This window comes from Vitis riparia, chromosome 8, assembly GCF_004353265.1.
Source record: "Vitis riparia cultivar Riparia Gloire de Montpellier isolate 1030 chromosome 8, EGFV_Vit.rip_1.0, whole genome shotgun sequence".
Lineage (NCBI taxonomy): Eukaryota > Viridiplantae > Streptophyta > Magnoliopsida > Vitales > Vitaceae > Vitis > Vitis riparia.
In genome coordinates this window covers 18,080,370-18,150,427 of record NC_048438.1, presented here as the reverse complement: position 1 = coordinate 18,150,427, position 70,058 = coordinate 18,080,370, and the positions used below count along the sequence as shown (strand labels likewise).

Genomic DNA, 70,058 nt, shown 5'->3' with positions numbered 1-70,058 from the left:
CTTTTAATTTCAAAATTCTAAAATGCAAGTGACCAACATTTTTTATTTCAAAGTTCTACCATGCAAGTAAGCATCAATTGAATCCTGAAGCAATAAAGTAGAATCATAATAGGGAGAAGGAACAAGAACATCTGGAACAAGAAGCATATCCATTCCCTAGGTTAACAAATTTCCAAACCTTATCACCAGTGAGTTTCTTGCCAAAATCAGTAGTAACAGAGAACAAAAGGTTTATAACATTCTAAAAGCATAGGAACAAGAAACCATCAGAAACGGTATCCTAATTATTATATCTCAAACAGTTTAGAACTGAACTACATAAGCAATCCCATGAAATTTTTTTGCTTATTATTAAACCAAAAGAAAATATCAAGGTCTAAATTATTAACCAATAGCCTTGAATAATAACCAGTTCAAATATATACATACACACCTCAGCAAATTCAATTAAGTTGATATACTAACAACAAAGTGATATTTTGGCAGGGGATAGACGATTTTCCAAATGGAAGGGGTCAGTTGTGGACTCAGTGGTTGGAGTCTTCCTCACACAGAATGTTTCAGATCACCTTTCTAGGTGAACTACAATTTTTGAGATAGTTGTTAATAGAATTTAACATTATAGACAAAAAGTGAGAAAACTCATTAATCCATCTCTTCCTTCTTTGCAGTTCTGCATTCATGTCACTTGCTGCCCATTTTCCCTGTAAGTGCAACCAAAGACCATCAACTGAATTGGAAACGAGGATTTTAGTTGAAGAACCAGAGGTCTGCACATTAAACCCAGAAGACACGGTCACATGGAATGAGAAAATGTCAAATCAAGCAGTCTGTGACCAGAGTTCTATGACACTGCACCACACTGAGGAAGCTGTTAACAGCAATGGATCCTATGGAAACAGCAGAGGAACAGTTGGCACTGTTGATATTTCAAAAGACAAAATGTTAGATTCTACTGGTAAAAAAATGTCTAACAAATCGAGTGTGAATGGGACAACCACCCAGATGATAGGGACAGAACTAGCATGTTTTATAGGAGGAGACAGGACTGCAGCAGATGATGCAGCTTCTTCTCAAAATTCTTTAGACTTTTCAATAGCTCAGACTGCTGAAAAAATAGGATCATGCTCAGAAAGCAATTCAGAAGTAGAGGATATTATGCCAACTGGGTATGGACTCAACAATTTTGATGGATCCACTTCCTTTGTGGGGCTTTTACAGATGGCAGAATCCACCAGGTTACATGAAGTTTTCTGTCGCAGCAATATCAATGCAACATGTGGAGCAAATCCAAAGGATGTGAACAACCGTTCAGAAAGCATGAGTGGTTATAACAAGAGAAGTCAAAACATGGATGGATTGGCTGACTGTAGAAGTTCACTGGGAGTAACCATTATCCCTTCCAGTAATTATCATTTGCATCTAAACCCCAACTCAGGAGTGTTGGAAGTTGAAGGTTTTGAAATGTCTGGAGAAACCAGATCTTCTGAAATTTCCAAGGATCAAAAGTGCGTGAGCGAACAAAGTGGATTAACAGCAGAATCTGACAATCAAGCTAAAGATGAAAAGAAGCTGACAGAGAGCATTCAAGCAGGACCAACATCTTCTTGTGAAAATACCTTCTCAGATAACAACCTTCAAGGAGAAAGCAACAAGATCATCGAGTCCCAAAGCAGCCCTGTTGGAGATCCTAAAAATGTTGTTGAGTCTGTGGGTCAGGAGCAGATCAGCAGAATGCAGCAAAGTCAGAATTTGATGAACATTTCGGGAAAGGCCTTGGATGTTACTGACAGTTCCAGTGCATTCAGTAACCAAACACATATCGAGGATAGGAAAAGCGAGACATGTCTGAAAGAACATGGTCTTTCTTCTAGCAAGGCATCTAATGAAATTGGTGTGGACACTTCAAAAGCAAAGAAGGGAAAGGCCCGAAGGGAGGAAAAAAATACACTTCATTGGGATAACTTGAGAAAAGAGGCTCAAGTCAATGGAAGGAAAAGGGAAAGAACAGTAAACACAATGGACTCATTAGATTGGGAAGCAGTGAGATGTTCAGATGTTAATGAAATTGCTAATACCATCAAAGAAAGGGGTATGAATAACATGCTTGCAGAGCGAATCAAGGTACAAGTATAATATCCCAAATAAATATCATAAAATTTGTCAATGTCAGCTGCAAATAGTTTTTTTTATGTATGACTGACAAGAGACAGAAAGCTGTAAATCAGCTGATGAAATGTTTGCCACTTTGTGCAGGATTTTCTTAACAGGCTGGTTAGGGACCATGGAAGCATTGATCTTGAGTGGTTGAGGGATGTTCCTCCTGACAAAGCAAAGTAAGTCCACAAAAATAATTCAATCCAATCCAGTACAGTTAGATTGAACATTCAGTACACCAGCCATCCAGCATATATCATGACAAGTATCATCTCATCTTGTCATGATTTTTATATTACTTTAAGGGTTTTTATATTTAATATATACTGTGGTCCTACAGAGAGTATCTGCTAAGCTTTAGAGGGCTTGGGTTAAAAAGTGTGGAATGCGTTCGGCTTTTGACCCTCCACCACCTTGCTTTTCCAGTAAGTTCAAACTTCAATTATGTATATGCTGAATGCAATTCTACGAATCTTCAACTTACAATTTTACTTGTTTATCTTCAAAAAGGTTGATACAAATGTTGGACGTATAGCTGTAAGATTGGGATGGGTACCCCTTCAGCCCTTGCCTGAGTCACTTCAATTGCATCTTCTAGAACTGTGAGTATAAATTAGCAATGCAGAACATGTGCATTCACAACAGAAGTATTAATACCATTCCTACACAGATACCCAGTGCTAGAGTCAATTCAGAAATATCTTTGGCCACGACTATGCAAGCTCGACCAGAGAACATTGTAAATAAAATTACTCCTAACATTTATGTATATTATATTTGCATGCATTTAGAATGAGAACTAGCTGCTAAACTAAAAGGCTTTCGATTTGTTGCAATATCTAATAACAGGTATGAGCTGCATTACCAGATGATCACATTCGGCAAGGTATATTACGTCTATAGACCTTCCTTAAATTCTTTCACCAGTAGTCAATCGTAAGAAAAAGCTGAGTGACAACATTCTTTGAGCTTTATTATGCAGGTTTTCTGCACAAAGAGCAAACCAAATTGCAATGCATGTCCAATGAGGGGAGAATGCAGACACTTTGCAAGTGCATTTGCAAGGTACATGTGTGTGTCTGTTATCCATATCATTATACGAGACTGTTACTTGAATACTTAGTTCTAGCAAAACTGGGATGATGTTTGTGAAACCAAGGGAGTGGATAAATTGGATTATTAATGAGCATTTTTGGATGCAGTGCAAGGCTTGCCTTGACAGGGCCAGAGGAAAGAAGCATAGTAAGCACAAATGCAAATAAATCAATGGATGGAAACCCTGATGTGACCATCAATCCACTGCCTCTACCACCACCTCTACCTCAGAAGCAATCATCAGAAGCAAATCCTGGGATCAATAACTGTGAACCCATTGTTGAAGTACCAGCAACACCAGAACAAGAGCATCCACAAATATTAGAAAGTGATATTGAGGACACCTTGTATGAGGATCCTGATGAGATACCAACAATCAAACTCAACATTGAAGAGTTCACTCACAATTTACAGAACTATATGCAGAGAAATATGGAACTTCAAGAAAGTGACATGTCAAAGGCTTTGGTTGCTTTAACTCCAGAAGTTGCTTCTATTCCCATGCCCAAGCTTAAGAATGTTAGTCGACTACGAACAGAGCACCATGTGTAAGTAGGCATTTCCCTGATTCCAAAATCATTTAATCATTTAATGTCCGCTCATTCTGCTCCAAGTAAACTAAATGAATATAAGGCTTTCTGGGCTATGACCTCTCAATAACTAGAAATATGAGCAGCATCTCATAAGGGTCATAAGAGTAGAACTAGCTCTCATCTACATAGCCTATAAAGGACGGCATTTTGCAAGGAACAGTGATAAAAATATTTGTATTAGTATATGTAAATCCTTCAGTAACTGCCTTTACACCATAATGCAGCTATGAGCTTCCGGATTCACACCCTCTACTGGAAGGGGTTAGTAGTTTTTTCCATCTACTTTCCAAGCAATTTAGTCATGCCTTGAATATCTAAATGTCTATCCTGACCAACTATTCCTGATCAAATTACAGCTGGACAAAAGAGAACCTGATGATCCATGTTCATACCTTCTCGCCATTTGGACCCCAGGTGAGTAGCAACATTGCCAATCTGCAAAAGTAACCTACCATATTTACCAATGACCACTCTACTCTAGATAACTTTTAAAACAGAATGTAGTTGCAGCACTTAAATTTCCAGCATCTTGTTTATATTGAAAATTCATCTCTCATCATTTGCTAATTAAAATGTGCATAAATGTTATTAGGTGAAACTGCAAATTCCATTCAACCACCTGAAAGAAAGTGTAGCTCCCAGGAATCTGGAGGACTATGTGATGAAAAGACATGCTTCTCGTGCAATAGTATACGAGAAGCAAATTCCCAAACTGTCCGAGGGACACTTTTGGTGAGATATGCTTCTCACTGTTACTTTGAGAACCTTTTCAACTTCACTAGAGGGGAAAAAAACAAAAAGCAAGAAAAACAAGAATAAAAACAAAAAAACAATGGTATCAATACCAGATACTAACCAATATTTACAACACCTAATGACCAGATACCATGTCGAACAGCAATGAGAGGGAGCTTTCCATTGAATGGCACATACTTCCAAGTTAATGAGGTAAAATCCAATTCCTATTGAGCTCCCTTACATTCTTTTATGCACTTCAAAAAAATTTATTTCAGGTTATATTCCTATGCAGGTGTTTGCTGACCATGACTCCAGCCTTAACCCCATTGATGTTCCTAGGGCCTGGATATGGAATCTGCCAAGACGCACTGTGTACTTTGGGACCTCCATACCAACAATATTTAAAGGTAAATAATATAGAAGAGAATGGTTCTAGTGAAACGTATAAGATCAAAAAATTGTAATTCACAGTAGTCATTTCTCTGTCAGGTTTATCAACAGAAGATATACAATACTGTTTCTGGAGAGGTACATGCAAATATCAAACCCTTAGCATTTCTTGCTTTTTGATACCCTGCGGATCATAATATTCACATGATAGAGCAGTACTTCTTAAATTGATGCCTTTTTGGACGCTATCCAGGTACAGATACCAATGGAACTCAGTATGGTAACAAACCTATTTCTACCAAAACCAGACAATGACCAACAAATAAATGATAATTAAAATTTTAAAATTGTTATATAAGAAGCTCATTGTATTTTTCTTCTCTCAAGAATTTTCGAGCAGTCACTCCCTACTAACCTGCTACTACTTCTACATCCAAAATATTTAAAAGAAAATGGTTATGATCAGGTATGCAAGCCTATTGTTCTAGATCAATTCAAGTTATCAGGACAAATTAACCAAAAAACACTCTGAAACCCTAAATCCCTTATCCTGTCTTAGAATAATAATTTAAAACATTCCATTTTTGGTGTAATTTTGCAGGATTTGTTTGTGTAAGAGGGTTTGACCAGAAAACACGAGCACCTCGGCCCCTGATGGCCAGACTGCACTTTCCAGCAAGCAGGTTGACAAGGACAAAAGGTAAAACAAATGAGAACTAGGCATTGTGCTTGATGAAATATCACATTGGTTGACGCCAAATCTAGATAATCTTACAATCCAGAGAACAATGTCAATTCAACAAAAGGAGAACATTCAGTTGCACAGAATGGGTGAGGTCGTAACTTGTCTAATGGGAAGGTTGTTACCCGGTTACTTTCTAAGATTCCATGACAAGTGAGTAGGTATTTTGACCAACATTCAGTGGCTCAAAATTTCAGAGCTTGTAACTTGTTAGTGGAAAAAGGCTGTTTACCAGTTTTAGGTTGTAAGTTCCCGTGACAAGTGGGAAGGTATTTTTGTACATGGTTAACAAGATAATCAATGTAATGCTCAAGGTTGGAGCCATTCTTCCAGAACCAGTAAATATCACTGACTTAAATTTGTCGTCTGGTGCAAGCTTAGAATTGTTTTTTTTTTTTTTCTTCTCAATCCAAAAAAGTAAATATTCAGTAGAGGGATTTATCTGAGCTACAATGGAGGGTGAAGTGGAGCTCCTGTCAAACAAAAAGGAATACTACTTAGCATTTGAGCTAAATCATGTTCTTTATGTTGCAACTTAGAAAAAGCGTTGGTGAATCCCTAGTTCTTTAAATCCCTTCTTCCTCTAAGCCAGGATCACCTGCTAGCATGTCTTTAGGAATAAGTCCCACAGCATGTCTAAGGAATAGGCCATCCTTATGGTTTTTGGGTAATTCTCACATGCATTTGAGCACAACTAAAACAAGATGGGTGAATAGAAGCAAATATTAGACTTGATGGAGATGGATCACTAGAAACAAGGACTAGAGAAATCGACTGTATGTCCCAAGAAGAGGAGGCATTCCAATCTGCGAACTGAGCAACATGAATCCAATGATCCAATGCACTCTATCAATATGAAGACAAGAAATGCTGAGTAAGGGATATGGAAGCCAGAAAGTTAGAATAATTTTATGCCACCTTTTTTGTGTCCACCACGGTCAAAGAGTAAAGGATTTGTTCCTGAGCGTCCTTCTATTTAATCTATCTAGTGAACTCATTTTATTGAAACAAATAAATTATCATTGCTAGTTGAAATATATAAACCAACTAATCTCAATGCAAGGTTGCACTGTGATCCCAAACAGCACAGAAATCTTTCAATCTGCCTACTTTGTACTCTGGGTGCAGGTTGCAAGTTGCAACAACATAAATGAGTTTCAAATGCAACTCATAACATCAAAACAGATATGAAAACTCCCGTGCCTACGGCTTGACAAAACAGCATATTGTTAAGGAATCACATAATACACACGACTTCCATATTATTAAGAAATCATAATACACATGACTTCTATAAATGACCCAAATGCTTATTACACAGTCCAATGGTTCCCTCATATAAATTATGATGTTTTAAGATTGAAAGTATTATGTTCCCCAAGTGGTCTACTCTCCTTGACACTGACAATTACTGAAACGTATCCATTCCTGGCATTCCACTGACCTGTTCACGACTTCTTTCCAACACAACCCATCTTTTCACATGCACTTGGGAGGGAGGGAGGGAGGGAAATGCTAAAATGGAGAAAGAAGTTTGAACCAAATACAAGGAATTGTGTAGTGATGATGGTAAAACCAACACCTAAAATTATTCAACGATGACTATATATATTGTTTAGTGTTAGAACGTTCATCCTTCTTCCTTCCATGGATGAGCTCCACTAACAATGGAGAAGAAGATGACTGATTGGTATGGTAGAATTCCCATAGAGCGTGAGTAGTTGAGGCACCAACAAAATCCCCATTACTTCGTTACTGAGATGATGCCAGTGACGGAATCCTTTTAGCAGCAAGGTTAATAACACATTCTCTCCAAATTCAATAAAATTTTAAGTTACTAAATAAAGGCATTCCCTAATTCAAGAAAAGTACAAGTTAACCTAAATACAAGCATCAATCTAAAGCATCAACTTTTAACTCCCTGTACCGAAGTATTGAAAAACCAGTATTTAAACCAACATAAAACAGCGATCTAGCTATAATGTGAAAGAATTGCATCTCAAAAGCAATCTCAGTCGACTACAACCAATCCATGCCATATGACAATATACTAGGACAACAAATTCAACAGATATCATAATATAACATTAAATCAGAGTTCGAGACATATAATAGAAGAAAATAAATTCATAGATCCATTCTTCAAGACGGAACATCAAATAGAAAAAGATTCACGGATTTGATAGATCCACACTTCTGGCTCCAGATATCAACAAATAAGCCAGTATAACATCAGTTCCCCCGTTTTGATTTGGATTCAACTGAATAAAACATGGATCGAGATGCGTACCTTGCAGACGGATGCGAGAAGAGACCAGAGACGGCAAGGAGTGGAGAAGGGGGTCTTATGTTATTTCGATGAGTTTTGCCGCCTTAGAGTGTTACCGCCTTTCCATTTTCCCTCCTAATTTCAGGTTAGCCTTTCGTTTTTTTTTTTTGTGTGGTTTGGTTTGAAAAGGGGCGCCATACGTGGCAAGTGCTGGGCTGTCACTGGATCGGGGGGCTGGGCCGTGGGTTAGGCTACTTATTGGTTCCTTATTGTTGCCCGTCAGATCGCCCAATGCCAAAATTCCATTTTTCTATCCAGGGCACCTGGTCGACTTCAGGATTTGGGATAGAGGAATAAACAACTTGAAATTTGAGAATTATTTGAAGCTTGATTCACAACCTTTAACGCTGCAATTGAAAACATACTGGATAACAAAGAAAGTTTAGTGGAGCAAATATTTGGAGGTTCGCTCCATAACCAAGAAGATGTGTTGTTTTGTAAGTAAAATAAATTAAAACGAAATATTTTGAGATCTACTTACATTCTCTCAGATGATTGGCAATTACACTGTTAGTATCTAGTGATGATTTGAACCGACTTAACTCGAATCCAGCCTAATGTTATGAAGGATTTGGAAAACAACGTATTTTTAATACTCGGAATAGGCTATGGTTCAGAAAATTCAATTTAGGTTAGACTTTAGTTAACGGTTTAGACAATGTTAACCCAATCATATATACATATATTCAGTTTGTGCTTTTTCAAAACGCCTTAAAATAAACAAGTTATAAAATTTAATTATATTATGTATTGTTTTATTTGTTAAAAAAATAAATAGAATTTTTTATACTTGTCTCAAAATGATGTGTTATCTAGTATTTGAATTTTGGCATAAATGTATTAAAAAGGAGTCTCGATTAGCCTAGTCTCATTAATGTGAGTTTATTAAATAATATCAAAAACATATTTAAATGTGATTTCTTTGAATAATATCAAAAGCATTTTTAAATCGATGAAGAATGTTACTGCCTTTCCATCTTCCTTTTTAATTTTGAGTTAGCCTTTCATAATTTTCTTGTGGTTTAAAAAGACCCATCATACGTGGCAAGCGCTATCTGATGGGGTTGAGTCGTAGATTGTGCTAACTATTGGTCCATTATTGTTACCCATCATGAGAAACTTTGATCAACCAATGTCGAAATTCCATTTTTCATATCCAAAGCACTTTGTCACATACTTAGGTATTTCCTAAACTCACATGCAATACTTAGGCAACTCAAAACACTTATGTTGCTACGCCAGTCTTCCCCTCATACTTAACTAGTTATGCTAAACAACGTTACTCGACTTGAAAGCTTAGATGTGCAACAAAGGCAACACTTAAGTAATGAAACTTTGCATTGTATATAAATGCTTTACAATGTTAGAGGCTTTCAACTTGCTTGATACCCTAGTCAAATAAGGTCACTTTCTATCTATACGCACTCAAGATACTTTGTGGAACCCAAAAAGGTTTCACCCTACCTTATAATGCTTTATAAATGGCTACGAACAAAGTATATACAAAAGTACTATGAGACTCTCTATAATGTCTTACACACTTCCCTTATCTTCCATTCCTATATAAAAATGTGTGGACATTTATAGGTTTCATTCAAAGTTTTCACACTTTTCCACTAGTAGCCAACTGTAGATAGCTCTAGGAGGTTCCAAAAGTTTCTTGTTCTCTTTTTAAAAGTTGAAGGGAGGGCCATTTAAGTAGGTTGATACTCTCCCCCACTTATGTCACAAATGTCTTTGTCATTCCTTCTGCCCAAAACTGTTTGATCTACTATTGAAACTACTATAATGCATCAGTAGGCTTCCAATTGGTCTCACTCTCTGATAGTCCTTTCGATATCATTAAGTATTTCATAACATGAGGCACACTTCATCTCTTGATTACTCAGCTTACAATAATATGTTCTATCTTCTTGTCATACAAGGTTACGATGACTGTAAATACCCTCTTAATGTCATAACCTACTTAAATGACCCTCCTTTAATTTTTATTTTTTATTTTTTAAAATAAGAAACTTTCAAAACCTTCTAGAACCATATACACTTGGCTACTAGTGGAGAAGTATGTTAAATAGGGTTTAGGCAACAAGAACTTAACCTAAACCTTATTTAATATTTTATAATATTTATCATTTATATTATTATATTTAATGTTACTGTTCTTTCAAGACACTTTAAGATAAACAAAATATCAAATTTAATTATATTGTATATTATTTTATTTGCTAGAAAGATAAATTGAAATTTTAATATTTATCTCAAAATGATTTATTGTTTGGTATTTAAATTTTGGTATAAATATACAAAATATGAAGTTAAACATAAGTCTTAATCAACCAACTCTCGTTAATCTGAGTTATTTAAAGCGAGAATGTCAATACTTATGTAGAGAATAAGCAAACAAATCAAACCAAAATAAGCCAAAGAAATAGAAAAGAACTTTAATTTTGCAAGTTTACATCCATTACAAGCAAAATTATTATGACAACTCAAATTTCCTAGAGCTTCTATAAACACTGAACACTTCAGACAATAACTAATAATATGTATGAGATAATAGCATCGTACATAAAAATTACAGGAGTCCAAATGAAGACAAATAACAAAAGACAACAATATAATGAACAGGAAGAAGATCTTTCAACACATACAATCCTCGTTTCCTAGGCTCGTCTCAAATGACTTATTTGAATGGGGATCCTACACAAAACAAGAAGAGAGAGAAAAATAAACAAGAAATCCAAATTAATGGTGAGTTAATGAAAAAAAAAATTAAATAAATACAAATGAGAAGACGTGATAGAACTAACACTCAACAGTGATATGATGATGTCATTATGGTCGAAACAAAAACAGATCTAGAAGTATAAAATATAGAAGCAAATAAAGAAATATCATTGTTATTTGATAAGTACCTTGTGAGTCAAGTGCCTAGGTGAACTAAGATATAACCAAAGCAACTAAGAGAGACAAAGGTTATGGAGGAGGCAACTATGGTATTCAAGACATTATGTCTACGTGTATAGAAATGTTTATGCAATTGTTTTGCAATGAGCAACAACATAGGAGCTAGAGATAATGTCTTGTTCTCAAGTGTAACAACTATTCCTATTTGAGATTGCTTGGTGGCTGACATTACCACTTCTTTAATAACAAAAGACATTATGCCTTCCAATTGTATTTTTTATTATAACAATTGCATTCATCACTTACAACTTTATCATACTAGCAATTCTAGGACAAGGTAAAGGGAGACTTATAACTAGGGTATTTAATGAATTAAATTAACGTGTAAGAGAAGTTTATGCAACTACACTCTAATATCTCATTCCTAGGCATAACAATTGATGGTACATGAGATTTTTTATTTATTTATTTTTTTGTTATTGACATTTGTGATTGTTATTTATTTAATACCAAATGACATTGTGCCTTTCAATAATTTTTTTTTTATTATTATAAAAGTTGCATTCATCACTTGTTCTATTACGTTGGCAATTTTATGGTGAGGTAAAGAGAGACATTCGTAATATCAATGACATTTGTGGAAAAACTAAAACAATTTGACTAGACAAAGGGAGAAGTCAATGTCTTGCATGAGACTTCAATTGAACTTCTTATGCCAATGATTCATTAATTATTGAATCAATTGAAGAGAGAGGATTGCAACGAATAATAGAATCTTCAAGTGCTTCAAAGTCCCCTCCAAGAGCCATTAAAAATTGGGCAAGTTGTAGTAGCTATTGTTGTTGCGTGTTCTTTTATTTGCAAGTGATACAAGGTGCTTATGAACTAAGCATGCAAGTTGGTCCCAAAATGCTATAGTGACGTCATAAAATTTCAATGATCTTGTCTCCTCAGCTGGTGAGTCATATATCAATCTATAATTAAAAAATGCTAAAAAAAATAGATTATGTATAAAATTTCTCTAAATACTCTTAAATTCCTCTAGCGGTATGAAATTTTGCCAATTACATGCCAAAAGAAACACCAATAAAGTTTTTAATCCAAATCGTTGAAATTTTCATCATTCGGATATTCAACAATTCAATGTACTTTTTTGTCTTATTGTCAAATGGGTTAGCAAAGTCACCAAATATACAACCGCACTAAAGAGCCACTACCTATCTTCCACCAACATTTCCTAGCTAGTATCGAGAATCCGTAAAAGGGGAGCCTTGCTTCCGATCTCGGCATCTCTCCCTCGATGATAGAGAAATAGATAGCGGGTTTCAAAGATGAGCAAGGACTTAAGGTCTTTGGACCCCAGGCCTTGGCTTAGGCTCCATTTGTCAATCTTCTTTTGGTGTGAGATTCTTGATGTGGATAAGGACATAGTTAGCTCGGGTGTTATGTGGCCATTGTTCAGTGTCCTTGATTGGAGTCTTTCAAGTTATTATTATTATGTGCTTTTTTTGTTTATCGAGTTGCCTTTAATTTTCTGATTAATTTTTGGCATACATTTTATATAAGAACGATTTTAATCTCTTTCCAATTTTATTTGAAGTACTTATTTTCCTAAGTGCCTTTGTAAATTGCTGGTGCTTTTATAATATTTTGGCAGTGAGGATCGAGGAAGATGAAGCCGTCCGCTCGAGAGAAGGCAAGGGCTCGGGCCTTGAAGCCAAGACCCTTTTTGGATAGGTCATTTTCAGGTGCAGTTTGTAGGTTGTTGGGCCATTGGTTTTTTTTTTTCCTGTCTCATGGGTTTTATTCTTAGGTCTGTCTTGACTGCTTATTTTTTATGTGATATTTCTGTGGGCTTTTGATTGTTAACTTTTCCTATTTTACCGACATCCAGCTGTACGTTTTATTTGGGATACTTCGTCAATCGTCACTGTTTTATTAAGTTAAATCTTCTTGGAAATCCAACAAACCATAGCCCACCCAAAGCCTAAAATTCATCACAGCCATCATAATTTTTGGTCCCCTCGGCCACTTCCAAAGCAATTTTAAATGGGCAGCTTTGCTACGCATCTCCCAAACTCGTTTATTCAAATTCCAGACGTAATTCAATTCCCACTTGTTGAGATACTTGCTTAAAAAATAAAATAAAACAAAAAATAAAATAAAGCATGAGCCCAAAATATCATTAGGAGATATTCGGTTCAATCTGGTTAATGAACCTGTCCACACTCTTTCACACCATAAAAAAAAGCTTGGAATTTTATATCATTTGATCGTCGAAAAAGCTGTGTCTTATTCTTTGGAAGACAGACATAATATACATAGAACGCGGATGCCCGGATCCGTCAAAAAAAAAAAATCATAGTTGGTATAAACTCTTTTACATTTTTTATTTGCTTAACGCCTTTCATGCCGGCCAACACCCAAGAGAATGGCACAATTAATTGTAATCTATGGTTCTTTCGTGATCCCATATCTACTTTGTTCATAGTTTATAATGAGAATCGGCTGTTTCATATGCCAACCGGAGATGTTTCATTCGGTGCTTTCCCTATGATGGAGATGAAAGCGAAAGGTAACCCATTAATCGGCCTTCCGACCCCGCAGAAAGATTACATACCCCTTGGTATTGTTTTCAAAAACGATTTTTCAAAAACAATCTTTATGATATTTTATAAATTAAAAGTTTACGTGGAGCTGAAAAAATGGCTGACCCATTTTTCGTGTTTTTAAGTATTTCTTAAAAAATAATGTTGATTTTTAATGTTTTATTTTAAATAACTCTTTATATTTATATAATTATTTTTTAAAATAATTTTAAGCTTAAAATGGTATCAAACATACTTAGATTTGTGTCAAAATTTTCCAATATGGAAATTCGAAGTCAACTGTCACGGTGATGGCCTGTTTGAAACATGTCGTCGCAGCCCTGGGAAAAAATACGACCAGAGTGCAGTTTAGCTGTTTAGCTTTAGCAATGCTCGAAACGGTGGAAAATGCGTGCAAAGAATTCCAAGCTATGAATCCACGATTTATAAAAGAAAGTCTGAATTTGCAGGCTTGCAGCCAGGTTTTGGTACGGGTACAATGTTTCTTCTGCAAGACTATAACTAAAATAAGACTTATTCCAAAAAACAAATCAGCTTTTGACTTATGTGCGAGACCGACAGGAAGGTGGTTGGAAACCCTCTTCCACTATTTGATAGATTTCATTTAGTCACGAAAGACTGTTAGGAACGCCTTTCTTTAAGATCTGAAAAAATACCTCCTCCGACGGGGTATTTATTTCGCTCTCTTCCTATGCCTTTTCCACCTCGAATGAATGATTGACTTCGTTCTTCCTTTGCTGAAAGGGACGATTCTTTCTAAGCCGTGGATGTATATCTCTAATGATTTTCTGTAGATGATTTTTATTGTCACCGAAAATCGATGAAGATGTCGATTCGAGGATTGCTAATCAAGTTGCGAATTAATTATTACATTGAAAAGGTCATATTCTTGCGTTGATGAATGACTGCCCAGCCACTCACTCACAAGTGCGTGTTAAACATTTTGTTGACGGTTTAGTTTATATGAGTCTGGTGGGACTCCCCACTGACGTACAAAACAAATCCGACTCTTCCAAGTCTGAAACGCAGTTTTGAGGATAATCACGAAACGGTGTCTTTTAATGCGGTATAAGAGAGGGAGAAACTCCCATGGAGGAGGACCAGGCCATGCACATGTGTGGCTGCAATGGTCCATGGCGGTTTGGCTCAGTGGTTCCGCCCAACTGCTTGTGATTTTACAAAAACAGAGTTTGGCTCAATTTCAAATATTTGAAGACTGGATCAAAATTTGAAAATTCTTAAAAATTATTTTATCCATAAACCTGTATGAAAGGTTATATTGTTTATAATAAGTTTCTAATATAGAAAATAAAATAAAATATTAATTTTCCACTTATTTATTGCCCTATTTAATGTTTTAATTAATAAATATTTTAAATATTTGTGATTAAATATATAAGATTTTATTTTAGTTGGTTATTTAGACTTTAAATTTATCTCATCCTCGTACAAATCAATGAAAAGCTTAAAAGATTATTCACTTATAAGAATTACAAATCAATTACCAAGTATTTTCATTAGTGCAAAAAGAAAAAAAAACACAAAATCATATATACCAATTAGAGATATCCCAACATGGATTGATGTTCCCAAAATACAATGAGGTAACACCTAAGCAACTATATACTCAAAGAGTGATAAAATAGTTGAAGCAACAAAATTAAGTCTATATAGTACAAACTATTATTGCAATGGTAAATGAATCACCCGTGATTCAAAATTTCATCGCTAAACGACATAAAATCAAATTCCAAAAGTCCACAAAAAAATGATGGTTAATTGTACAAATTATAAACAAAAATATTATTTTTGAAGTATGGTGAGAAAAATGAAATTGAAATTATATTATTATTGACTATTATTTAGCTTTTCAAGTAACCCTTAATATCATAAAAAGACGATGCAAATATAGTTATACTCACTAAGAAAATGACAAACAGGTGGACCTCTAATTCAAAAGCTTGAAAATATAAAGCTTATCGGGTACAAGTATATGTTAATATAAAAGGGCAACAAGAAAAATGATAGTATAATATATATAAAACATAGTCAATAACACGGTTTTTTATGTAAACTTGATATAGACCAAGAGAAAACAAACTCTCTTATTATCAATGTGATTGTATTTTAATTTTTAATAAGTTCACTAGTCTCGAAAGGTTTGAACATGTGCATCATTAGTATTATTATGAAATGTTTATATGAACATATAAACATTGACAAATATATGATATGGAACACCTAAAATATTTAAAGCGCTTAAAACAACTAATTCAAAACCTAATACCATTTGTTTAATCAAACTATAGTGATTTCTCTATATATTTAAGCAATTCAAACAAATGTGGTACAATCATCTCAATAAATATTTATTAAAATAATAATACGTGAATAATAGCATGTTTAATGGTGTTTTTATTTGAAATGTTTTTAGTGAATATGTCTTTTCTTAAGCATATTTAGGCTAAACACTTGTCAGATGTTTACAAAAAAACATTATAAGTAATTTTTCAACATTGCAAATAATTTTTCAAAATTTTAACAATATTTTCAAATTGTTATTAAATATTTTATATTTTATTTTAAAAAACACAAGGTAAAATTAAAAACATTGTCAAGTAGACTTTTAATTTGATTTGTTCACATGTTTTTTATTAAAATACAAAATATATGTTTGTAACAATTGTTATGTATATGTATGATACGAATCTATATGGTATGAGAAGCTCACAAGAACAATAACTTATTCAAAAAAATGAATTTGAGATTAAATATATTAGAAAAACAAAATTTTATCTAATATTGGAGATTAAGCATCTACGAATGAAGTTTTAATGCAAACAATTAGTATACATTGAGAAAATTTTGAAGCATTTTCGTGTGAATAAGATATGTATTTAAAGTTTTTCGATAATTATCTAATCACTTAAAATGAACAAGATCTTATTTTAGTATTATTGGCATACATGGCATATCTTGCTAAATATTGTGTTTTTTTGTCAATTTATTAACAACGTATTGTATTGTACAAAGTTGAAAACATTGAAACAGTATCGAGGACATGTTGTATTATTTAAATGAAACAACTAATATGAATTTCTTTTATATAAAAAAAAAATCAATATTTTATCACCATACATGAATGTATGATACATTTCAATTTTTTTGTAAAGATTAATTATAAACATGACATGTGTTTACTTACGATGGTACTGTTATCTTGTAAAGGTATGTAAAGCAAACAATAATAATTATATCTTCAAATTATAAAAAAAATCGATAATAATAAAACAAACAATAAACAAATATGACAAATATATACAATGCATATAATTATACGTATCGTCATCAATTAAAAACAATTCAATAATATTATATGAAGATAATATTACATGGTATGAATAAAAATGATTCATATAAAAGGTAATTAAACCAAATGTATTTTACTAAAATTATGTTATATATAGAGTTTAAGATGAATCATGCGATTAATATTCAATTAATAAGATCAAGTAAAAATCCGACATACCATCTACTATAACATGTAAGAAACTTGAATATAATATGAAAGTCGATGCTTTAGAGGATGAACTATAGTTATAAATATAGCATAGTAAAATGGTTGTTTACTTATTAATCAACTTTAATGTAAATTTTCATTAAATAAGATTAAAATTTAAAAACTTAAAAATATTAAATTGTATTTTTTTTACCATTTTAACATGTCATAAGCCTTATTAAAAAAAAAAAAAAATTCACACATGGACAAATAGAACATAAAAATGCAGTTTTAAAAAATGAGGTGAATGCAATTATAGGAAATATTAAATACGAGTTGAATAATTAAGGATAAGTACATCATAGTTAAAGTCAAGTATTAATTTAAATAAATATAGAAAATAACCATTACGTAATTATTTAATTTTAATAAAAACTAGTGGAGGGTTCAATGTATGTGGAAATAGTTTAAATAAGACATGTCATTTGATAGACAAAATTGAATATGAAAAACAAAATTAAAAGATGATGTCATCACAAATATTTCTCCACTAGTTTGACACGTTGCATATTTGATTAAATTTTAAAATAACGTCAAAATGGTTAAATATCTATAAAATAGCAACCATTTAATATATTTTAAACTTGATAGTTTTATAAGTAGCATAGGTATTTAGATTTGAAAAAGTGATAAATATTTCATATAGTTTTTAGATGTCAAATTCAGGGTACAAAATTAAAAATTAATCTTATTTTAAAATGCAAATGGACGCGGAGTAGGCATGAACAGGATGCCACGTGTGAACGATATACAGGGCTTCGGCTCACACGGTCGAAAATTGGAAAGGAAAAAAGGGGAAGAAGGGAAAACAACGAAAAACAGGGAGAAATGAACCCAAGTATGAAAATTCAAAAGGAAAAATAGCGAAAGCCAGAAGAAATGAACCAAAATATTACGATTACGCCACCGAACAAAACCGACCCTCTTCTACTCTTTCTCTCTCCGACATGCGCAGTCTAGAGCGAGAAACTTTAAAGTCTAGAGAGAGAAAGCAGACCGTCCTGCCAGAAATGGTGCTTTCTAGGGTTTTGTAGGAAAAAAAGGTTTCTTCTGATTATCGATGGAAATGCCTGGTAAAAGATCGAACTACTCTCTCCTCAGTCAGTTTCCCGACGACCAGTTCGTCGGCGGAGCGGCCGGAAATCAGCCTCCCTTATACGAGTCCCTTTCTGGGGAGAAGAGCAAAGGGAAAGGCTTTGATTGGGATGGTGGTGATCTTAGGAACCGGATCGGGAACTTGTTCACTACGTCGATCGGGTTGCAGCGGCAGTCCAGCGGCAGTAGCTTCGGCGAAAGCACTCTATCGGGGGAGTATTACGTGCCGACGATGTCGATGGCGGCGTCGAGCGACTTCGATGCGTTTGGGGATGTGTTTAAGGTTGGTGGTGGCGGAGGCGGAGAATTGAGGGCCAAGGCAGTGACCGGGACTGGGGACTCGTCGTCGTCCAAGAGTTGGGCACAGCAGACGGAGGAGAGTTACCAATTGCAGTTGGCGTTGGCGCTTCGGCTTTCGTCGGAGGCCACCTGTGCTGATGATCCCAATTTCTTGGATCCAGTGCCAGACGACTCGGCGTCCAGGTCGTTATCGTCGTCCGGGAGTTCGGTCGAGGCTATGTCTCATCGATTCTGGGTAGGGTTTATCACGGTTTCTTTTTTCTTGCCTCTAGTTTGGTTTCTTTGATTCACATTTGCCGTAATTAGTGGCTAATTTTAGATGGAAATGCATGTTTCTGGTGTAATTCGGTTGTGTCGAGAATTGTAAACATAGTTTGTGAGATCCTAGTCCTCTCTTTTCATTATCTCGACAAAAACAGACCTTTTAGCTCTTAAGGTCTGTATAGTATCAATGCTAAATGGAGTATAGGCAATTTCATATAAATGATTGTGCAAATTGTCTTAATTGTGAAAATGAGCGCACAATTTTATACTAGGCAGTGGCTGTGAAGATTTACTAATACTGAGGCATTGAGTTTATAGACATGGCTTGTTGTGCAAGCTTGTAATTTTGACCTAAACTAGATATCTGGTCACAGTCCTTGCTCTGGTCTTTATCTCCTGATGTCAATGATAATGTTGCTTGTCCTGTGTATCACCAGTGCATATGATGGTTTCTTTTCTCATCTTTGAAATGTTCTTAGGCAAGGAAAATTTAGAAAGTAAAAAAATTTTCAAATCTTATGTTTCGTTCTTTTGGTTTTGGAAAAAGTGACAGCTTATCTTAACTAAGCCTGAGGGTTATATTGGGCTTAGATGAGAGTTCTCTTTTCTGATCTCAAATAATGCAAAATTTATGATCAAAATAAATTTCTTTTCATATATTTTTCTCAGAAATGTAATAAAGAAAATGGTTAAAAATAGAATTGTCACCTAATGAAAAAAATGTTTTGTTGGTACACTGTGCATCCATCATGCTCATCTATGCTGACCTTGTTTAGTTGTTGGAAAGGGTAAGGAAAACAGTAGAAAATACAATTTCAGATTTTACGTTTGTTCTGATTTTCAGAAATTAGGAACTCATGTTAGTGAAGCTAGATAGTTGTATTTGCCTCAGTTGAGTGGAGGTTTTTATTGGTATTTGAGTAAAATTGTAACTTGTATCCCTTTTTTTTTTCTCTATATATTTTCTTAGTGTTGTAACTAAAACTAGAACTGTCTCCTTTATATTGGTTATCATGTTTTTCTGAGAAGTGTGTGTAGGATCTATATGTCATGCCTCATAAATTTAACATGCATCAGGTGAGTGGCTGCCTATCATATTTTGACAAAGTTCCTGATGGATTTTACCTAATTCACGGGATGGATCCATATGTGTGGACTGTATGCAATGATTTGAGAGAAAATGGTCGTATTCCTTCCATTGAATCACTAAAGCATGCTGAGCCTAGTGCTGATTCTCCGATTGAAGTTGTTTTGATTGATCGACGTACTGATCCCACTTTGAAGGAATTACAAAATAAGGTTCATGGTATTTCTTGTAGTTGCATGACCACAAAAGAGGTGGTTGATCAGCTTGCAAAGCTTGTCTGCAATTGCATGGGGTGAGTTCTCTAAAATCTTTATCATAAAATCCTTGAAGGAATCATGATTTTGTAATCATGTTTTTATTGCCATCACAAGGGGTGCAGCTTCCACTGGAGAAGATGACTTTGTTTCCATCTGGCGGGAGTGCAGTGATGATCAAAAGGATTGTTTAGGATCTATTGTGGTTCCGATTGGTAGCCTGTCCTTTGGTCTCTGCAGACATCGTGCTTTACTGTTCAAAGTAGGCTCCTGTTCTTGTAGTGTAAATTAAAATCGTTTTGTATTTGAAGTCATTCGAGATCTTCCTTAAGTTTAATTATTTTGTGCTGTTCTGTAGGTTATTATTATTATTATTATTTTCAAATTTTATTTTAGGCTATGTTTTGATCTTCAAAAGAATCAGGGAAAGGGAATAAAATGCTAGGATTTACTTTAAAATGGATTTCTCAAGCAATTTTCTGCGTTTTCATTTCCCTTCCCTTATTCTTTTGAGAGCCTGATGGAACCTGGTTTTTGTGTTTTTTATTTGTTTTAGTGTTATTGGTATTTTCTTTTTCTCTCAGCTTATGTACACAAGAGGGTATTATTTTCCAGTTTAAAATTTTATTCTGGATCTATAAGGTGATTCATAGATGCTTGAAATTCTATCCATGCAGGTGCTGGCTGACACAATAGATTTGCGATGTCGGATAGCCAAGGGCTGCAAATATTGTACAAGAGATGATGCTTCCTCCTGTCTTGTTCGGGTTGGGCCTGACAGGTATGCTTCATTATTGACTGTGACATCTGTCAATATTGTAAACTACTAATGCCTTTAAATCAATAAAATTTTATGTGGATGTAAGTGTGGAACTTATAAATAGTACTCATGGGGACCATGGTTCAAAGTCGCAATTTTGGTTGAGTTGGGGGGTTTGAGATGGATCGGTGACAGCATCTTGGATTGTCATTAGGCAATTTGCATGATGCGAGTTAAAATTTTAATTTAAATAAATAATAGATGGTCTTAACAAAATAATAAAAAACATGTATCACATTTTATTTTGTCTAAATAATAGTAGAATATGGATTTGGATTGGTTTATGATATAATGATAATATTAGGAATTGATAATTTTACTGTTAATAATACAAATTCATGTAATTACTTTGTACTAAATTTAGTTAATTTAATTATGCTTTGTTTTAAGCTTTAAGACATTAGTTTATGTTTTAAAAAAGCCAATCTCAAGTCAATGCTAAATGATTAGGGATTGAGATTGTGGAGCCTTTTTTTGGCAAGGCTATAGGATAAGGTAGTAGTCAAGGGAGGAGAGAATAAGGTGTTTTGATTGGAAACAAAGTGAAATTTTCTTAGTTAAGTCCTTTTACACTAGCCTTGAGTTAGGGAGATCGGTGTTGTTTCCTACAAGTATTGTGTGAAATGTGTGGGTTCCACCTAAGGAGAACATTTTTGTTTGGGAGGCGACTTGGGAAAAAGCTATGACTCTTGACCAGCTAGAGAGGGGAGGTTGGTTGTTGGCCAATAGATGTTTCCTGTGTCGCACTCATGAGGAGTCAATTGACCACATCCTATTTCATTGTGGCAAGATGAGGATGTTGTGGTAGCTTTTTTTCTCTCTTTTTGGTGTTTCATGGGTGGTTCCTTTCTATATAAGAGAACCTCTGTTAGGTTGGGATGACTCTTTTATTGGAAGGAAGCAGAAAAAAGTTTGGGGAGTGGCTTTTTTATGTCTTTTTTGGACAATTTGGAAGGAGAGAAACAAAAGATTGTTTGAGAATAAGGAGTTCTTTGATCAAAGATTGAAATTCTTGTTTCTGTGTAACTTGTTATCTTGGACTAAGTTGTTTATAGGTGAAAGCTCAATTTTTTTTTTTTTTTTTTTTTTTATAAATAAAAAACAAAGATATATTGTATATTGATAAATAGATAAAGAGGAGGATGAGGGATCCTCCCCCACAAAATACAAGAATTTGATTTGAGTTTGACTTAAGCTCCTTTACCATGCAAGGAAACCTATACAAAAATTAGTTCAATTATGGCTATATATCAAGACCAAACAAAGCTTCTCTCATTGTTTTCCACCTTTTTTGAATTATAAACCAAACACCCATTAAGTTGAATAACATTGAGAGGAGTGTCTTTAAATGCAATAGTACAAGAAGCCCATAAGGGGGAATAGAAGTGAAGTAGATCCCACAATGTCTTTGTCATCCTTCGCTTTTGCTAAAAAATCCTAGCATTTTTCTCTTACTACATGAGCCAAGGCAAAGTGAGGCAAGCGATTATTGAAAGGGTCTTGTCTCTAGCAAAACTCCCCAATCCTCTAAAATAGATGGACAACATGTTGCAAATGCTCCTGGGTGGTATCCCATCCATCATGACTAGATTGAATAACTTGTATTATAACCCCAAGCTTATTAGACAATGTAGAAAAAGATAGTCAATCGATTCTCCATACTTCATACATAAGAAGCACCAATCAGGGTTAAGAGTTTTGTAAGGTCTTTTCAATTGTGGCATGTCATTGGTGTTCACCTTTTTGTGTACCACTAACTAGGCAAAGACCTTTACTATAGATGAGACTTTTGAGTTTTGATTTCCATACAAATCTGGTTGGAAATAAAGACCTGGAATTGATGAATTGGACAAGGCTATAAAGAAAGATTTTATCGAGAATAAACCCGAAATCAATGAAATTCATTTTTTTTTTCGTATATTCACTTTATGCTAGGAAATTGACGAGCATTTGAAATCTATGAGATATTGGATCAAAACTTGAAATATATATTCTTGAGTGTACGTAAAGGAAGATTCAATGCCTTTGATTGATTTTGTTGATTGGATGGGATCTTGTCGGGAGAGAGAGTTGTTTTTTGTGTTCTCTCTTGTCTGGATTTGCCTTTTTTGTGCTCATTGTATTTGTCTTGCATAATCTAGTGCACTTTTTTCTTTTGCCATTTATATACATCTCTTTTTGCCTATCAACAAAAGAAAAAAAACTTGTAACCTTTTAATTTTAATTTTTTTGAAAGTAATTGTTACTAGTATTGGTTTATGTTAGAGACAACCAAACTCAAATCAAGTTCATGCTAAAAACAACTAAATTAAATTTCCTATAATCAAAATATTAAGATGTAAGAAAATTAAGTTGGTGTTTAAGCCTAGAAAAGGGTTGTTTCTTGGTGTTTTGAGCAATGGGGGCACAAGAGTCAGCTGGGGAGAATCTCATTTTCTGGCTTGGTAGGGTGGTGATTTTGTTTGGATGTTTGTCACTTGCTTTTCTCTTTGTTTTCTTGTTGGCCTTTGGGTGGTTTTTGTATACTTCATGTGTACGGTGATGCGTCATCTCTAAGCGCTTTTAATACATTATCTTATTTTACCTATAAAAAAGAGATATATAAGAAATTAAAAATATAACATATAATTGCTACTTAAATATTTATCATCAACTCAAACATGACTCAATTATGCATGTTTACTAAAACATCACTTATTATTCATTATTTTTAATCTATTAAAGATTACCCATGCCTATTAACTATTTTCTAGTAAAACATATAATGCTATACCACCCAATAGATTCATCCATACCTGTACTTGATACCTAACCAATTATTAAAATATTTCTTCCCTTCTATTTTTATTCACTTAAATGGTAAAAGAAGATCCAAAGATGGTTTGTGTCATGGGGAGACTCTGCTGCTCTTTCAGCTGTAATGCCAACCAACAAATCTTAGGGTTTCAACCATGGACAAATTCTCTACAAACAGGACAACCCAAGAAGACAACCAAAGAAGCTAATTATATTCTACAAACGTAATCTTGGGTTGATATCCCATTTTCTATTGCAATAGAATCTCATTCTTATTAAAAAAATTCTCTTGTATCATATATTGAATTGCAGTCTCTGTAGCATGCCTCATCGTTGAATATATTAGCAAACTATACAAACGTCTCAGAGTATAATTGTATTACTGCAGGGAGTTTCTGGTTGATTTGGTTGGCAAGCCAGGGTGCTTATGCGAGCCTGATTCTTTGCTCAATGGTCCAGCTTCCATCTCAATTTCTTCCCCATTGCGCTTTCCACGTTCCAAACCAGTTGAAACTAACATTGATTTCAGGTCACTGGCTAAGCAGTATTTCTCAGAATGCCAATCCCTTAATCTTGTTTTTGAAGACACTTCAGTGGGTAAGCTCTTCAATTATTTAACCATACATGAACTGATATAGAATATATTACGTTTTGTCTTTAGATTCATGTACCTGATTTCTTAGTAATTTTTTGATAGGCAAATTGGTATGTACATAATTGAAAGGTGCCCACAAAAAAGGGGTGCAACCCAATTACACACGATGTATGCAAGTGCACCTTATTTCTTAAACATGTGAACTCTATATTTTTACTTGTTTATTAGAACAGTATTGATGAAGTTGTTTTTGCATCTTATGTGTTGCTTCCTTGATTTTCCTTCAAAATTGAGTGAGCTTTGCTAAGTTAATAACCATTTATTAGAGAACTTGTCACTGGAACATTTTCTGTGCAAAAGGATGAAAAATGCTTGATTTTGTTGATATCATTTCTGAGCTTTACATCCTTTACATTTCCCAACATTATTCCCATTCTAGTGATGACGGAAATTTACTTCCTGACATCGTTTCCATGCTAGGTATGACCCAAAATCATCCCAAACGATTTGAAAAATAAAGTTAGGTTATTAATTGTTGGATATATTAGGGTTAGCAACAAGTAGCCATCTATCGTATTATGTGATCAGCTGGATGCTCATTAATTAGCTTGTGTGTGACACAATCAATAATTGGGTAGGGTCTGCATCCATATTATCCTATCAGTGTTGGAGTTTGATCTGCCATGTTTGCATGAGTTAAATTTTCAATCTTATAAGCCTTTTATGACTATTATTATGAGCAAGTTTTGTCAGGCTACTCTATTTAGGATTACAGGACTAGGAAGTATGAACATAACTGGATTCTTGCACGGATATGAATCCTTTGATGGTGGTTGACCTGATTACTCCTCAGAATGGTGTAGATGGTGGGTGGCTAATGAATCCATTTGATGATGCTAGGAAAGCTTAAGCTTTACTCAGGATGTGGAAATTAGACAGGATCTCTTATTAGAAAATGAATTGGAATTTTGTTTCATCATTGTTCAAGAGGGAAATGTGAATGCTAAGAGATGCTACAAGATGCTAAATTGAATGCCCTTTTCCAGTTGAATTTCTTGTCGGGGGCACTTGATGGAGGATGTCATGTAAACAGATCAGTTAATCACACATTAATCAGTTTAACCAAATTAAATTGTAAAGATATAGATGATTTTATGCACTTGAACTTATTGAGCAAAACAATGGTCACACTATGTTTATTTGTCCCTATATTTTATTTAATTTCTTTGTTTATATTTTGCTTTCCTCTAAGTTGCATGCTCAAATGATTTTCTTTTATTTTATGATGAAAATAATGTGTCAAAATTATTCTCTACGTATTTTGAATTAATTAAATTTGGTTTATGTTTCTTGGTATAACCTTGTATAAGTATTAAACAAGTTTTTGATTTCCATCCTTATAGGTGTCATTGTTGATGAAGCTGATGGAGGAGATTCCATGTATCCTAAAAAATTTGATAGGAAGTGCACAGATAGAACCCACCTTGTGCCCATTTCAAGAAACAGAGGTGAAACTCCACAGTTGCCTATGCCCCCAAAAGTTGCTTGGCCAAGTGCCCATGATCAAGATTCCCAACTGTTTAAATCATGCAAGCCTTATCAGAGCAGTATAAGTCCAACAGATGCAGTCAAAGATCCTATCCCACCAAAGCGTATCCCACTAACTGGGCATGGGGATGTTCAACCATCTTTAGCCTTGTCTGATTTGAGAGGGGATACAATAAAAGATTCGAGGTTCACTGATGGAGGCCAATTATATCCAAATAAACCATGCAAGGAACTTTCCCTTGATGTGGAGGATTTGGATATTCCATGGAGTGACCTTGTTTTAAAAGAGAGAATTGGAGCAGGTATATATGTATTCTCCCTCCCCCCCCCTGTAGAACATTTATGAATGCTAAGATGAATGTCATTATAGTGTGCAGAGGCTATTTTTCTGTCTGATGCTTGATGCAATTGATCACAGTAATTTTGTAGGACATTGCCATTGAGGCTTAGCTCAAGTGGTAACGGGTTGGGGAGGGTTTGTGTTTTGTGGGAGGTTTTAGGTTCAAGTCCCAATGGGGACAGAAGTTTACCTATAAAATAATAATAGTAATAATTTTGTAGGATTTTGTTCTTAAACTGAATTGTCTTGGTGCATTTCCAGGTTCTTTTGGGACTGTTCATCGTGCTGATTGGAATGGATCGGTAAGCAATATATCCTGTGTTTATGCTATTATCGTATTATGATTCCAAGGCCATTGATATGAGAATGGTTGCAGCCCCTTTTGTTAGGTAGTTCTTGATATGATGTAACTGTTCATCTATGTTGCTATATTCTCTGTTGTAGAATGTCAGCTTGTGTTGACCATTAATGTGCCATATCTTGTTAGACTTCTGAATTTTAGCTATTATAGGGAGCATCTGTAAATTAAATTTTATGGTAGCTGTTTTAAGAATTCAGAGGTATTGGTTCATATTAATGAATTACTTATCGAAAAAAAAATAATGAATTACTTATAGCTGTATATTTTTTTATCAGAAATTAATTATAGTGGTATCGAACACATTTTCAGTAATTCTTCTTTAAATCTTTGTACTAAATAATAAATATGCCTTGTGTTAGAGTAGGCTATCCTTGAATATGGTCTAACAAAGGTTCAATTTATTCAGCTTTAGGATTAGAAATATTTTGTGGATGTTGATATGAGCATATTAAACATACGAATTTTGGAACTAATGGTGGATTGTGGAAATATGTTATAATTTTTCCAAATGATCATAATGAAACTCTAATACACTACTAAATTATCCTATGTCCAGAACTAACCATTCTGGTCTTGAAAAAGACATAAGCTTATTTAGGAAAATGTAGTGTTTTAAAAACTGGACCGGAACAGCCTATCCAACCACCGGCCGGTCACTATTCTGGTCCGGTTCGGTCCTTTGGGCCGATTAGCCTTGAACCGTTGGAACTAACGGTCAGACCGGTGAACCGGCTGACCCGACCGGTTTTTTATGAACCAAACAGTTCCCTCTCTCCTCTTCTAGCTCTTCCACCCCCTTCTAGATCCTTTCCCTACACACCCCACTTCTAGATCCTTCCTCTGTGTAACCCCCCCCCTTCCCCCCTGGGGCCTCCCTAGCTGCTCCAGTCGCTGCCTCCCGCCCTATGACATGCCTACAACTCCCCCCATTCTAGATACCACCCCTCCTCCCTTCCCTATGTTGCCGCAGTCGCCCCCCCCCCCCTCGGGACTCTTTCACACCCTGTTTTAGATTTTTTTTGTACTTTTTATTTTTATTTATCTTCATTTATTATTATTTTTATTTTTTGATTTAAAATTTAAAATTTAAAATTTAAAATTTAAATTAATGAAAATTGATTTTAAATAAAATTTTGAAAATATTGTGTCCCTCATATGTTTAATAAATTTTTTATTTTAAAATTAGTTTATGATTTAAAAATAAAATTTAAAATTTCTGATTTTAATCTAAATTTTTGATTTGAAACTAATTTTATGATCTTCAAATAAAATTTTGATTTTTAAATAGTATATAAATTATTATTTGTATTTTTTATAATTATTTTTAACTTTAATAATGTATAAATTATATATTTATGACGTTATTGGTTCGATCGTGGTTCAATTGTTGAACTGACCAGTGAACCGTGAACCAATAATTTTTTCAGTTCAATGATTGGTTCGGTTCTGAAAACATTGGGAAAATGACTGGTAGTGTGATGAAGGGGAAACCCCTAGAGATTTTACTTGGTTGTAAACCTAGTTTGGTAGATATTTATAAATAGAGATTTCACACACATTTTTTGATAGGTAAGAGATTTCACACATATGTTCCATAGGAGATGTATAACAAACTTGAACCAAGATCAGAAGTATTCTTGTAGGATAACAAAAAGAACTAGAGGAGGCTCATTTTATTGTACAAAAAAAGTTGTGCTATTAATGCTTCATTTTTTGAAGAAGAGTATGGTGAGTTTTAAACTGAAGTGAGAATTTATAAATATGGATCAAGAAGTAGCACTTAAGTAGAGGATTATGATAAACCATGTTTGGTTGGCGGGCTATAGCATGGGATAGGATAAGAGAGGGGATTTTATATTTTATCCTATATTTGGTTGGTGAAGAGATATGATAAGTTATCCTATCACTTATCCTATCCTATGCTCAACCAAATATGGGATATAATAAGTGGTGAAGATATATTATCCATTTTTTTTTTTTTTTTATCTCTTTTATATGGGATATATTAATGTAGCATAAATTTATTTTTTATCATTTTTTTTATATACTCATTTTGCAAAATATTTTTTTTATTATAAATTAAATTTATGGTTAAAAAAGAAAACTAAAAAAAATATTTATAAAATAATATTAATATATGACATAAATTATTTTTATATATTAAATAATGTAATATAAAATTTTTTTACTTGTAAAGTTTAAATATTTTAATCAAGAATATTGTTAAACATAAGTGATTTTTTTTAAATAGAAAATATTGGAATGTGATATAATTTTTATTTTAAATATTGAAAATAATATATATTTCATATTATTTTTTATTCATTTCATAAATTAAATATAAATGTAATATAACATAACATATCTCATTGGATATACTACCTTAAAATATCATGTCCATAGGATATGGATATCCAAAGATATCATATCCCATTGGAAATTATATCCTATCCAATGAGATGTGATGTCCAAGGATGTACATATCCTATCCTATTCTATCCTGCCAACCAAACGTAGCCAAAGTGTTTTACACCAAATTTGAGTTCTTAAAACAACTTAGGACATGGATTTTCAAGTATAATGAATGTTCATAATTGAGCCTATTAAAAAAAAAAAGAATGTTCACATTTGAATCTAGTTCCAAATGGAGCAATGTTTATTGAAATAGACATTTAGAAGGATAAGCTTTGTGACATGATATTTGGACTCATATGCCATTCTATTATTTATTTGGAGAGCTGCTGTCATACTGAATGCTCTTTAATTGAGAATGGAACAAGTAGCATGGGCTCCTCCAAGCACCTAAACATTTTTCCAAGCACCTTCAAGTACCTCAAGAGCTTCTTAAAGTTGTTCCAAGCTGCTCAGGAAGCTGGTTCAAGATTTTGAAACAATCCAGAGCTGCTTGAACCCTTAGAGAATGGAAAAAACAGTAGATATACACAGACACTGACAATCAGTTCAAAATCTTCCCATATTCTTATCTTTCAGTCTCCATAAATACTAATACTCACTCTCTTTTTCTTCATCTTTATTCACTGTGAATAAGACAGAGAAAAAGAGATGCAACTGTGGGTGAGGCTATGGGAGGTAATGCCCTTTTTAGGTGATGGTGTTGATGGAAGGTCACACAGTGGGTCTGACAGTTATGACCAAACATTTATTTCTGGATGATGAAGTGTGGGACTAAGGTTTTGAGTGGTAAGAAGAAAATGGAGGAATTGAGGGTGGTTTTCAAATGGAGATGAAGGGGGGTTTTCGACTGAGAGGGGTTTGAGAGCAGATATAGATGAGAAGTATACTTCTAACAAATAAAAATAAATTAGCTGCACTCCATTGAAACCCATAATTCATGATGGCTGAGCTAAGCTTGACATAATATGCTCCAGGCAACATCTATTTTAGACCACAAATAGCTGCATTTAACTTGCAAACTAAACCCTCTATAGACCCTTGAGGGAAGTGATACAAGTTCTTGAGCATGTTGAAAACTTTGGTTTTTAAAAAATTAAGTTGCATGGTATAAATCATGTATCATCATAGTCTCATAATAATAAATTCTGAAGAAACATGACAAGTGTTTGAAAAAAAAAAAATGATAAGTATTTGAAGAACAGTAAATTGTCTGTGTAAGAGATTGGGCAAATTATTAAATTTGGTTGTGTGATTGTTTAGGGGAGTATTTCATTGAATTTGCAGTGTTGATAGATTGGCAATTTGAGAGCCATTTGTCTTACCTTTACCTATCAATAAGAAGCTATATGGCTCACCTTTTATCGCATACCTTTTGAACTAGTTATGGAGGATAAATGGAATCATTTATTTTGGAAAACTGACTGCTATATGTTTGAACTTTGATGTTGTCCTGAGTACCAGGTTATGGTTCTACAATCCACAAAGATGAAACATGATCCGTACCTTATAATTATGTACTCATTTCCTAGACGCAGTGGGGACATTTTGATTATTACAAATTCCAACATATCTTGCGTCTCTGTTATCCTCATGCATTGTGTTTTCAATTTTCTTGTTGCTTGGATATTGTCCATTATTTTCTTTTTCTGAAGCCCTATTCAAGCTCTCTCTCTCTCTCTCTCCCTCTCTCTCTTTTTATGGTAACCCATTTCTTGACCTCCATAAATTCTCATTAAATTGGTTCAAGAGGGTAACTATGTTGCTGGGTTGTGTTCAAAATTCTGTTACTAGTCATTTACTTGTAATAAATAATCATATCAAAGCTTTTGCTTCCAGGATGTTGCTGTAAAGGTTCTAATGGAACAAGATTTCCATGCAGAACGTTTCAAGGAATTTTTGAGGGAGGTGCGTAGTGGCAAACATGCTTATCAAATTATGCACTAAGCTCAAGAAAATATCAATTGCAATTCATGGTTTTCATAGTTTTGGTTTGATTTATAGTTCAGTCTTTCTTTGCTAGGTTTCTATAATGAAACGCCTGCGGCATCCGAATATCGTTCTTTTTATGGGTGCAGTTACGCAGCCCCCAAATTTGTCCATAGTTACAGAATATTTATCAAGGTTTTTTATTTTATTCCCAAACAATCCTTTTTTCTTTTCATTTTTTTATTAAAATGAGATATTGGTATTATTTATTTTCTGTTCCCTGAACTAAATACTAGTTTTGAACTGCAGAGGTAGCTTATATAGGCTTTTGCACAAACCTGGTGCAAGAGAAATGTTAGATGAGAGGCGTCGATTGAGTATGGCTTATGACGTGGTATGCATTTGAAGAGTAAATATTTTTTGTCCTCCAACTTATTCGCTCTCCTGTTTAAATATTTTTGAATTTTTTTAATGATGTCATCTTGCTGAGTCCTTGTAATTATCTGTTATAATCATCATTAAGTATTTTTTTAGTGATTGTAATTTGGATGCACCTTTTACCAGCTAAAATAACTTGTTTTATTATCATTTCCTTGCTTTTTTTTTTTTTTTAAAACAAACAGGCCAAGGGCATGAATTATCTTCATAAACGCAATCCTCCCATTGTTCATCGAGATTTGAAGTCTCCAAACCTTTTGGTTGACAAAAAATACACCGTGAAGGTAAGAGTGGAATATCTTGAGCTTGCAAGATAGACGTCTACTTCGATAATCAATGTTCTAGCCACCTTAGTTTTGCTGCCTTGCACTTTTTGTTTTGATTTCATAATTAATTTGTTTTTTCTTTTTGTTGACATAGAACCTGTGAGAAATTTGATATGGAAGTCAAATAAGAAGTGTGTTGATTCTCTTTGTTTGGATAGCCATCCCAAATTGACAAATGCCCTAGGCAGATCAGTCCTGAATAGGCATGGACATCACTGGCTACAGAATGTGCTTGCAAATTTTAGCAGAGCTTAAAATATTACTAATTGATTTTTTAATCAACTGAGTATGAGAAATAAGCTCTATGGAAGGAGAAGGTTTAAAATGTGTGCCACTTTCTTTTGAAAATTTAACACTTAATTGATTAGTGAGGGCTGACCTTGGAGTGTGGGGAATTAGTGATTAGCCTGAAATTAGGGAAGAAAATAATGTTCAGAATTTGATCTATAGTCCCTCTGGTAAATAGGGCTGATAAATGGGGATTAGTTTTCTGATACACCCTAAAAAGATAAGTTGTTTTTATACATTCCTGCTGCTTAATTTATTGTCTACTTCATTCAGATGTTTGTCTTATCTTATGTTGGCAATCTGCATGAGGTACATTTTAGTGGAATTGTATTCCATGCAGTTCTGCTCATTCTGAAGTGAGCATACATATGACAGGGAATTTTCATTTTGATCTTTCAGATGAAATCCAAGATCATTTCCAAAATTTGTTTGCTTAATTTTTCTCATTGAGTTCTTCATTCAGAAAATTTCCTTTTAGTTTGGCCTGATATCTGTGGTGTCCATTCAGGTTTGTGATTTTGGTCTTTCGCGGTTCAAGGCAAATACATTTCTTTCATCCAAATCGGCGGCAGGGACGGTAAGTTTTACTAAGCTAGATAGCAACACAATCTCAGTTCCTTGTATTAAGGTGATATGGATCATTTTGTCACAAATATAAAATTTACATTTTTTATTTCATCAGCCTGAGTGGATGGCACCAGAAGTTCTTCGGGATGAGGCATCAAATGAAAAGTCAGACATATATAGCTTTGGTATAATCTTGTGGGAACTTGCAACATTGCAACAACCTTGGAGTAATTTAAATCCAGCACAGGTTTGTCTTCTGAAGTTATGTAATGCAAGTGAAATCATTGAAAGAAGAGAGAGATTGTTGATGATTATATTTTTCTTTGAAGGGAGATGATGCAATTCTTTTAAAATTGATGAATGTGAAAATGTTGTTCAGGGAATGAAGTCTGCTGGTAGTAAGCAGGCTGGTTTAGCTGAGGAGTGTTAATCATTTAAATACAACTTGTGGCTCAATGTTCATTGTCTTGTAGGTTGTAGCAGCTGTTGGTTTTAAGGGCAAAAGGCTTGAGATCCCACGTGATTTAAATCCTCAAGTGGCTTCCATAATTGAAGCATGTTGGGCAAAGTGAGTGACGGTTTTTGATTATACAAAAAAAATAGTAGGTCCCATCACTAATTGATTTTTCCGTTTCATTAATAAGAACTTTTTTATTGTGGTACTCCAGTGAGCCTTGGAAGCGCCCTTCCTTTTTCAACATCATGGAATCCTTGAAGCCACTGATTAAACCTCCCACGCCTCAGCCAGTTCGTGCAGATAGACCACTGCTTACCTGAAGGGTGCATCACCTAAGAAGCCTTTTTTGTGCACATATATTGACATTCTTTTGATGATCTGATGTCTGACAGCGATTCGTGCTGTTGAGATAATCTCAGGTGAGCCTTTTTGCCTTCTATGGATTGCAACTCTCAATAATTCAATTTATTGATTTTATGAGCTTGTTTACCATGATTGAGTGTTTTCTAATTTGTTCAATTGACAGTAGAGATTTTATGAGTAAAGAGAAGACAACTTGAATCTTATAATAGTCATCATAAACGCAATCTCCTAGTGTGCATTTTTCCATTCTATGTGGTCTTCAATCAAAGCTAAAGTTTATACTAGTGTGGGACACTCTGAAGCTTCATGTGTCATCTTCTAGGTGGAATATACCCTGACGTGCATGATCCTTCAACCCTGCTGTATTTGGAATGCAAATTTTGCACCCAATTCACCTACTAATTGTTGACAACCTTTGAATTGACGATTTCAAACTTTTGGATGCATTTTTCTCTCTTAGAATTTCAAATATTACGAAACTTAAGAACTTTTTTTTTTTTGATAAGTACGAAACTTAAGAACTTTTAGGTTGACAACCTTTGAATTGACGATTTCAAACTTTTGGATACATTTTTCTCTCTTTAGAATTTCAAATATTACGAAACTTAAGAATTTTTTTTTTTTTTGGTGAGTATGAAACTTAAGAACTTTTAGGTTGCTAGATAGGTTTCATCCGAGCAGAAGATGAAAAAGAAATAAGAGGAGGCATGGTTAGGGTTGTGTGCAGGCAACTACTTCTGTTATGATTGTAGTGGTGAAATGCTTTACCTTTTATTGCCTCAATTGTCATCCTCTTCATCCTTTTTGTCATCTTCTTCCCTCATTTTGCTATGAACTAACCCTACCATTTGTCTCTTTTAGTGTGTATCTATTTCAGAAATGATCTTAATACGTAATTTGGTATTTTCAGTTAGATCAATATAATAGCGACATATTTCCAGATTAAAATGCAAGATGCTGCTGCCCTAAGAAATCACTTCTGCTCCTGCTCCTATCTTCTTTCTATGCCTGGGTGGCTTACTGGGTACTTTGCTAGATTTGAGAAAATATCTCATGGAATCAAGCCATTGGATGCATGCTGACATATAGACAGACATGCATATAGGGATTGCATTTCCCCCAGTTTCTGTGAACCTGAATGCCCTTGATCTTATTTTATTTTATTTTATTTATGTGACATAATCTGTGATGGCATTTTGCTATTTTTAGACCCCAACTCTTCGACACGACATACCCGCCTTCGTCTTTTTCCTGAATTTCTCTGGTTTTGCTACAATATGTTTAATCAAATGTCCAAATTCCAAATCATCTCCTGACAACAAACCCGTGCTCCCTTATACCTACAGCACCAAAATTCCAATTTCCTTTATTATTGTTTTGTTCTTGGTCATTGCTCAGAATTTTCATAATTTTAATTTCCCCAGCACAGTTCTATACTTGACAATAGTGTCATCTCTATAAAATTGATGGTAGTTTGTCACAAGCTTGATTGACTTGCTGCTGATATCTCTGTTCTACAACTCTATATTATATACGTGGATAGATTTGGTGTGTGTTAATATTGTCTTGACAAACATGAGTCACATGTGGGAATGTTGGGGGAGTAGGTACTGTGACACTGTATTTTCTGTTCAAGTCTAAGACATTGTTTCTCCTGTTGGTTAATTTCTTGAAGTTGTTAAAAATTCTGACACTGTTTTATGTAATTGGTTGCAGAGTCATTGTTGTACATTTTTCTGTTCTCATTGTCAACTGAGCATACTAATTCTTAACGCAAGTCAAAGGAATTGCAACTGCATATGGGGAGTATCTATATATGCATTTCCATCCTCACCTCCCAATGAAATATTGTTTGCCCTAGTCAATTGTGTTTGTCATGGAAAATTTGTATAATTCCTTCGCTCATAATTTTATATGTATCCATAATTTACTGAACAGCTAACGGGAAGCATCTTTGCCGGCATTACGCACCAGTGGAGATTTATGTTGTACAACTCATCTCGAAGATTGTCAGTTTACAGGTTCTTTTCTTTTCTTTTTCATTGGACCACTGTCAATGATATGGAGAAGAAAAAAGTTGATAACATCATCAGAGATTCGTTAGGACCAGACTTAGCATTCCACGGAATAGATGCAGGAATGGGACCACCTGCAAGGGGATGTTTATGTGGACTGTCTTATTCATCTATAAAGGGTGATTAAATAGTAAATACATTAGATTAGTTATTCTTTTAAACTATATACTATTGTTTTAAGTTTGTCCTTTATTTGTAGTACACAAGTGCTTTGTGTTTTTGTGTGATACGTGATCAGGTATAGGTTCTTATGAGATTTTTTGTTCTATTATTTACCTTAATCGCCGGCAGGGGTTTAATAAAAACAAAAAAACGTTAGAAATTCTAACAATTTACTTCAAAATGATATTTCTTGTCACACTCTACTCTAATTAGAAAAATAAATGAAGACTGATATGGAGAAACTGGGACGGGGTGATTTGGAGGCGTGCACACTGATGGATGGACGCATGAGTGGTTCGGGTCGAGTCGTGTCATTTGGCTTCGGTTTTAGATCACCCAGCAGTCGGCACAGCGCTAGGTCCAAAGTTGCTTCTGCTCGAAGCAATCATTACGATCAGATAGATTGGTCCCTTATTTTTTGGTTGAAGAGCTGGCTGTGAGCCCCTGAACCCTGAAAACTAGCTTTTAATATTTTGAGCCTTTGACATTGAGTATCCGTTTTATACCCTTTTTTATTTTAAGTAAAAAACTTTCACATATATACAAAACATCTAATACAAAAAACAATAATAATGATAATAATAATAATTTATATCATATCTTTAAAAATCATTTAATTTTTTTTTTTAAATCTGGGATAATAATTTTTTACTATAAACCTCTAAAACTTCTTATAAGTTATATAAACTTATTATGATTTTTTATATTAAAAACAAAAATAGAAAATGTATTAAATGAAAACTAAATAAGCACCTTATTAGTCACCAACAAATTTGGGAAAAATTTTATCCACCTATTTAAAAGGCGGTTTTCTAATTTTTGAGAGAAATAAAAAGCAATTTTTACAATCTAAAGATAAAAAATATGATTTTAAAAAAAAATGTATTTTAGTAGTTTTCAATTTTTTTTTCTAATGATTGTTTTAAAAATATAAAATAAATGTGAAAAATAAAGTATTACATATAAAATTTGTTTTTAAAAATATAAAAAACAAGGTAAAAATATTTCAAAGTTTTCAATCAATTTTTTATTTAAAAAAAAAATATTCTCAATACTATTTTTTAAGAAACTGTTCTCCAAACTAATTTTTGAAAACTATTTTCAAAAACATTTCTACGTAACTCTTCTTTTTTGAGAAAATTGAAAAGATTTAACATCGTAAAAACCAAAAACAGATTAAAATTGGATGATGTGTTGATTACAGCGACCAACAACAATGAAGAAATATGCGTGAGCTTGGCAAGCAGACAAGGCAGTTCTTTTGGAAGTAAATTTTGAGGAAAGCTCAGCTATGCTGGTCCCCAAACTGTCAAATAAATATTGAAATATCAAATATGCGTTGAAAGTGAGAGTCAGCCTCACCTACCATGGCATCCAAATCCCTCCTTCCAAGTTCCAACCATCTCCCAAAACTTGTGCTTATAAACGAAAGAGAGTTGGTAACCAAGTCGCATTGTTGTTTGGGCATGGGATGGGGGACCACCTTGTGTGGGGGTCGTCTTTTATTATGGAAAGTGTTTGGTACATGCACCAAATCCTAATACCGTAATTGACTATGATTTCTTTGATGAATCTAATAATTTGGTCCCCCAATCACCCTACTAAACCTTCACTATATATGCCCCGCCCTGCTTATTTATGGCTTTTAAGGTGACTTAAAAAAAGACCATCTCCGTGATCTCCGTGTGTTAATTTCATACCATTCAAATTTCGTTAAAAACCTCCTTTACTTTCTACTTTCAAAAGAAGCAATCAATAAAAAGAGGATAAAATAACTATTTGATAATATTTTAAAGTGTATTCAATTCAAATTGTAAAAAAGATAAATAAAATTAACCCATATAGCATTATACCCGAGTTTGACACATCAAAATATTTTAAAGGGAAAGGTTTTATAATTTGATTGCCTGAGAAATTTAAAATTTTTTTTCATACACAAAACATAAAATTTTTTATGAAAAATAATTTATTAAAATCATAAAAGGTAAAACAATAGGAAAAAAACTAAGGTATTGTAACAGTATTAATTGAAGAAAAAATCTAAACCATTAAATATGTAAAATAAAAATCTAAACCATTGAATGATGTAAATAAATAAATTTATGATATAAATTAAAGGATCGAAGAATATATAAATAGCACAATCGGATCAGTGGTACGTTTTCGATGGATATTGAAAAAATATATTTTTATATTATAGTTAAAAGTGGTACCTTTTAATTAAAAGGGGTTAATTTTTTAAAATATATATAGAAAAAAATAATAATGACAGCGAGGAGGAGAAAGAGGATGATGTGATTGGGTGATGGCGTTACTTCAGAAGCAAGGAAAACACAGTAATTTCAAACCGAGAATAGTTAAGACCTAAAAATGAGTCCAAAGAGAATGGGGCGGGCAAAGAAAAATCTGAGAAGGTGGAGCCCACAGACAGATCCTCAACGATAGTAACGGCCAGGAAATGCCCTCCCCGCGTATCTCAACAACAGCCGACGGCCAAACAGAAGAAGCGAAAGACCCACCACCGCCACCACCGCCTTCTGTCATAAGATTTTTCTCGACCACTTAAGTCGGTTGTGGACCTGTCATACTAACAACTCACCTTATAAATTCCAATCCTCTTGCCTCACCCAACATTTTTCTTTGCGGATTTTTTTCTACTTCTGTGTCTATAGCTTACGCCAAATCCAACCCCTCCCTGAATCCATGAATCCGAGAGACAATCCCTATTTGGATCGGCAAGAATCCCCTCCACCTCCCTATCAGTCTGAGGCGCCTGCCACTGAGGCAGTCCAACCCAAAACGGAACCGTTTTCAGTGGGTTCACAACCATTCCCTTCTGGGTCTCCTTTACTACAAATTCGACCCATTTCTTCTCTGGAACCACCTTTCTCAGGTGAACCCATTGTGACTGGAGGGGTTGCAGCTGAGGCTGAAGCTGAAGCAGAGGAAATTGGTGCTCCTCAGCCTCTTGATTGTCTACAGGACAATCCAATTCCACCGTTTTTGTCAAAGACTTTTGACATTGTGGATGACGTTTTGCTGGACCCCATAGTTTCGTGGGGCCCTACTGGCGAGAGCTTTGTGGTTTGGGACCCTGTGGAGTTCTCCAGGCTTGTACTTCCTCGAAATTTCAAGCACAACAATTTCTCCAGTTTTGTTCGGCAACTAAATACTTATGTGGGTATTGCTGTAACGCGGCCTTCAAAGGCTGCTGTGCTCTGTATGTAGAAAATTTTCTGTATTTTTCTTGTTTTTTCTGTATTGTTTTTTATTTCTGTATTTTGTATTTTATGTTCTTTATGTAATTGGATTTGACCATGATCGAATCTATGTAGATGCTGCTGAGGCGGATTTGGTAGTAATCAAAATGTACAAAATATATGAGCTTTCTTGGTGTCTGGAGCATTGCTGATGTATCCTCTTCTCTTGCTTTGTTGTGAATGAACTTGAGTTGGAGAGTGGTGTCTGTGTGGATATAAGTCTTTTGCTTTGAAATGCTTTAGATTTTATTTCGTGGCTTTGGGTCTATAGTAGAAAACAGAGGATAATACAGATGCAGATGGAGATGTGCTATTTCCTTTGTAGTTTATGTAATGTGACTGTTAATGGGTTCTTTGTGTCATCTGTTACCTCGAGGTTTTCTGTGATTTGTCTATCAGGTCCTCTGTTAGGCTTAGATTTGTACATTTTCTTTTCTTTTTCAAAAATAGTGGAATTTAAGAAGATGAAATAGGTACTTGGTTCGTCAGTTCATAGTTAGGCCTGAGAAGCAATTATTTCCCTCTTCATATCCATGAACAGGAGAACGCCCTACCCCTTTGAATGTGTCTTGGAGCTGGAGTTCCACCCTTTTCAGGTTCAGGTGGAAAATTTGTTATGACAAGTTAACCACATTTTCTAAATCTCACTTCTTCTTGTGGAAACCTTATTGACAATTTACTGTTTGTTTATATATAATGCAATTCGACTACTACACATGAAAATCAACAAATCAGTTTGCTTTGTGGGATGAAGTCACTGTATATGTATCATCATAACTATCTTTTTCCTTTTGGAACTTCTTTTCTTATCCATTCACTCTTGAATCACTCGGGGTACTGTATTCAGGGTTTCCGCAAGATTGATTCTGATAAGTGGGAGTTTGCCAATGAAGGTTTCATGCGAGGGAAGAGGCATCTCTTGAAGAACATCCGTAGGCGCAAGTCACCTCTATCCCAGCACACTGGAAGCTATGCTGGGCCTTCTTCTGAAATAGCAATGTCAGGATTGGAAAGTGAGGTAGAGAGGTTAAGGAAGCAGAAGAGTTTGTTGATGCAGGAGGTTATAGAATTGCAGCAACAGCATCGTGGAACAATTCACCAAATGGAAGTAGTTAATGAAAGGATCCAGGCAGCAGAGAAGAGGCAGAAGAAAATGGTCTCATTCTTGGCAAAGTTGCTTCAGAACCCAGAATTTTTAGCCCGCCTTTTGCCCAAGGACGACCAAAGAGATATTGGTGTGCCAAGGATGATGAGGAAGTTTGTCAAGCATCAGCAACTTGAACCTGGTAAATCAGACTCATCCATGGGAGGGCAGATTGTGAAGTACAGACCTGGTTCAGAAAATCTGATTACATCCTCCTTATTCCCACCTTCAAATCCAGACTCATGTGAACAATTTCCCAATGATTGCTTACAAGTTATTGCAGGGAAACTGGATTTAGGTATGGAAAGTGTGCCATTCGGAACTGGGAAAGTCTCATCAGATGAACTAGCAGCAGTAGCTCATAAACTTATTAAAGCTCCAGAGCAGGTCAGAGAGGAAGCGGCCAGTTTGGGACCTGTAGATCTCGTATTTAAAGGAAAGAATCTAGTGAGTTCCCAACCAGAAGGAAGCACCAACTATAATCTGTCTTTCATAGATGATTCAGCAAAGGAGAAGGCTTTTCCTGAATTCTTGTCCCCTGGGATTGACGGCATTATAAAACAAGCGGATATATGGAGCATGGGCTTTGACGACAGTGGTGATATGACTAGTTCTTGTGGTGAGTTATGGGGTAATGTTACCAACTATGATGTTCCAGACTTAGGACTCACAGGTGGGATATCAGATATCTGGGATTTAGGTTCCCTGCAAGCAGCAGAAGGTTTGGGAATTGATAGATGGGCAGCTGATGAATCCACTTTTAATGCACCTGAGAATCAAGCAGACCAGCCAAAGGACTATACTTCCAAGAATACATATCCATAGGGCTTCATTGCTTCAGCACTCCTTTGCCCTTTTTGATGCCAGTTAATTTTTAGTTGGCTGGCCATTAAATTGGAAATTTTATCTATAAATATATTCATTTCATTATTGGCTTCCATTCTTTTCTTTCTTCTTTTTCCAAAATTTCATTAATTCATTTCTCATCTGCTAATTCATCTATGATTAGGTGGATAGTCATATGAGCTAGTAGATTTTCTCGCTAACATATGCTTTTTAAGTTCATGAAATTCTGCAGGTATTTATGCCGTGAGATAAGGTGTCAATCTCCAGTTTTGTTTGGTTCCGCATTTTCAATTTCCTCTCTGGCATGTCTAGTGCAAGATATCTTTTGTTGCAATTTGGTTATTTTGACCTTATAGTTGCCTTACTACTTTTATCTTGTGCAGTAAGTTGGAAGGTGGACTGTCTTGCTTGCCTTCAGATGGAAGGATTCTTTTAGATGGTGGGCAAACTATAAAACTTTAATTCAGTTTAAGGAGTTAGCCTTGCATGTAATACGTTGAAAAGCAGGGAATGGAGAACAATATTTTCTCTCTCTCTCTTTTTCAAAGAAAAATAAAGAATCATAATTATGTGCATCTCCAGAAACTGGCCTGATGTGATACATTGTGTTTGCTTTCTTCTCAGGTGTTGGATCATTCACATCTTTCTTTATGGTTACTCGCTCTTCAAGCTATATTTTAGTTCTTTATTTTATTTTTCCTCTTTTCATTTCTCAAGTGGGAAATAATCAAAGGATTGTTGTTCTCTAACTGCTAGGTCTTCTCAGGTCTATTATTGGCATATTGTAAATGCATTTATTTTCAGCAAGTAGTTGCATTGATTGCCTCCAAATTGCGGATCATTAAAAAAAAGATGGAAAAACAAGCAAAATAAGCAGAAAGAACAACAAAAACCTGAGCCCAATAATTTATGTGGCTTGTCATGTTGATGACTATTTCCATTGACACAGATGATTAAATTAGAGTTTTCTGTGTATAGGGAACAAGACAAAACAAACACAATGAACCTGTGATGAAGAACATGAAAAAACTGTTGATTTCTGAGTGAGAAATTACTTGTGGTTCTATGATTTCTATCCAGAAAGCCTGCAATATAAAATTTTCAACTGGGAATAAAACTAATGGTGCTCACGCACCGATTGGGCATTGCCTCCACACATAGCTGAGCTGGAAAAGAACAAAGACAGGATTGGTGGGTGTTGGGGAAGGGGGTTGTTATTGCATAGAATTCAAGATACATGTAATAGTCTCTTTGCTAATTTCTGAATCATAAGACTCGAAGACAAGTAAGGCACATGGACCTAGTCTTATCTATCCCCTTTATCTATATCACAACAATCTGGCTAATGGCTGTCCTATTTGTGAATGTCACTTTATACCTTTTCCCATCCTTTCTAATATCGTCATTTGATTAACTGTGTGTCTGGATAGCTTAGGATCTTTTAGACACATATTTGGTTTTTGGTATGGGTCCTCAAGTTGCCTCAGGGGTCAATAAGCTAATTTACTTTTGGTTATTTCTGCAGAATTGGATGAATTGATGGTCCACATATTTTTTGTTGGAAGCATCAAGCCCTGAATGTTAGAAGCAACCAACCTTCCAGGGGTAATGAACAGAGTGACAGGGCTGTTAAGCGAGTGGATCCTGTCCTGTATGAGTGCATTTGTATAATATTCAAAATGCCATTTACTACTTCTTGCAGATACCATGTCTAATCTATGTAGCAATCATGTTATGGTTCATCGAAATTGGATTTAACTTGTGAACTAGCTTGACTCACTTGAGGTGTAACCCTAACCCTAGTCTCTAGATTAGATTCTCTCTAACGATACCTTCCAGGCTACCCTCAGAAGTCATAAAGGTGGCTAATTACCTTATGTAAAAATAGTTCAAAGAGCAATAGCAAAATCTCAGCCACAATGTACCCCATCCATTGGAGCAACATTGAGTTCTGATCTATGCTGTAATCCCATCTCTAATAGCGGCATTGGATTTTAGGTTAATATTCATTTTTCAGAACAAAGAAAAAAATAAAACTGAAACCCAGATTCTATTTAGTAGCTAGTGGTAGTCAACGGGCAAAGAATGGATCTGCAACTAAAAGAAACCACTGAATGAACCTTTAGAATTTTCACTCAGATGTAATGAGACAGACTAAAAGCTCATCTCCATTACTTCAGTCCTGACCTTATCAAAATGGTGTTCTCATCCAACATGGTAAAATCAGCACACTCAGTGGAGGAACCAGACTTTTATGAGAAATGAATAGTTGGTTAAGAGACTCAGTGATCATGATCATTAAAAAAAAACATCAAAACCTGTTGTTTAAATTGATTTACAATACAGTAATGGATGATAATAAGACAGATAATTCAGCATCTAAACCAAATAAAACAGAAGGCAGCAAATGCGGTTGGTCTCTAGACAAAATGCCTGAATTTCAAGCAGTCAAAAAGAGGTAAAAGGGTTCTGAGCAATGAGAAACGTGGACATGAATATCCTTGGAGTTGACAGATTGAACAGAGTTACTCAAAATCTGTATCTTTTGGTAGAGAGCCAAACAGAGTTACTCAGAATTTTCCTTCTGTTTCTTTGGTGCTCGATCATTTGTCTCATGTTTCATCTTAGCTTCACGACGCTCTCGTTTTAGTCCCTTTGCTTTGTAAGGTAGAGCCACGCTTCCAACCTAAATGCAGCCAAAAGTCATTAAAATAGACTCAAGAAAAAATATAACAGAAAATGATGTCTGCGAGGGATATAGCTGCATCCCCACCAATGACAACACATGGCCCATGAAAAAATTAGAGAAATTAGTGAACATTTTAAATATTAAAAAAAGGGTTTGACAGCTTAAAAATAGACTAGTTCTATTCTTCTCTACCTGTTGGTCTGGAACATATATCTTCCCAACTTTTCCTTGTATTACATCTTGGCTAACATTTTTCACCTGCGAGCAACAAACATTATTCATCATTACAAGATATGTGATTTTATTTACATTGAGGGGGGAAAAATATGTCAATGGTAAAATTAAAGTTTAAGTCATTCAACCTTCTTTTTAGGCTGTTCCTTGGCTGTTTTCATAGCTTCTTTCCTTACGCTGTCGTTAGGGAGGCGATGCCGTCGGACTACCAAATCCATGGAAGGACCGACTTCTACCAGTTCCATCCTAGGTACTATTGTCCCAGACTTTTTCAGCCGCATTGCACAGTGAGTAAAGAATACCCTATTTGAAGACACAGCTGTACAAATATAAGCATGATCTAGACCAGCAAGATTTAAATTTTCCACAACCTGCATCAATCAAATCTTGTTTCTGTTAAAACAATTCTTAATTCAAATCAAAGGAACAGACAGAGCAGAAGAAATTCACCTCTCCTCGTAGCAGATCAAGCAGAACTTCCTTCAAATGTTTCAGCTCATCTACACTCTCAAATCCTTCTCCAATAAAAGCAATGAAAGGCTTTGAACCAACTTTTGGAGATAGTTTCTTATCATATGTGAATGACTCCATGCTTTTAAAATTTTCAACACCAACCTCTACGAGATCATATATGTGATGATCGTAAGTTCGCCCAATAACAAGATTATCGGGCCGCTTCTTTGAATGAGAACCAAACTACAAAACAGAAGCCACAGAAGTATATTAAGATATTTACATTAAAAAAATCCAGAGTAAACAAAAGAACCCTAATAAGAATTTCTCAGAATATACTCCAATTATTTTGTAAGGAGATTGATTCTACTAGTATTTCAAGGGGGGAAGATGAATCCATAATGTGCAAGAATGTGCATGTGAGACCATATTCTGATCTTAAAAGTGAAATCAGAACAAAAGATACACTACAACATTTCATCTCATTCTTCAAGCAGTTTGACTGCAGAATATGGAGAAATTACAATAGTGCAGAAGAGGGGGAAGTTCTTTTTCTTTTTCTTTTTCCTTTTTTCTTTTGTTAAAATGCCATTCCATCAACTATATGTCTTAACACATTGAGAAGGGAAAATCAACCCCTTTCATGTATAACTTGACTTTTTATTTATTCTTTTATAAAGGTCAGGCTGTGGAAAAAATTGTGTGATAATGTAATAAAATACCAGATATCATTATATCTTTTGGAATTTATGATGCTCATCATTTAATCAGTTCTAAAAATTTTCTAACAAGCTTTACAACAGAAGTTAAGAAATAGCTGTCAAAGCTAATCAGTATTTTTCACTCTCAACAACATGCATTCCATGTGTAGTAAATATAAATTCAAATATGTACATCTATGCAAATAGACACTAGCAGCAGGCATAAGAAGCAAAATAGGTTCCATCCCCTTTGGATGGGATAACTCCATCCAAAGACTTGGTATTAAGCATATAAGTTTGATCAGTTGTCATGAGACAACAACTGACAGCCATTTGAACACCCTCTGTTGACAATCCATGTCTTTAAAATGCAACAAACTCAAAACAATACATTCAACAGAAAACAGGAAAAAAAAGGTTCTAAAGCTGCATAGGTTTCTGCTTACCACAAAGATGCTACAATCAGTTTTGAGAGAAAAGAACTCTAAAGAAGTTTCACCACCGCTCTCAAATGGTCTGATGTTTTCATTCTTCCGCGTATATCTCACAGCACTATCCTTCTTAAGATGATAAATTTCAGTCAACACAGCATTCAATACATTGCTAGTCTTTGTACCTTGAAGTATCAGAGTTTTCTTCCCACTTTCAACCTGAACAATACATATTTTAAGGAAAAGGAAAAAGAATACACTAGTTCATTTTTGCTAAACAAATGCAGAATGAAATTTCAAGAACGTCAAAGCAAATTGTAGAACACTCACAAGTTTGGGGGCCCGTTTTTCAATCTCTCGTCTAGCTTTTCCTGATTTGGGAGTTTTTATCTTCAACATGATTAACTGCAACAAGAAAAATAGACTGGATAACTATGATATTGACAATTTATGCATTCCTGCAGTTATGAAGGATTACTTCTAAAATCATAGATGTGAACGGCATAAAACACAAAGGTCTCTGCACAAGGTGTTGCTCAAGACTGCTTCTGAGCTAAGTGACATGCAGTCAATGCATTCAACATTCAATAATAATACTGCAACTCTAAAACACTCTGCTATTGCAAAGGGCCAAAACAGAGCATTAATCATTATTCTGAAGTTGACTTAGATTATCTGATTATACATTATAATCATATTGATTGTATATTACAATGAACATAATTTAGCAGATTCTAAAGTGCCATATGTTGTATATCAGTGTATGAAATACCAAAGGGTAACCCATGTATACCACTGCATGCAGCACTACAACAAAGAAGGCTTAAAAAATCCTAACTGAAACACAGAAATATTAAAAAAGGAGCATTTTAAGCATTTTTTTTATATGCTGTATTTTCAAATGATAGTTGTGCAACAGATATTTTGAACTACCATGATTCTCTGGTTTAGTGAAAACCAACTAAGCTATGACAATGGCCAACCATCACCCTCATGTTTCACATCTTTATTATTTAACTATTATAATCATTATTAATTAATTACCTATACATAAAAGTATGAAGAGTGTGCAGACCTTTTTCTCCCCAAAGTACCCATATTATATTACTTATTTACCCTCATATTTCATATTTTATTATTAAACTACAACAATCATTAATATATTCACCTTGAAGATCATAATAAATTCATCCTTTTATTATTTATGTTATGACTGGTTAAATTAAATACATTTTATTTATTTCTTTTTCCTTTTTTAAGATAAGGGTTTTTACTTTTTTGTACTTGCTCTTTCTTTCTTCCAAAGGCTTCCATTTACAATGGGATTCATTGGCAACATGGTAGGTACCATTTTTATCCAAGCCAAATTATATATATATACTGCACAAGGCAACGTTCCCAGATAATCAATTTTATAAGAATTCTAGCTTGAGTTGTAGTCCAGAATGAAATCCTAAAATTCAAAATTTTCAACAATAACACCGACAAGTTAAGAGAAACCCTAGCCCTCTGTTTGGTCCCAAGAAAATAGCAAAACGAGAAAAAACAACATTTTCATTCCTATGTTATATCTCATCTTTTGCTTCCAAAAAAGAAAAGAGGAAATAGCAAGAAAGAAAAAGAGAATTTTCGTAAGGAGGCATTGTTGTGTATTCTGGAATCATGGTATGTGAAGATTTTACAAATCAAATCTTAGTTCCTTATTTTCATATTTTCTCTGTATCTAACTTTTATATAGAAGAAACCATTCCCAAATAGCAGAGCCCGTTAATCTAACAAAAAATTTCAGTATGAGCTGTGATCCAAACAGGTTTGATTTTCAAATTGACATCCTAGAAATAAAAAATCCAGCAACAGCATTCCCAATTTATACTCCAACTAGATGAAATCTGACCCTCTGTTTCAGTACCAAGAATACAAAGAACAATAAAGGAAAACAACATTTTGACTACTATTATATCTCTCTCACTTTCTTTGCAGCCAACAACCCAAAACAAATAAAATTTTTGAAAAGAAAAAAATAAACCTCGACTAATCCAGAGAGTCATGTGGTTTTAGGCAGAGTGCAAATTCTGTATTCTCGAGCCCTAAATGGTGAAAAAGCTATGATTCAAACTTTTCTTGCGTTTTCTCAGCATCCGAATGTTTGTATCTAATCAAGAAGTCGATTGATTGAATTGAGAATAGAGATTGGAACAGTACCTTGAACTTCAGACCGAAAGGAAGCGTTTGGAGAAGGAATGATTGAAAGCTTTTGTGTAAAGTGTAAACAGCTGCAGGCAATACCAAACCCTAAAGGCGGCATACAGAGTGAATTCAGCTAGGTGATGATGCTGATCGTGGGCCGGCCCAATTTTTGGACTATTGGGCTGTAAGTGCGAGGGATTAATAAGCCTCTGGATCAAATGTTGACAATTTAGTCCAAATGATTTTAAGGCTTTAAATTTTTTAATATAAACTCAAATTTAACTTAGTTTCGAGTTTCACAAACTTAATAAATAATTAAATATTTAAATTTATATAACTTATATTCATCTATATATGAATTTAAATGGTCTGAATTGATATTATACCGTATTTTTCTCATTTTATTTATTAAAACAGTATCTTTGTATTAGGGGGTTGGGCAGGGTTGAGGACAAACCCAAGCCCGACCCGAACTTGAAATACATCAACTTGAAGAATGGCCCAACCCAGCTTTCGATTCAAGCTCAAATTATTAAACTTGAGTTGAATTCGGGTTATACTTGTAGCGTGGGTGTTTCCTAATTTGGGTGCAACTCAAAATGTATCTAAAATGCAAATTTACCTCAGGTTGGAAAATCAACCCAAACCCAACCTAAAGTCATATAAAAGGGTAACCCAACCCACCCAAACATCGAGTTAGGCTGGGTAAAGTTGAACTATCCGTCCAAGTTGCAGTACTACTTTGTACAAATCCCGTTATATATATATATATATATATATTTTATAATATTACACTCACATTTTAAAAGACCTAATCACGTTTTTATTATTTTTATCACCCCGATTTTAAAATAATTATTAATAGTAAATATTTTATTTTTTTGTGTTTTATCCCACGTTGATAGGAAATATCATCCTAATTTCAATCAACTAATAATATACTCTCTATTGATCTATTTATATTTAAAGTTTTCTAAATAAAATTAAATATTATTTAATTGCATTAATCTCACTTTCAAAATATTGCATTTATATCACAAAATTTTAATTGACTTTTTCTTTATTTTTCTTTTCATTTTAATTGCAATGGCAAAAATAAAATTTCCCATTAATAGAAGCTATTCATCTTCCTTGTTTACATACACTTTTGCGTTGATGGGAGTCCAAATTGAAATCTAACCAAACCCAATCCCAACCCAACATTTGCCTAAAATAGTCAGCCCAATCCCGCCTGGGTCAACCCAATTGGCACACCGTTTGAGGCCCAACCCTAGCCCAGGAGACGGGCACTTCCGCTTGTCGACCTCCCTCGTGATTCCGTGCTGACGGTCCAAAGCGCGCTCACACACATATGCGATGCATCCGATAATAAATAATAGGCAACTGAGCAGCAGTGAAACCAAGGGCCAAACAGAAAAGACCCCCTTATTTTGCTTCTCGACTCCAACACTGCACTCTTCTTTCCAATCTTATCCCATCGTTCCAACACTCAAAACTGTCGAGTTTGGAGTTTGCTTTATCTCATTTTCCCATCAATTCTCTATGTATATACCTACTAGGGTTAGGGTTCTTATTTCTAGGGTTTCTAATTTCCATTTACTGTTTGAGTGAACTACTTACTGTTGTCAATTTCTACTATGATATTGTTTTTGTTTTTTTAATTTTGTTTGTTTCCATGTAATGTAACGAGAACAATTTGGGTTAGGGTTAGGATTTGATCCTTTTCTTTTCTTTTTTGTGGTTATGGAAATGGAAAGTTCTCGTAGATCCTTTGATAGATCGAGAGAGCCGGGCTTCAAGAAACCTCGATTGGCCGAAGAAGCCGAGCGCGGTCCGAACCCTAACGGCCGGCCGTTTCCTCAACGACCCGGAGCCACTCCGGCGGCGTCGAGGCTTAAAACGAATGAAAGAGATGTAGACAGGGATGATTTGGGTCGCGGACTTTATCAGCAGCAGCATCAAGAGCTTGTGACTCAGTACAAGACTGCACTCGCGGAGCTGACATTCAATTCAAAACCGATCATTACCAATTTGACGATAATTGCAGGGGAGAACCTACATGCTGCCAAGGCCATAGCTGCAACTGTCTGCACTAACATTCTCGAGGTGATTCCGGTTTATACTGTCTGGCTGTTTGTGTGTTCAATTCGATGATATCTATGGCTATTTGTAAGGAAAAAATGCGATAGCAAAAAAAAAAAAAAAGACAAAAAAAAAAATCTTTTATTTATTTATATTTTTTTTTCCGAAGTTGAAATAGTGTTATGATCTGTGCCTTTTACCCAATTTTTTTTGGTGAAATAGCTAGCCTAAATTGTAAATGCTGCTGGGATTAATGAATTATCTCTGTTTTTCAGATCAATTCACGGGCCCCTTCTAGTATATTACTGTTATGGATTTCTAATGTTCATAAAGATGCTGGAGTTTCTATGTCCTTGTAATTTTTGGTGGGATGGGAATGGTTTTGGTAGCTATGTATTCATCGAGTTGTTGTTTTAAATTGAAAGAGATAATTTCAACTAACCATGCGCTTGAATCCATGTCCATAATCTTGATGTGATGTCAATGAATCAGTTGTGAGGAGACAATGAGCACTAACAGATGGATGCATTAATAATAAATCAAGAGTGCAATCATGCCTGATTAAAAAGCATTACATGACAAACCAGAGCAAAAGTTAAATATTAGTGCTTTGGCCAGCGTTTTGCACCATTTGGTTTTGTAATCTCAAGAATTTGTGGGCTTCTGTGTGTCTTTCACTTTCTGCCTTCATCCATTCACAGCTTTCCTTTCGTGCAACTTATTCCAACTGAGGAAGCACTTTTTAGTTGCTTGCAATTGGCTATGGTATGTGTCAGATAACTTCACATCTCTTGCTTGTGCTAATTCAGTTATCAGCCGAGCAGCAAAATAATGGTTGGTCAGTATACTGTAGCAGGAAACATGGAAGACATACTTTTGTATTGACTATGCAACACAGGATTAGCATGGATGTTAAGCAGCCTTGCAAGCACGTTCTTTATATTGGATTTGAAGAGAGTTGTCATTGGCTTGTAGTTTCTAGTTCATAGCAGGTCTTGAACTATGATAGAATCAGATGAATCCATTTTGTCTTTGCTTTTGTACAGCTGAGTGCTGATTTTCAATTGTTTTTTTAAATACAATAAGATAATAAGAAGTATATCCTCAAGAGTGCAGCCTAGGTAATGGGACAAGACAATGGCAGACTCTGCTCCAAGTGGAATGTGCCTGTTCTAGTATTTTTCTTCCTATTTGTTTCTTACTGGTGGAATGTTAGCTTGTTCTCTTATTTTTTATTTCTTGACTTCCTCTGAATAGGCTCAGCTATGGTTTTGATTAAATTGTGATACTCGGCGAGAAATTGAGAGTGGATGATAAGCACAGCAGTTGATTTGATTTTGATTGCGACATTTTTGCTATATGAGTTGTTTGTGTAATCATAGTTCACATAGTTCACTTTCTACTCTCAAAGTTATTGGAGAGAGTGGAAAACTCCTTCGTCTCTTCTCAATTTGAAATTGTTATGCTAGATTTATATATATATATATATATATTGCCAATATTTGGGAGTCATGATTGTGCATGAAAATTGTCAGGTTTCTTTTATTTTGGCTGGAAGTAATCTACTGCTTCCATGTGACTGACCAGATCTGTAGCCGAGTTTAAGTGCATGAGAAGCTGAAGTCAATACCATCTGAAGTGTTTGTGATTGATAAATTTTCTTATGTTTGTTCACTCCTAGAAGTGAGAATCATCACTAAATTGGTTCAGGGATAGCTTCCAAGATTTGCTTGAACTTGAGGATGATATTTTAAAATGCTAGAGAGTTTTGAGACCTTATTAACGTTGTGTGAAAATTTTCACTAGAAGGTGGACTTATATTCTTTTGATGTGAAATGCTGATGAAATAGCTGATCTTTGTAAGAAAAATATGGAAACATGTGGAATATATGAAAAACATTGGTTATTATAGAAGGTAACAGAAAGATAACTTCATTTTAGGATTGCAATGTAGGACTCACTTGTCTTTATTGTGATGAATCTTCATATGTTGGTTGGTGCATGATAGGGCATGCTATATGTGATCTAGGGCATGCTATATGTGATCTTCAGTTCTAATGAAAACAAAACCTTTGTTTGTTTTCATTTTTTGTTATTTGCTCTAAGGTTCTGCTTAACTAAAAGTAGATCATATCCGATGTTTTGCTATTTTCTTGATCTGGTTTCAATTTATATACTTTTCTAAAAGGTTTGAAAGATCTACTGGTTGCAACACTCTACTTCCTTTGTTTTCTGGCAACTGCTTCTGGGCTTGCAGTTTTATGTCCTCTATTTGTTTGAAGAAATTTGGCGGTGACATATCGTAGCTCATCATACAAATACTTTGCAGGTTCCTAGTGAGCAAAAGCTGCCATCTCTCTATCTTTTAGATAGCATTGTGAAGAATATTGGAAGAGATTATATCAAATATTTTGCTGCCAGACTGCCTGAGGTTAGAATTTTATTCCATGTGTGGTCTATAATTACTTGATGTGTCCCTATGATAAATAATGCATATTTTATGCTGTTGTTATTTTGTCATACCGACTAGTGAGACTTAGACTTTATGAACTCTCCACGTTGGTACATACTTCATGCTATTTCCATGCATTTATCAACCAATCATTTACCTGCTGACTACCAAATAGGCAAATATGAGTAGTTTTCATTGCAATGCATCTTTGCTTTGTTTATCTGCTATTTCCTGATTCCGCTAAAAGCTCACTTTGGTTTGTAACCTACCTTTTTTTACTCTAGGTATTCTGCAAGGCATATAGACAAGTTGATCCTTCTATACATCCTGGTATGCGGCATCTTTTTGGAACGTGGAAAGGAGTGTTCCCTCTTGCACCACTTCAGATGATTGAGAAAGAACTTGGCTTCCCTCCAGCCATCAATGGGTCATCTCCAGGAATTGCAACATCTAGGTCTGATTCTCAGTCACAACGGCCACCACACAGTATTCATGTAAATCCAAAGTATTTAGAGGCACGGCAACGTCTTCAGCAGTCGAGTAGGGTGAGTGATGATTTACAATGGTGTAGAATCAAATTGAGCAATATTAGTGGCTGTGCATGTTAGCTATCAAAAAAAGAAAAAAAAAAAAAAGGTGGCAGAACTGTTTGTTGAGTCAATGATAAAATCCAAGCAGTGGAAAGTGATGGAAGCAATAAAAACTGCTCTGCAATATGCCAATATCGATGCTCTTAATATTTCTTATTTAAATGTGTTTAACATTATTTTCTGGTGCACATACTCAATAACCTGATGATTGTTTTCTTATGTTAAATAGAAGGTTTTTGAACTGACTATGGTGCTGGGTTCAATATGCTCAAACCACCATATCATATCATTCACGTTGACTATATGATTTTATTGAAAAAGAAAATATTGCACTTGCTAGGTCATCTGAAAGTCATGCTGTGAAGATTATGCCTAAATGGTGAAGTATTGGTTGCCACAGTTTCATTAAGAGAGGAAAAGAGTGCTCTATTTGTGGGGGGCATTTTATTCCTCAACGAGGATGGCAGACAATTATTTGTCCTCAGCTACTACATCTGGATGTGTTGGAGAGAGGCACCTCAATAGATGAGGCCCTGAGCACACCTTTTGGTCTTGAACTAAAACTGCATGGTGGGTTAGGGCTTTTTGTGTTTTGAGCCATCATCCTCAAGGGGATGTTTGCCCAAAACAAAGCCCTTTTGCTGCAAACTCATAGATCTTTGGCGTGGACTAGTTGAATGATTGTCTATTTGATGATTTCAATGGGAAAAGTTTAGACGAAAAGTTGAAAATTTACATCTTTGGTCTCTCTTTTCTTTGTTATTAGATTTCAAGCATTTTGATGGTCCATCCTAGTAGACTTGTTTTCCTTGTTGGAATGTAATTCTCCAAATCATAGATCAGGGTATGCATATGAAAGGGGCCAATTGATGGGTTGGATTTAAATATCCATTTTGGTGAACCTCTGTTTTGTTGATCTGTAGCTGGCAAATTGATTTATAGTTTGTAAATGAATGAGTGTGTGCCTTAAATTTGCAGCAGGGCCTCTCTCTATTGTAAGTTTTGTATCAACTGTTGCTTGCCTGAGCTCATTGAAGATGGATGGTTCTACTTAGTCTAAGAAGTTTCTGTGAAAAGACTAATTTCAGTTTCTTTATTTCTGATTAATCATCAATACAAACTTTAAAGATACTGATCTAGTATTTATGTTTTTTATGCCTGGCTTTCTGGGATAAAGACAAAAGGAGCAGCCAATGATGTTACTGGGACCATGGTCAACTCCACTGAGGATGCGGATAGGTTAGACAGAACAGCCAGTATCAATGCTGGAAGGCCATGGGATGATCTTCCGGCTAAGGTGCTTATATTTCATTTGACTTCTTGTTTTTCATGTTCTTAATGTCTCCCTAAAATTTCTCATTGGGGTAATTTTCAGAGCATCCAGCATTCTCACAGAGAAGCAATAGGTGAGCCGGTTGAGAAGAAAATTGGTGCAGCATATGGAGATTATGAATATGGTACTGATCTTTCAAGGAATCCTGGCTTGGGAATTGGTAGACCCAGCGAGCAAGGACATGACAAACCTTGGTATAAAGCTGGTGGTAGGGTTGTGGAGACATTTTCCAGCCAAAGAAATGGTTTTGATATCAAGCATGGATTTCCAAATTACCCAGCACCCAGATCTGCAAATGCTGATGCACATCTACAGCCTACACAGAGTACTGTAAATAGAAGCAATTCTGGGATGTCTAGGAGCTGGAAGAACTCTGAGGAAGAGGAATACATGTGGGATGACATGAACTCTAAAATGACAGAGCATAGTGCAGCCAATCACTCAAAGAAAGATCGTTGGACTCCTGATGATTCTGAGAAATTGGTAAGCTTACTAAAATAAATCCTAAAAACTGAGCTTCTAGTCCCTGCCTCATTGTTTCAATATAAGTAAATTAAATGGAGGCAAAGATTAAAATCATAAAATTAGGGTCACTTATCCTTGAATTCTTTATGGATGCTTAATACTGCTCCATATTGCTTGTTAATGATTTGACAAAAGATAACTCCAGCTATCAATACAGGGTGTACAGGGTATCACATCACACTTGCTTAGAGTAAAATGGGAGCGTTTGACCTGTTGTTTGTGGATAACTAGGTGCACAAGATTCTGTGTCTGAAGATAAACATCACTGGTGACTTGAACATGTTGATTTGTCTACTTCACTAGGGTCATCAATGTTGTTAGGATTTGATTGGGACATTGGCCATTGCTGGATGAATGGTAGAAGTCTCAAGCTACCAAATGAAAATGCATAGATATGAATCTTGAGAGTTGCTACTTCATGTTAAAAACATGGAGGTCAAGACTCTATCCAAGTCACCCCTCCCAGGCCTCTCTTGGTGTGATTGGCATGGGGTAACAGCTTCTTGTTATGACCAAGTGCAGCACCTATCCTTAATTGAAAATGCTACAAAATGTTAATCATAGTAATGATGAACATATCTTGACTTTTTGAAAATTTCATTCAGTATTTTAACTAACTTACATATGCTATGTGTAGGATTTTGAAAACCAGCTTCAGAAACCACAAAGCATATATGATGTTGGGTCAAGTGTTGACAGAGAAACTTCCACTGATTCAATGTCCTCAGAACAGAGAGAACAGGGAGCTTTTGGGCACAGGATGTCATCACTGTGGCCATTACAGGAGCCACATTCTACAGATGGACTGAAACATTCAGGCACCAGTACACTTATTTTAGGTCATTCAGAAGGCTACCCTACTGTCAGTGGGTTGTCAGCAAATGCAAGTTCTTCTCTGGCCAGGACAGGCCTTAGACCACTGATGGGGTCATCTCATGCTGGAGCATCAGGTTTTGGGTTTTCGACAAATGCTAGTTCAGGGTCTACTACTGGCACTGTTGGACAACAACGGCTTCAGTCTGTAGGAGCTGCATCTCCATCTGGACAGTCACCAATGCACCAGCCAGACCATCTACAAGTTCATTCTTTGCCGCTCCCTGATTTAAAAGCCTCTCAATTTTCAGGACAGTTCAACATAGGGTCTCATAAGCAATTTACTCTTGACGCTTTGCCTAAACTAATTCAGAAGGCGCAGCTAGGTGACTTGCAAAAATTGCTTCCCCATAATTTGCAGAGTTTATCTCCTGCAGTGCCATCTGTTCCAATAAGGCACCATGCTCCCTTTTCACCACAGCTACAGCCAGACCCCTCGCAGCCTGAACCTTCTGGTCAAGCGCAGAAAACATCACTACCTCAAACCTCAATCTTTGAAGCTCCCTCAACAATAGAGAATCCTGTGTTAGAGCATTCAAATTATCCTGCTGCAGAAAGCACAGGAAAGTTGAGCACAAGTAATTTGTTGGCTGCAGTTATGAAGAGTGGGATACTATCTAACAGTTCTGTTTCTGGTAGCATTCCTAAAACAAGTTTTCAGGATACAGGGGCAGTGCTACAGTCTGTTATTCAGCCTCCTTTACCGAGCGGACCTCCTCCTGCCCAGTTCACATCCTCAGGACCTAGGGTTGCAACAGCATCTCTATCAGGTCCCTCCCATGATAACAAATCTGCCTCAAATCTTTCTCAGAGAAAGGTAGAGCGGCCACCATTGCCACCTGGTCCCCCACCGCCTTCTTCTCTTCCAGGCAGTGGATTACCACAATCTTCAAATGTTACGAGTAATGCATCAAACCCCATTGCTAATCTCTTAAGCTCCTTAGTTGCTAAGGGCTTGATATCTGCATCAAAAACAGAGTCATCAACTCCTGTGCCAACTCAGATGCCTGCTCGACTCCAGAACCAGAGTGCAGGCATTTCTACCATTAGTCCCACACCAGTTTCCTCAGTTTCAGTTGCATCTTCTGTTCCTCTTTCATCTACTATGGATGTGGTTTCTCACACTGAGCCTGCTGCTAAAGCCTCTGTTGCTGTAACACAATCCACCTCAGTGGAGGTAAAAAACCTCATAGGATTTGAGTTTAAGTCAGATATAATTCGGGAGTCACATCCATCGGTTATAAGTGAACTCTTTGATGACCTTCCACATCAGTGCAGCATATGTGGCCTTCGGCTTAAACTTAGAGAACGACTTGATAGACATTTGGAGTGGCATGCTTTGAAAAAGTCTGAGCCAAATGGTCTAAATAGAGCATCAAGGAGTTGGTTTGTAAACTCAGGTGAATGGATAGCCGAAGTTGCAGGATTTCCAACTGAAGCTAAGTCCACTAGTCCGGCAGGAGAGTCTGGGAAACCTTTGGAGACGAGTGAGCAGATGGTTCCTGCAGATGAAAATCAGTGTGTATGTGTTTTGTGTGGTGAAGTGTTTGAAGATTTTTATAGTCAAGAAATGGATAAATGGATGTTCAGAGGAGCTGTGAAGATTACTGTTCCGTCCCAAGGTGGTGAGCTAGGAACTAAAAATCAGGGTCCTATCGTGCATGCTGATTGTATAACAGAAAGTTCTGTTCATGATTTGGGACTGGCTTGTGATATTAAAGTGGTAAGACTCTTTCTTTAAACAGGATACACTGAAAAGATGTCTGCAAGTCTGACCTTTAAGATTTCTTACATGTGCAACTAATTGGGGGCTTTTTGATATGCCTAACCTGATGACACTCTTGACATTTGCCTTCTGGATGAGACCTGTACAAATGGTGTGTCTCCATCCTCATTCCTTTCTTATCTTTGCAATGCTTGAAGTGTGGGGTGGGGATTTTGTCCGGTATTCTATCATATAGCTTTAGTTCTAGCTAAACTGAGCCATTTTATTACTGCTTTTTCTCTCACTGAACCCTTTCCTGACACACATCCCCTCACCTTTTTCTTTCCTTCTTTTCTTGTGAACCAAATATTGCTGCTTTGGAAATTCTATGGCTCATTCTGATGGATGATTTATGGTCTTATTTATTTTGGCAGGAAAAAGATCCATAATGCTTAAGGTAAAAATGAAACCACCATAATGCAGGTGCATTGGGTCGAGGCCAACAGAGAAAAATCCAGGTTTACTAATAGCTTTTATGTGCATGGTCCTTTCTTGCTAATTCACCTGTGCTTTGAAATGGCGCTAGAGCTGCCTACTTGTTCTTGATCTCCAAAAAAAAAAAAATTTTGAATTTATATTTTGAAAGAATATATAAATGCCAGTTAGTTTGCACCTATTTCTTGTCTAATGTGATTCATGTGATGTTCCTTTATGTTTGTTTTTTTATTTTTCACATTGTTGAAGCGGGTTATTGCATGATTTGTGCATTTGATCTAGCATCATATAGAGAATCACTGCGGCCCATCTTCATTCAGCTTCAAAATGGGCAGAAGCCATGCCATTGTAATAATACTCAAATAGTAATGGAGTTTGCAGTTGTCTTGTTTTGGAGGTTTTAGAATTGTTTATTGGACCATTGTTTTTCTTGGAGTACGCTGTGTCTGAAACAAGAGTGGACACTATTATTTTACTTAACTGGTTTTTGAGAACAAAATTATTCTTGATTGGTCATATGGCATTTGATGAATTGGTGTTGCATTGATCTTACTTTTCTGTCGGTGTTAATTTTTAACTTTGACAAATTTGTAAACTCGGAAGAATGATCCATGCAGAGCAATCCCTTGAGAAGTATGGGTTTTGCATTTCATGGGGCAAGGTGGTTTCAAGGTTTTATTGCTTTGCCAAAGTTCTTGCCTGGAAAACTTGGCAACCTAATTGTACTAGCTGCTCTTTAATTTGTGTAATTGGCAGCTTTAATTTGTTGTTCAGTTGGTATGTGGCATACTTTTCCTTAATGTTGTGGACGAGTTTCCAGATAGGTGACAATACTTATCAAAACAAAAAAAAAAGTTTCCAGATAGGTTTCTAGTTCTCACTATCAGTACCTGTCCAAATTAATGAGGCGTAGCGATGGATGGCTAGTTTTCAGAATTGTCACCCAGTGTTGGGGCATATCGTGCATCTCTATGGGTTTTCATGTTGCTCTTTCTTGCATTATGTCTGTTTTTCTGCTCATTTTACATCAAAATCATGTCATCTCACGGGTTCTCACTGGATGTTGGTATAAGTATATAATAGAACTAAAGCCTCAAGTGCAATTGGATGGAAGGTTATTTATTAAGTGTGAAGGGTTTATGCAGTTGCTTGCTTCCTCTACCTCTTGATGAATGGGTTGTTTTCTTGGGAAATGTTTGTTGGCAACATTTGATCATTTGATGAATGGGTAGTTAGACAGGATGGAAGCTCATGCACCAGAAAGCAACATTTGATCATTTTTCTTTGGTTTTGAAATTGCTATTATTGTTTTACTAGTGAGAATATAAAATTGTCTGTTTTTTCAGCCATTGTTACTCTGCTTGAATCCTTAAGATTATCACTTAGAAAAACCTTAACAATCCCTTGGAAGGTGGGTTAGTGGATCTAAAGTGAAGTGTAGCCGTGTGGGTTCTTATTCCTTCAATAAACTTGAACAAATCTTAAAAAATAAAAGAGAAAGGAAAGGGAAAAAAATTGCCATGCTGGTACAAAGCATTCTGAACTAGTGAAATTTTCAGTGAAAATAACAAAAACGATAATTTCCCATTGGAACTTGAAATAACTTGGAAGTTGATCCCTAATTCTCGGGTGCCTACGGTGTTTTGTAGACTTGAATTGTAACAAACAAACATGAACGACAGAGGGATCACAACTTCAGTGCACAAACTTCCTCCGAGTTTCCGCCCCCAAGTCATTCACCCTTTGCCCGAGGCTATAAGTTTCCATCCGGCGGGGGAAAATTCTTACATGTTAATATTAACATCAAATAGGACAACAGAGTGTAACACTTCCAAGTCTCATCTTACTGTATTTTATATATCTATATGTTCATACATACACCAATTTATTTAGCAGTAAGTTTCATATGTAAGTTCCAATTCAAAGAAGCCATGGAACTGAAGTTCGTGTCCTCTGTACATAAATCTCAAGGCTTATGATGTTGGGTATAAATGTAATCCAAGTGAGCCTCTGCCACCATCCTTCTCTTCAGACATTCTTCATCATTCTCAAGACATTTTTCCAACCCCATCAGCTGCTCAAAAGATAGAAAAGCACCCAAGTGAGAAAAAGGTAGCAGAGGAACAACAATCAGAAAAAGATACAAAAGAAAAAAAAATATATGTTCAATAATAAGAAAGAAGAGCACAATTCAGAGCAAAATATTCTCACATTCAGCACATCCTCCCCTTTTGATGTACCTGCATGAGTCATCCACTCACCCATCACCACCTGCTCATCTGTAAATCCCGTAAAATCATTAAAGATTCGTCAAAATGGATGACAGGGAAGGGGGAAAAGGCAGGATGATCAGAAAAGAAAAACTTGGGGTTAGTACCTTGTTTTGTTGCAAGGAGACGCGCAGATCCTGAGTAGGAGTAGAGAAGAAAAGAAAGAGAGTGAAGATAATAAACACCCAGGAATTTTGCTTCATTTTGCGTGTGAAAGAGGGGAGGGGTTCAGGCCTCAGGGTATGGGGAAGGTGGTGCAAATGGCTCGTTTAAATAGCAGTATAAGGCTGCTGCGATCAGTCACTCCCACAATGAACACCCCCCAAAACAATGCAGTTACGACCTAAAACACTGCACATGGACCCCACCCACTGCCCACTCCTACCCTCTTTGCCTTTCTCGCATATCCTCATGTGACAAGGGTACTATATATATATTCCACAGTATATATCTCAAGTCACTTTCATGGCTGTCCGCATCAACTTCAAAACCAATCAAACAGAGAAGCTCCATACAGAAAAAAGAGCAAGCAAGAGAGAGCCCCCACGCTTTTTCTCTCCCTCTATATCTCTGAGGCTCCTGAAGGGATTTACCCAAGGTCAGCAAGTAAACCTCTGGACTGCCATTGCTGACAGCTGTTTTCCACCCCTATCCCAACTGTTACATGCTTTACACGAGTTCTCTGACTCCTTTTTCTCATTCTGTAAATGCTTTTTCCCATACCTTTTCTGTTTTTAAATGCTTTTCAAGATAGTCTTCATCTTCCCTTCTCACAGCCTTTGTGCTTCCTCCATTTATTCATTATATCATTATCGGATCATGAACATCATGCCCTTGTGCTGAAATCTCAAGACGTCAGTATGACCGTTGAGAAAAGTGAGAGATTAAGTTAAAATCTAAAATCTATCAAATCCAATTAAAATTGTTTGGACATGTAGTCATGATATCTAACATGTCCATGTTTTGGTGCATTTAGGTAGAGATTCCCTTTTTCTTCCTTCGGATTGGTAAGTTGTCTGATAGTAGTGTTGAATTTTAAATCGTTTATAATTGGTTAATCTATTGATTTAGAGAAGAGGATTTGCATGAATCCTGGACTGAATTTTTACTCCTTAACATTACCTGTTGCCATCAATACATTTAGAAGTATGCTTAGTCAAATGGCGGGTGCTTAGTGCTTACTAATTGGCAACTAGGCCAGCGACAGGCGAAGGAAGAAAGCATCATAGTTTCTGTTCCTATTGACTTGGGATCAAAACAAGACAATATAAAAGGTAGTGTTAGACTGTTAGTACAATGCCCACCATTATTTCTGCATAGACTGTGGAAGACTGAGAAACCCAGAAACGTGTGCTGAATAGACTGCACTGCCTCTCATAAACACACATCAATTTCGTTTCTTTTCTTTTAACATTGTTGAGATGGTCTGACTCAAGATAAATGACTAAAACTCAGGTAGGTTCAGTTCACTTATCTGACGTTGGAAAAATTTTCAAACTATGGATGTAACTCCTGAAGTATTGGTCAACCTTTTTACAAGATGCAAACGTCATTAATGAAATCATCATGCATAATTGCATGGGTCCCTTCAGTCACTTCATTTAGAGTTGAAATGACACTGGGATTTCCGTCCGTTCATGTTGAATTCATACGACAATAATCCAAGCCCCACAGTAGGAATTTTGTGGTAGTGTCATTATTAACCAGTTGCCAACCCTATATGTATTGTTAATTTTGATTAACATTATGATGTTGACCTAGAAGCCGAACCAACTGTTTAAACTTTGAATCTGGCCTTTCAATTACTATCAGGATGTGTCGACATGAAATAACGTTTATCATACACCACAAATCAATAAAGCTTGTATCTCTCTCATGGGGGCTTTTCTTCCACATTAAGTATACAAATCAGTAACGTTTTTTCCCAGAGGAGACTATTTCAGCGGTTGAGAAAGAAAGTGGCCATGATTACCTGTGATCTGCATTTGTAGTATTAGTAAATGACAATTAGACCTAGAAGATGTCAAGGTTTAAAGTAGGCTTGTCCCTCGTGAGTAGCCCTCATTCTTGGGGGGATTGAAAATGTGGGGAGTGAGAAGTAAAGGCCTAATCAAATGGTGTTGTATCAGTATGTGAGGTCTGCTTGGGGATAATGTGGAGTTATTTCAAATCTTTATTGGGAATTGCTTCCTAATGCGATTAGATGTTTTGTTGGGGAGTGAAGCTTTTGAAACAGGATGAGAAGTAAAAAACAAAAGAAGCACATCTTTACAACCCACATCTCATTGATTTTTTTTGCTTTGCTTTGCGCCTTGTCATCTCTGCCTCATCAATAAATAGTCGTGCGGGTAAGAAAAAAGGCACGCAGTCACTTACTCTCATATCATATAAAGAAAAAAACTGTATGACATGTGTGCTTGTTTTCTCTCTTTTGTGGTACCAGGACTGCCATTGTGGTCTCCTTTGTCAAAAAGAAATATCAGTATGGCAATGGAGACCCTGTTCCTCCTTTTGTACTACCATGACTTTCTTTCGATGTTGGGTATTTTTTATTCAATAAAAGTGTAGCTTTTTGTATTTTCTGGCAAGCATCTCCTCAGCAAATATTAGGTAAGTACAGACATAGAAATTCGAACATGGCATTTCTTTAATTCTTTTAGACATGAGTGGGGAAATGTCTATAATAAAAAATTACCATGTTTTCATAATTCAAATGTGTTGGCCCTGGTTTATACTGGTAGTCAAGCAAGGGCCAAAACAACTTTAAGGTCGGTGCTGGAACATCACCTCAGCTACTCACATGCTCCAAATTACTCGTCCTCTTATCTGTTAGTCGTGAAGGAGAAGCTACAATTGACACTAGGATGGTCAAAAAGATGTTAGAAAAATGAAAATTTGGTTGAGAGGAAAAAGATTGATGTCTATCATGCTTTCGTTTCTGTGTGTCCGCAGACAAGTTTTGGATTGGACTCTGACGTCCAGTCACCAAGCCCACGCATCTTTTGGATCACGCATGCCAATTTCCACTCCATGGGGTATGGAAATAATTTAAATATGATAAATATCTCTCTCTCTGTATATATATATATATATTGGACCTTCTCAAAGTGAACTATTTCCATATGGACCCATGGGACACAGGTCGAGATATGGGTCGAGATTCTGTGAGCACAGGATTAGTCTCAGTGAGTGAACTTCTGAAGTGAGCCTCGGAAATTCTTCAACTCCCCAATTCACATCGTATGGTCCGGGGCCCGGGCCCAGGGTGGAAAATGCAGAAGCTAAAATACCACATGCTGTTTTTATAAGTAGAGGAACTGAAGAACCCCTTTCAGATTCTTTGTTTCCTTTACGCACAAATGATGATTGATGACAACACCAGTTGCGCCCTCTTCTTCATTTCCGATGAAAAAGATAAGAATAAATAAGTAAAAATTCCTTAATTTTTTCATCTCCCACGTAAAACAGCATTTTTTTTTTCTCCGTTCCTTGGTCGCTTCTGGCTACAAAAACAACGCCGTGTGGGCATCGCCGGTGTTTCCTTTTCCCACGGCACCTTTAGGAGTTAAGGCAGTGAAAAAAGTTGAGATTGGGCTTCATCCTCTTTTATTCCCTGCAGTGGCAGTTCGGGCTTTTCCGCCTTCTTTCCGGTATGTTAAGCTCTTATTGGGCCTGCTCTTGTCACATCGAAAGACTTGGGCCGGGACCCAAGGAGGGGACTCCAACTACAAACTGGGCTGGACCTAGTAATCTCTGTTATTAATTATTCTTGATGGATTGAACCGTCTGTTGGTGTCCAATTTTACTGGGTCTTCCGATTTCAATCCAACTCCTATTACTAGTTGACAATTTTTATGCCATGGACACATTTGGAGAGGTCTGAAAAATTGTACCATGATATAAAAGTCAGTAGATTTTGTGGTATTGGTTTGGCGTGTGGCTTAGACTTTTATGGATCCTTCGGTAGGTATGGTAGCTCTACGGCTGACCATATTATTCCCGAGATTTTATAAGTCTCTCCCTACCTTCCCCTGATTCCTGAATTGGCTGAGCTGAAATTCATGAAGATTTGACATTCAAAAGAAAGATAATGCCGTGATATGAACATTGAGGGTTATATTTTTGTATTAGATCCAGACAGTCCTGGAAGCATTAAGATATAAAATGACTTCCACTCATCACTGCCTGGCCTCTTACTTTTCTGTTTGGAATTGGAACTTTATTTTATTTTATTCTCCATTCAAACCATGCGGTCTGCCTCCCTACCCAGTTCAAACTTGAAATTACAAAATTCTATATCCTAACATGTGCGCTGTGATGTTAGTTAGCTTACAACTCTTAACGGTGATATTCACGGGGTCTGTGACCTTTCTCTACGGTTCCGTGTGGATTTAATCTTCGATATGTTTAATATGAACAAAAACGACAGCTTGCATTTGCTAATATTACTTCACTTCCTTTTGTTTTTGTCCTGTGTCATGGACAAGCTTATTATTAAATTTTAACAGTCACGGTCTCTTCGGATGGGTTTGTCTATTTTATATTTTATTTTATTTTGTTGTAAATGTCATTAGCTTCTGAACTTTCTCCTAAGAAGTTTCTGTTTTCATGTTTTTTATTTTTATTTGTTGCTTTCGTTTTCATCTTACAAAATATGGGAAGTAACTTTTCTTATGAATTTTTTATATGGCTCTTATTTATGATTTTTTTTTTATGTGATAGAAATAAGATTGTAGAATACCTTTGAAATGCTCAAAATCTAAATTGGTTATCCCAAGTCGTGAATTGAACTATAAAAAATGAGAACCATTTTATTTTCATATTATAAATGTTTTAACTTTTGTTTTCACGAAGACAAATAAAAAAAAACTTAAAAGAAAGTCATTATAAATCTGTATAAATTCTTTTTCAAGTACCCTTTAACTCTTGCTCATATAGTGTTGATGAACCTCTAAAGTTATCAGGTTGAGCATCACCCACAATGAATGGTATAATCAAAACAATATTTTTTTTTAATCCAAAGTGAATCAAACTTTGATTACCTTCAAAGAGGATGTTACATAAAATTCCTCAATTTCAACACCACGAACGTATATTTCAATTCTAATTGAAAATTGATCGTCTCTAATTTAGATAATTTCCCGATCATTTTCAAATTCAATTTTCGACTATTCAATGAGAACGAGTCTCACCCTATTTTCCTTTCTCGTCATTAATGCCATTAATGAAAAAAAATGGCTCAAGTCAACTTGGCACATTGGATTGGATCAACACTTCGTTCCTTCAAATAGTGGTTGGGGAAGATAGAAGATAGAAAATTTTATCAGGGCGTTCGTCACTTGGATGATGTTTAGCTAACCAAAACCAAGTAAATCGATTAAAAAATGACTCTGAAACCAACTTGGTAAGTATAGGATAAACAATTAATCTTGGAAAGGCCATTTCTTACTGCGTTGGATAGTTTGTGACCTCAGAAGTTGGTCGAGAGAGATATGGAGAACATTTAATAGGCCAAGGTCAAACTACATAAAGGTAAGAGAAAGATGTGACTAGCATGGCTGGCTGGTCGGCTGTGGGTTTGGTTGGATCCTTAAGTCTCAAAGTCAACCAACATCAGAGCCTCAAATTGTAATTCAATGCCCACTCTCCATGTCAACGCCCCCGCCCCCCAATTTTGGCAACAGAAGTAGACAATTATGGGGTGTGCCTTTTTGAAAAACATTGTAGCTCCATGTGCAATAAGGAGTACTCATTGACCATCTTTAATTCTCGATGAATTACTCTTCTAGAAAGTTGTAACAAGGAAACCTCTTTCTGTTTATCCCTCTTTTTATAATCAAATTTATTACGTTATATAAAAATTAAAATGAATATTTTTAAACTATGTTTTGAATATTTTCCTTTTTTTAAATAATAATAATAATATTTATATATGATATAAGATAAAAAAATTAAAGAATTATATTAAAAGGACAATATTTTTGAAATTATTTTAAGAAGTTAAAGATCTACCTCAAATTTAAATTTTTTAAAATTATTTTTAAATTTAAATTTTTTTTAACAAAAAAAATGAAAATTTCTACTTTTTATATAGAAATCACTGCTATTTTAAAAAAAATATTTATCCAAAAAGATGCTCTCCTCTTATTAATTAATTAGAGAAAAACATATTGCTAAACACCTTAAGCTTGCTTTTTGTTATTTTGGAAGAAGTATTGAAACATGCAATAGAGCGAGAAGTGCGTGATTATTTGACTTCTTGCTGGTTTGAATCCAGTAGGGTGGATGACCAGATTAGTTGTTTACTGTCATCAATCATTCAAGGGCGCTGCCCAAACCCTACCAACGCTTATTTCATCCACCTGAGCCATTTTAATTACTACATAAATGCTTTCCCCACAACTTCCAAGGTGGTCCCTCAAGCTAGGCTCACAAGTCCGGTAAGAAAAAACGCCGGGGAAATAAATGGAGCATACAGTTAATTCATACACCACATATTAAAAAAAGCTAAAATTAGCATTTGATTGTATTCTTATAATGACAGTGACTTTTTCTTTTAGTTTAAACCGCCCTTGAAGTGGACATCATGATAAACCGGAGAGCAATTATCTTTGACACTTAGCAGACTTAAGTGGTATTTATTTTTTTACTTAATTTTAAATAGAACTTTAATGTTTATTAATGTTAAATATTAGGTTATTTGTTTTTATAGTATTTTATTTTTCTTAAGTATTAAAAAGTAAAAAAATTAATATGTTATTTTTTTATTTAAAAAAAATTATATATTTTAATTTTTTTTATTTAATAAAAAATTTATAATAAGTTATAAAAAAATAAAAAAACAAATAATCTAAATTTTAAAACTAAATTACTTTATATAAAAAGCTAAAAAAAATAAATATCACCTTAATTTTATAATAACTAGCTATAGTAGTATTCGAACATATAGTTACGTAATCATGTTTTTGATGACACGATAGTATGGTACTGAAGAATATTTTTTTGTCATAAATAGTTATTATCTCAAGACAGACTTGTTTCTAGTTGAACTGATGACCCTCCATACCAAAGTGGATGAGTTCGAGAAGTTGCAACTTGCAGCATTTTTCATTAATGTAATAATTTTGGGTAGATCCGCAAGATTTTCGTCTATTAATTAATGCTGAATGATGTTTAGAATTATTAATATATTGATGTTTAAAATTAATATGGTATCTGACATATATATTTCCTCGTGGGGTGGTTGCCATTCATGGCCGCTGCTGCGCTCTTCTCAATCTGCCATCTCCGCTAAAAGCTGGCCGTGTAGCTCAATATGGAAAGGCCTAAAGCGACCCCTTCTCTCCTCCTCCTTGCCATCTCCTTTCTCTGCACCATCAAATGGCCACAAATCCAAACGGCTGCCGCCACCAGTCAAGAGCTTCTCAAAGGCTTCACAGCCACTCCAGAACCATCAACCTCGTCATTCCAGCCTCTTCTTACAGATCCCACCGGCAATTATTCCATGGGTTTTCTTCGAGTTAACCGTACCCAACTCGCCCTCTCAGTCTTGCATGTCCCATCAGCAGAACCACTCTGGCAAGCCGACATGGCTCGCTTGGCAAGATGGTCTGAATCTACTCACTTCTTCTTCAATGGAAGTCTTGTTATTTCTGATCCACGCACGAAGGTGTTTTGGTCAACTGGAACCAACGGCGACCGGATTTTGCTCTTAAACACTTCAAATCTCCAAATTCAGAAGCTCGATAAGTCCCCGACTGTACTCTGGCAAAGTTTTCATTTTCCTACAAATACCCTCGTCGAGAATCAAAATTTCACAGTTAACATGTCTCTGGTTTCTTCCAATGGCCTCTATTCAATGCGCTTAGGAGAAGATTTCATCGGTTTATACGAAAATTTTAAAGAAAACCCAGATCAGATTTATTGGAAACACGGAGCATTAGAAGCCAAAGCAGAAATAGTGAAAGGACAAGGGCCGATTTACATTCGACTTGACTCGGGCGGGTTTCTGGGCATGTACCAAATTGGAAGCACTCCCGTCGACGTGGAAGCCTTCTACAGTTTCCAACATCCTATCGCCGGATTCCGCCTCCTACGACTAGAACCCGACGGCAACCTAAAAGGATACTACTGGACCGGATCAAACTGGGTCTTGGATTACCAGGCTATCAAAGACCAGTGTGAGCTTCCGGGATCCTGCGGTTCCTACGGTTTGTGCAGACCAGGTTCCGGTTGCTCCTGCATAGATAACTCGACGGAGTACAACTCCGAAAAGGAATGTTTGCCGCCAGAGATGGGGAACCTCTGTAGCGACATAGAAGGAGAAAATAAGTTCCGAGTGTTGAGAAGGAAAGGGATCGAGCTACCGTACAAAGAGCTGATGGGGTACGAAACGACGTCGTCTTTGGAGCAGTGTGAGAGGTCCTGTGAAAATAACTGCAGCTGTTGGGGTTCTGTGTACAACAATGCATCCGGGTTTTGCTACCGGGTGGATTACCCGATCCGCACCCTGCTGGGCGTGGGAGACGACACCAAGGTGGGGTATTTTAAGGTGAGGGAGGGTCCACAGAAGAAGGCGGAATCCGGGTTTGGGTTAGTAATAGGGTTGCTGGGGGCCACAGTTTTGGCCTTTGGTGGAGTCGTTGGGTTTGGGGTTTACAAAGTGTGGAGGAGGAAAGGTGCGAAGGGGGTGAGTGAGGAGGCGGGTGGAGTGAACCCGGGTCCGTATAAGACGTTAGGTGCAGCCAGCTTTAGGTCCATTGAGATGACGTAAGGGATGACATCTGATTGTGGATTGGGTTTGACGGACAGTGATATTTATCACTAAGCTTTAGTTGTCTAGTGGTGGACCTAGTGGAGAAGATGTGGCCAGTGGCCACCCCAAATTTTAAGAAAGTCCAAGTTTGCCTTTTCTAGACTGGGGGTGCCTAACTGAAGGATAAAGATATTATTCTTTTCAGGCATTCTATTTCGAGTATATGTAGTATATTTTTTTTCCTGACCCTATTTGAATCTGCTTTCCGCTTTATGGGTCTGCGAAGTAAGGACGGGCCAAGCAATCGAATGATTCGAATACAAGTTGAATTCAAAGTGGTTTCCTAATTTGTTATTTGTTTAGTAAAGGATTTGAGTGGATTCAAGTCCCCACCAGAGCTGTGATTTCAAATCTACATGCATGGTACGAATCTCATTTCGCAAGTCCTATTCCTTATCCACTAATCAACTTTAGCTTTTCCTTGAGGTGGGTGTTGGCATTGTTGGAAGCGTTCAATGAAATTTGTCTGCATAGCTGACCGATACTTAATGGGACCTGACCAAACCTTGATACCGAAACTCTCCCAGAATTTTAGATTTGTTCTCTCAAAATGTACTTTATTTTTATTCCCCCTCAAAAAAAAAAAAGTCAGCGTCTACCCAACATTGAGTTCGATTTGGCAGATCATCAAAACACTATGGCATGGTATTTTATCAAGTCGGCATGTAATGTAAGCACCTTCAAGCTAAACTTCAAGATTCAACTACAAATATCATAACATGATCAACAGGGTTATAATGGGCCTCTAAACCCATGATGGAGGCCTCATGACATGGGCCTTCCTTCTCATTATGAGCTAGAACACCTTGAGCCTGGTTGTTAGCGCCATAGCTATTAGAGTGATCGATATGGGCAGGTGCAGGGGTACCTTGTGTTCACATGGGTTAAGGCATAGTAGTGGTGGCATGCCCAAACTCAAACAAGGTATCATGACTTGAAAAACATATTCGTGGCGAAGGTTGCAACTTTCGACAAAGTGTAATGGTGGGAATTGGTTCAAGGTAGCCTTGAAGGATCAAAGTGGGCTAAGTGATACAAATTGCAACAAGGGTGTGCATTGTGACAATAGATCTCATTACAAATACACACAACAATATCAACATCTGTTGCATGACTTGTGGGTAAGAAGTGCAATGATGGTAGTGTGTGATGACACACTCATGTAGGCTCAACACGACAAGTGTTGAGTGTTTGTACTTTAATAGGTTCTCTGAGTTGTTGAACACTGAAGAAGAATTTTCCAAATAATGGTATATTTTTTTAAAAAAACTTATTATTAGATGGAAACATTCTTAATGTATTCTCCTGACGTATTAAGAACAATTTAGAATGCACTTTAAGGAGGGAGTGGTGGTCTCATTTGGCTACCATACTTAA

At 35.7% G+C, this 70,058-nt stretch overlaps 6 protein-coding genes and 1 long non-coding RNA gene across 18 annotated transcripts in view; 6 read left to right on the top strand and 1 right to left on the bottom strand.

Moving 5' to 3' along the window:
* Positions 1–6,082, top strand: part of LOC117919616 (transcriptional activator DEMETER-like) — a 10,885-nt gene extending 4,803 nt beyond the window's left edge. For 2 of the 4 annotated variants that reach the window (XM_034836812.1, XM_034836813.1), the window contains exons 5-20: positions 487–577; positions 672–2,124; positions 2,257–2,336; positions 2,498–2,582; positions 2,668–2,759; positions 2,828–2,896; positions 3,007–3,043; positions 3,140–3,222; positions 3,360–3,800; positions 4,070–4,106; positions 4,202–4,259; positions 4,438–4,577; positions 4,728–4,793; positions 4,876–4,990; positions 5,073–5,111; positions 5,575–6,082. In XM_034836812.1, the coding sequence (XP_034692703.1) occupies positions 487–577; positions 672–2,124; positions 2,257–2,336; positions 2,498–2,582; positions 2,668–2,759; positions 2,828–2,896; positions 3,007–3,043; positions 3,140–3,222; positions 3,360–3,800; positions 4,070–4,106; positions 4,202–4,259; positions 4,438–4,577; positions 4,728–4,793; positions 4,876–4,990; positions 5,073–5,111; positions 5,575–5,693 (3,005 nt within the window). In that variant the 3' untranslated portion in view covers positions 5,694–6,082. Of the gene's footprint in view, positions 1–486; positions 578–671; positions 2,125–2,256; positions 2,337–2,497; positions 2,583–2,667; positions 2,760–2,827; positions 2,897–3,006; positions 3,044–3,139; positions 3,223–3,359; positions 3,801–4,069; positions 4,107–4,201; positions 4,260–4,437; positions 4,578–4,727; positions 4,794–4,875; positions 4,991–5,072; positions 5,227–5,574 lie in introns of all 4 variants that reach the window. The other 2 variants (XR_004652108.1, XM_034836814.1) reach the window with 2 other exon arrangements.
* A 6,111-nt stretch (positions 6,083–12,193) lies between these two features.
* Positions 12,194–12,893, top strand: LOC117921240. Its single transcript, XR_004652309.1, has 2 exons — positions 12,194–12,436; positions 12,609–12,893. It is a non-coding gene; the product is annotated as an uncharacterized LOC117921240 (long non-coding RNA).
* Positions 12,894–17,959: 5,066 nt separating this feature from the next.
* LOC117920326 (serine/threonine-protein kinase CTR1) lies at positions 17,960–35,688 on the top strand. Of its 3 annotated transcripts, none has more exons than XM_034837779.1 (16): positions 17,966–18,749; positions 19,856–20,157; positions 20,237–20,381; positions 20,797–20,900; positions 24,124–24,332; positions 25,734–26,180; positions 26,480–26,520; positions 30,831–30,899; positions 31,015–31,115; positions 31,230–31,314; positions 31,544–31,642; positions 32,481–32,549; positions 32,655–32,786; positions 33,013–33,107; positions 33,208–33,415; positions 35,298–35,688. In XM_034837779.1, exons 1-15 carry the CDS (start codon positions 18,180–18,182, stop codon positions 33,314–33,316), a joined length of 2,577 nt encoding a protein of 858 aa, XP_034693670.1. In that variant the 5' UTR covers positions 17,966–18,179; the 3' UTR covers positions 33,317–33,415; positions 35,298–35,688. The 3 variants fall into 3 exon arrangements, with proteins under 3 accessions (XP_034693671.1, XP_034693670.1, XP_034693669.1); XM_034837778.1 differs by having other exon boundaries at positions 35,076–35,688; XM_034837780.1 differs by lacking the exons at positions 32,481–32,549; positions 32,655–32,786; positions 33,013–33,107; positions 33,208–33,415; positions 35,298–35,688 and having other exon boundaries at positions 17,960–18,749; positions 31,230–31,329; positions 31,544–31,634.
* Positions 35,689–38,013: 2,325 nt separating this feature from the next.
* Positions 38,014–42,604, top strand: LOC117920485 (heat stress transcription factor A-3). Of its 7 annotated transcripts, none has more exons than XR_004652251.1 (3): positions 38,014–38,773; positions 39,704–41,285; positions 42,372–42,604. XR_004652251.1 is itself a non-coding variant. In XM_034838054.1 (3 exons), the coding sequence occupies exons 2-3, from the start codon at positions 39,390–39,392 to the stop codon at positions 40,823–40,825; spliced, it is 1,185 nt and encodes a 394-aa protein (XP_034693945.1). In that variant the 5' UTR covers positions 38,689–38,773; positions 38,932–39,389; the 3' UTR covers positions 40,826–41,421. The 7 variants fall into 7 exon arrangements, 5 of the variants coding, with proteins under 5 accessions (XP_034693941.1, XP_034693942.1, XP_034693945.1 ...); XR_004652252.1 differs by lacking the exon at positions 42,372–42,604 and adding an exon at positions 41,471–41,595; XM_034838054.1 differs by lacking the exon at positions 42,372–42,604 and adding an exon at positions 38,932–39,452 and having other exon boundaries at positions 38,689–38,773; positions 39,704–41,421.
* A 508-nt stretch (positions 42,605–43,112) lies between these two features.
* Positions 43,113–47,659, bottom strand: LOC117920487 (ribosome production factor 2 homolog). Its single transcript, XM_034838057.1, has 7 exons — positions 47,557–47,659; positions 45,685–45,759; positions 45,370–45,573; positions 44,220–44,465; positions 43,898–44,140; positions 43,728–43,793; positions 43,113–43,532 (listed from the first exon to the last, which is right to left on the bottom strand). Exons 2-7 carry the CDS (start codon positions 45,751–45,753, stop codon positions 43,413–43,415), a joined length of 948 nt encoding a protein of 315 aa, XP_034693948.1. The 5' UTR covers positions 45,754–45,759; positions 47,557–47,659; the 3' UTR covers positions 43,113–43,412.
* Positions 47,660–48,922: 1,263 nt separating this feature from the next.
* On the top strand, positions 48,923–58,128 carry LOC117919829 (polyadenylation and cleavage factor homolog 4). Its single transcript, XM_034837091.1, has 7 exons — positions 48,923–49,647; positions 51,953–52,054; positions 52,360–52,620; positions 53,843–53,962; positions 54,041–54,481; positions 55,161–57,119; positions 57,536–58,128. Exons 1-7 carry the CDS (start codon positions 49,285–49,287, stop codon positions 57,548–57,550), a joined length of 3,261 nt encoding a protein of 1,086 aa, XP_034692982.1. The 5' UTR covers positions 48,923–49,284; the 3' UTR covers positions 57,551–58,128.
* Positions 58,129–67,111: 8,983 nt separating this feature from the next.
* Positions 67,112–68,983, top strand: LOC117919746 (PAN domain-containing protein At5g03700). Its single transcript, XM_034836991.1, has one exon. The coding sequence runs from the start codon at positions 67,182–67,184 to the stop codon at positions 68,637–68,639; it is 1,458 nt and encodes a 485-aa protein (XP_034692882.1). The 5' UTR covers positions 67,112–67,181; the 3' UTR covers positions 68,640–68,983.
* The last annotated feature ends 1,075 nt before the right edge of the window (positions 68,984–70,058 follow it).

What these genes read in the sequence shown, in the direction of transcription:
- LOC117920326 (XM_034837779.1), top strand. Translation starts at nt 18,180, where the DNA reads ATGGAAATGCCTGGTAAAAGATCGAACTACTCTCTCCTCAGTCAGTTT. An exon ending in CTTGTCTGCAATTGCATGGG is followed by an intron (nt 20,158 to 20,236) that starts GTGAGTTCTCTA and finishes TGCCATCACAAG; the next exon opens with GGGTGCAGCTTCCACTGGAG. An exon ending in ATTGAAGCATGTTGGGCAAA is followed by an intron (nt 33,108 to 33,207) that starts GTGAGTGACGGT and finishes GTGGTACTCCAG; the next exon opens with TGAGCCTTGGAAGCGCCCTT.
- LOC117920485 (XM_034838050.1), top strand. Translation starts at nt 38,300, where the DNA reads ATGAATCCGAGAGACAATCCCTATTTGGATCGGCAAGAATCCCCTCCA. An exon ending in TTCGGCAACTAAATACTTAT is followed by an intron (nt 38,774 to 39,703) that starts GTGGGTATTGCT and finishes TACTGTATTCAG; the next exon opens with GGTTTCCGCAAGATTGATTC.
- LOC117920487 (XM_034838057.1), bottom strand. Translation starts at nt 45,753, where the DNA reads ATGTTGAAGATAAAAACTCCCAAATCAGGAAAAGCTAGACGAGAGATT. An exon ending in AAAAACGGGCCCCCAAACTT is followed by an intron (nt 45,574 to 45,684) that starts GTGAGTGTTCTA and finishes TGTATTGTTCAG; the next exon opens with GTTGAAAGTGGGAAGAAAAC. An exon ending in CTGATTGTAGCATCTTTGTG is followed by an intron (nt 44,466 to 45,369) that starts GTAAGCAGAAAC and finishes TCTGTTTTGTAG; the next exon opens with TTTGGTTCTCATTCAAAGAA.
- LOC117919829 (XM_034837091.1), top strand. Translation starts at nt 49,285, where the DNA reads ATGGAAATGGAAAGTTCTCGTAGATCCTTTGATAGATCGAGAGAGCCG. An exon ending in TTGCTGCCAGACTGCCTGAG is followed by an intron (nt 52,055 to 52,359) that starts GTTAGAATTTTA and finishes TTTTTACTCTAG; the next exon opens with GTATTCTGCAAGGCATATAG. An exon ending in GGGATGATCTTCCGGCTAAG is followed by an intron (nt 53,963 to 54,040) that starts GTGCTTATATTT and finishes GGTAATTTTCAG; the next exon opens with AGCATCCAGCATTCTCACAG.
- LOC117919746 (XM_034836991.1), top strand. Translation starts at nt 67,182, where the DNA reads ATGGAAAGGCCTAAAGCGACCCCTTCTCTCCTCCTCCTTGCCATCTCC.